Consider the following 70,903-nt stretch of genomic DNA (forward strand, 5'->3'; position numbering starts at 1 on the left):
TTCCGCTCCTGAGAATCTGCTCAGGAGAAATAAAACCATATGTTTGCAGAAAAACATGGAACGAATGCTCATGGCCGCATTCTTCGTAACGGCCAAGAGTGGAAGCAACCCGGCTGTCCGTCAACAAGACGGATAAACAGATGCGATCCATCCTTACGATAGAATCTCATTTCACAATAGAGGAGCGAGGCGCTGACACACACGCCAGAACACGGACTGAAAACGTCACGCAACATGCGAGCGGCCGGTCACAAAGGCCACATGTTAAATGACTCTTTGACACGAGAGGCGCAGCACAGGCAAACCTGCAGACAGGAAGTAGACTAGAGCCTGCGGGGAGCGGGGGTGACGGGGAGAGACTGCTAATGGAAACGGGGTTCTCTGGGGAGCGATGAAATGCTCCAAAATTGTGTAAGGGTAACGGTGTGATTGCACAACTCTGTCAATACGCTAAAAACTATTGAATCCTACGGTTACGAGGAGCTTCTGGACCGCATGAAACAGTAGGATCCCCATTTTACCGACGAGGAAACTGAGACTCAGGGGTGTCAAGTGAAAGTTGTCTGACCCTCTGCCCGACGCCTGGGAAAGGCCAGAGGGGCTGAGCCCCACACCTGCACTCCTGGCGGGAAAGCAAGAGCCACCGGCCGCGCCGCGTCAGGCCCTCAGGCAGGCTGTGTTGGAGACACAGGCAGGGACTGGCACGGGACCCTGGACCACCCGGGGCCATCACAGGGCTGCCTGTGGATCCTCCATCTGCTCTTTGTTAAAGCGTCGCCCTGTCATGGAGGCGGCACGCTTCCAGGCACTGGGGTCCCACCAGAGGGAAAAAAATACCCCTAAAATATGGAGCCGGAATCACCCCAAACATTTTCCACAGAGGGGCTTGTCTTTTTTCAATTAGAATTCTTTCAAATGGGCAAAGGTCTCCTAGCAGTCCCCCAGGAATGGTAAGCTGTCCACGGGATCCCGGGAAGTCTCACGTGGCCTCAGCAAAATTGCCAGCCCAGCAGGCGGAGGCTCAGGGATTCTGGCCTCGCTGCACCCACAGGATGAGAGCCTGATGGCTCCCAGCTCGGGTCACTGAGTTTCCTCCGAGTGGGATCAGTGAGCGATATAATTTCTAGGGTCTCAAATCCTAGCAGCCTGAACAGAGTTCCCGAATCACGGGGTTGGGAGGAGCGAACCAGCAGGGCGAAAGCGTGCTCCCGGTGAGGCCCCAGCACCTGTCTGCGCCTGGAGACAGACCCATGGCGACACTCCCGGAGACAGAGAGCTCCTTCCTAGATGCTTCCTGCTGTTGGCGGCCCAGATGTTCGTCCCCCGTGTTGCTCCCCCTCTAGACTCCCGTGCAGGGGCCCAGAGGATGCCCCGAGAGCCTGAGCCCTGTTGGCGTCCAGACTGTGGACGCAGTGCGTCTGTGCCTGGCCCCTGGGTCTGCCACCACCGCCACGTCCGAGGCAATGGTGTGTGACGGGCACAGCAGCGGGGGCAGCAGGAGAAGCTGCAGCCGCAAGAGCAGAGGCTGCCAGTGGTCTGGACTTTGAGCGTGCCCCAGGCCCAACAGGGAATCAGAAACAAATGAGGCATCGGCGGGAGGTGAGGGGTTGGGGGTGCCGTGCAGAGGCTCTCCCAAGCCTTATGTTCACCCCTGCCTGGGCTCCTAAGAGACCGGGAACCAGGGGCATGGGCGGGTCGGACAGATGCCAATAGGGAACGATCTCAGGGGCTGAAACACGGATGTGGCAGGAGAGTGAGGCAGGGCCGGTGGCCAAGGCCGGTGTGGGTGGGGCCTCGAAGGTTGTGCCAAGGGAGCAGAGCACCCAGCGACAAGTGTATTTAGAATCCCTCCCCTCTAGGGGTCCAGGGCCTTCCCGCTGCCCCCAGCTAGCTCTCAGCCAGTTCTGAGACCAGACGGGCTTGAGCGAGGTGCACACGGACCGGGTGGACGGCCCCCATGCAGGCTGCTCTGCGGGGCCTCCTGGTGGAGCCTCTGACTGCCAGAGAGGGAGCGGGAGAGGCTCCTGTGAGTGCGGACCACCTGCGTGCCCTTCTTGCTCTGCTCCTGCCCTACACCCCGCCTCCAGGTCTCCCCCTCCCTGCCCCCTCATCGCCCAGGGAGGTCCTCCAGCTGCTCCGTCCTCTGGGGGCTGCCGCCGAGGGGCCTGGGTCCTCCTTCCGGAGCTGCCACTGAACTTCAGGGTGAGCTCGGCAAGTTACCCCCTTCCCAGTGTGAGTTTTTGCTTCTGTAAAAGGAGGCAGGTAGACCAGAAGTCCTCAGGGTCCCACAGGTGTTCTCCAAGTCCGGGAGGGAGACGCTCTCTGGTGCTTCACGTACGACGTCCCAGAGCACAGAGCCGGGGCCCAGAGAAGCTTCCCTGCAGGGTTTGGAGGAGGTCAGCCCCGTAGGCAGTGGTCAAGCGAAGTGGGGGCTGCTGGGGGCCAGTGATCCAAGAGGCTGGGTATCCCAGTACCACCACCTGGGTGCTCACCTGACCTTCCAGAAACGGCTCTGAAAGGTATGATTTTGTCTGGCTGCATAATGACCCTTCATCGCCCTCTACATGTTCCCTTACGACCTCACGGTAGAACTCCCCAGCCCGCGGCCCGATGGATCTGGCACGAGGCAGGTCTCCACTTCCTTCAGCACGGGCCCCCCGGGCCCCAGGTTGCAGCGCACTTACGTATCAGACGTGGTTAATGATCAGCCGGTACGGTAATTAGATATTAAAAATCTCACTGTGCCGTCATAAAATAACACAGAACTAATAATAAAGTGTCGTAGTTATAAAGTCATCAAAATGTAATAAAGTGGTATTATTACAAAGACTTAAAATTTAACGATGGTTTTTTAGTGTGTCACTTATATAATTAAAGTTGCAAAATAAGGTCGAGTAATTAAAATAAAGACGAGGTTTTGCAGGCGGTTGGGTGCATGGGGTGCCGCCTCGACGCCAAGTCGGGGTGGGGAGCAGTCCAGCCTCCTGGGGGCTGCACTCCGCCAGGGATGGGGCTGGGTCCAGGCTAACCTTCTGCCACCCTGGAGACGGGGGGCTCCATAAACCCTCAATGCACACTCGGACTCCTGGCTGCAGCGCCCACACTTCGCTGACCTCCCAGGGGCCTCCTGCTGTCCCCACCATGGGCCAGAGGGCCTGGAAGTTAACCCACCCAGGAGGCTCCTGGGACTCAGTGGGGGAACGTCCCAGCCCCCACCCTGGGGTGGTAACTGAGGCTCCTGGGAGATGCCAGGACTTCCACTCCCCTTCCCACAGGCTTACTAGGAACCCCTGGTGATCCTTCCTTCATCTTGCTTCCCGTCCATTCCAAGTTAAGCGCTCACTTGACCCCAGGTCCCTGGGGACCCATGGGTGTTCAGTGGGCAGTGGGGCCTGAACTCATGTCCCCGAGCCTGCTGTGCACCAGTCTGTGCTAGATGCAGAGCCCACAGGTGACCAGATTTGGTTCCAGGGTTCAGGCTAACCACAGGCAGGGTGTGCTGTCAGGGATGTGGTGACCTGTGGATGGCCTTCCTCAGCCCGGGGGCATGCGAAGTGGAGAAAGGTGACCCAGCAGAGGGGGGATATATGCAAGGCTCAGAGGAGCAAGTTCAAGGAATTACGTACCTCCCCCACGAGGGCAGAGGCATAGATTCTGGAATTAAACTACAACCAGGTCACTTCACAGTGAGAAAAGCTGTCATGTGCACAGATTGAAACTGAGCTCCACCCAATAAATGAGCATGAACTCTGATCTCGGACTGAATCCTGATCATGGTCTCAGATTGAACTATGAATCCTAATCTCAGACTGAGCCTAAATCCCGCTCTCAGACTGAGCCTGAATCTTGGTCTCAAACTGAGTCTTGATCGTGATCTCAGATTGAACTGTGAATCCTAATCTCAGACTGAGACTGATTTTTTATCTCCAACTGAGCCTAAACCCCGGTCTCGAAGTAAGCCCCGACCCCAGTCACAGCATTTCCAGGTGTTTCAAATGTTTTTTCTATTGGCAACCTGAGCTTCCTCTTGGAAGCTTCCTTCTGGGCTGGTGCAGGCCCCAGCCTCCCCCGCGCTCCAGGGTTCTAGGACTTGTGCTCTTGAGTGCACATCTGCCCTCATGTCCTCTCCCAGGTGCTCTCTTTCCAGGCTGAAGAGGTCTCGTGGTTCTAGACTGCAGAATTCTGTAGGGGCAGCTGGTGCAAGTAGAAGAGGCGGCCCGAGCCCAGGTGGCTTCAGGGACGAGTTCCCCGCGGTGTAACTCTGACCGAGGATGGCCAGCCGTTGCCTGCCCACCCAGGAGGGGAGAGCACTCTGCCCCAGACCCTGTGTAAACCACGTCTTTTGTGTTCTGCGTTCTCACACCTTGACATCTGGGGCCTTGCTGACCCTGCAGGGACCGCCCCGCCCAGGGCCACTGGATTCCTAGAGACAGGAAACCTCTCACCCTCAGGCACGCCTTTCAAGTGCAAACCAACCAATCCAGCAATCCCACCACACCCACCCCGCCCCCTCTCCATGGGGTCTCATGCTCCAGCCTGCTCTTTCTGTGCTCCGGTCACCCCACAGCCAGTGGCAGACAACCTGGGACAGTGCCCCAGAGTGCCCTTAAACTGTTCAGACTGGCCAGTCCCGCTTCCCCGCCCAGCCCCTTCCTTCCCCTGGAAACCTGAGTCGGCAGTCTCCCATCTCTCAGCTCCTGAGAGACCCTGGTACTTCCCCCTGTGGCCCTGTGTCGGGTGGCATGCCACTGCTCTTGGGATCTGTGAATAACAAATTATCTTGCAAGAACAACCCTCTCCTTGATGCAGGGTCGGTGAGCCGAGGAGTCGAAAGAAAGATTTTTTAGACTCTTAAGATCTGGCAGTAGTGCTCTTTTATTTAGAGAATAGAATAGAATAGCATGGGGACAGGACCCATGGGCAGTCAGAGATGCTGCTGGCATGGGGAGCTGCTGCTGCCGTCGCTGGCATGGGGACAGGACCCACAGGCAGGAGGAGCCACTGCTGCTGCCGCTTCTGCTGCAAAGTTGGGTGGAGAGTAGGGCTAAATTTAAGGCATAGGTATGTGAGTTATCTCTTTACAAGACAAAGAATATGTAAAAAAGTTAAAATGGTGTTGATGTGGGTTAAGGCTGCCCCAGCTAGAGAAGCCCAGGGTGACCTGGCCTACATGCCAAACTATAGGACCCAGTGGACTTTTTTTATGGTATGAATTAGGACTGCCCCAGGGAGAGAAGCCCAGGGCATCCTCACCTACATGCCGATCTATATGACCAGATTCGTATCTAAAGTTATATGACCGCACAATAACCAGACCCCATCTGCACTGAAATCATTTAATGACTTTTTACACCATCTTTTCTTTTTTTCCAGTAAAAATAAGTCACGTACCCATGCCTTATAAAATTAGCCCTAACCCTCAACTCAGGGCAGCAGCAGGAGCTCTGACTGCCCATGGGTCCTGTCCCCATGCAGCAGCAGGAGCTCTGACTGCCCATGGGTCCTGTCCCCATGCACCAGCTCTGCCTGCCCATAGGCCCTGTCCCCATGCCAGCGGTGGCAGCAGAAGTGGCGGCAGCAGAAACTCTGACTGCCCATGGGTCCTGTCCCCATGCTATTCTACACTATTCTCTAAATAAAAGAGCACTACTGCCAGATCTTGAGAGTCTAAGAAATCTTTCTTTCGACTCCTCGGCTCACCGACCCCGCATCAGTGTCAGTGCCCATAGGGTCCAGCCATTTGGAGGTCCCACAAATTTTAGATAAGAATCAAACCGGATTGAGTAAATGGCAGAAGTCACCGCTTGAATTTTATCCTCAGCTAAAGACAAAGGAGGATTTGGGGGGTGGGGCGGGGGGTGGGGGGTGGCTCAGTTACATGAGGTTGCCAGACAGTAACCAACTTAAGTTCTTGCCTCTGGCATTAAGAGTTTCTAGAGATAAGGCCATCCCGCTTCTTCCTGGCACAAAGAGGGAGGCATCTTTACAGATAGAGGTTTCCCTTAGAAATATAAATGTTTCCCAACAAAGGGGCAAGCAAATTCCACTCCTCGGAGCCTACTTCTCATCTGTAGTTTTAAAATTAACCAGCCTAAAAATCCTCATCATCCTGACCTGTTGGCCTCACCCCACCTGAAGAATAATAAAGCCTACGTTTTAAAACAGGCCCCACCCCTGTACTGCTCTGATTATCATAAAATTCTTTCGCACAGGAAGCCCACACTGGCCCCTTGTCGCCTCCAGGCTCAGCCCCTGGGCCCTCCCAGTGCTGTCTGCGTCCCTGCTCAGGACGGCCCCGCGAGTTTAGAGGTGGAGGCCGGGTGACTTCAGTCTCCCTGAGCCAGGCAGGGTGGCCCTGGCCCCACGAGCTGCTCCCATGGACCCAGGTCCCAGTTCCTTCTCCACTCCGCTCCCTTCTGTGGGCACACCTCCAGTCCTCATCCCTCTGGGGGCAGGAGCCTCAGACGGGGACATGAGCTGGAAGGAGAGGCCAGCCCAGCAGACAGGGGCCCCGGGCCAGCACCTGCAACGGTGCCCTCAGGGGTCCCAAGAGGCAGCACTGGGCACCCGCCCACTTCAGGCTGCGGGCCTAGGTGAGCAGCTGCTCCCTGGGGAGAAGGGGCCTGTTGCCTCACTGTAGATCATCCTTAAAAAAGAAACCAGAGACACCCCGGGTGCCTCTCTGCGGACTCATAAATCTGGAGAGGAGGGAGCTGCTCTCAGAGAACACAGGCTTTTGAATTTTAAATGGCCAATTTGGTCAATGAATCAATTTCACTGGGCTGAGGCGAGCGTGGAGATGAAAGCAGTTTTAAGACCTATTTAAAGTAGCGAGAGCCTCTTTGTTCATGCTTTCTTCATACTGTCGGCCTCTAATATTTCATCTATATTCATTTTTATGGCTTTCCAAATTATAGATGTCAGCTAAAAACTGAAAAAAGCCGGGGTGGGGGAGGGGAGGAGGAAGTAAGCCACTGTTGAGAAGAAAGGCTGGGTTTCCCTCCGGAGCCGGCGTGCTGGAGGTGACTCTGTGACCCATAGCTGGTCCTCCTGCATCCGGGCCTCACGCCTGTATCCAATCGGGCCGGGCCTTACGCTGGCCGTGGGGCAGAGAATAAGGCAGACATCTCTGCCGGTGGGGGCTCATGGGAGGAAAGAGAGAGAGCCGCCAGGAGCCAGCCGGACAAAGACCCTGGAGCTCAGGGCGGCACAGGGTGAGGGTCGGGCCTCAGAGGAGGATCCCAGGGCAGGGGAGCAGCCGCCTGCTCCTGCGAGCGTCTGTTCAGTTCCCACCACCCCAAAGCGTAACCCAGGGGTACAATGCCATCCCCAGGAATGCACATCCTACTGATTTTGAATCATTCCGACCCAACTGGCTTAAAATTAATGTGTATTATCTTTGAGAAACAGAAGGTTTGCTCTGCAATTTATAGGAGAAAGAGATCACACAAGGTAAACACGTAAAACCAGGGTCAGCACACTTTTTCTGTGAAGGGCCAGATAGTAAACATGTCAGCCTCTGTGGGCCCAGTGGTCTCGCTGTGGTGTGAAAGCAGCCATGAACAGTACACAACGGTGCACAAATGAGTGTGGCTGGGTGCCAACCAAACTTCATTTACAAAACAGGCCAACAGCCCGGATTTGGCCAGCAGGCCGTGGTTTTCAAACTTATGCTTTAAATCCCAGCATAAACCGGCTTGGTTTTCTGCGATGGGCAATTCCATCCAGTGAAACGGTCCCTCCAGATGTTGTATTTTCCACCCCTGTTGTAATTTCCACTTGGAATTTTTGTGTCTCCTTTCTGTCCTCAGTCTGCTTGTATTTTCCTTTGAGTCCATGGGCACACAGCACATATTCATAACAGGTGCTTTAACATCCTTGTCTACCTTTCCCATCATCTCCGTCATTCTGAGTCCGTCTCTGTGAACTGATTTTTCTTCTGTCTGTGGGTCACATCTTCCTACATCTTGTGTCTAGTGATTTTTGATGGGCTGTTGGACATTACATTGGATATCACGGATGGTTGAGCACTGGGCTGTATTACATTCCTTTAGAGAGTGTGGGCTTCATTCTGGCTGACAGTGAAGCCACCTCAGGTAAGTTTGGTCCTTTGGAGTCTTGTTTTGATGCTTTGCAGACAGGCCTGGGGTAGCCCTTTCTCTGGGATTGGTTCAGCCCACTCCTTAGGCAGGACGGTGGCAGGGTTCCTGCTGAGTGTCTGTGTATTCAGTGAGTTCTCTCCACTCCAGCTGGTGGGAACCTAAGTGGCCCCTGGCCTGAGCGAGCTTTGGAAATCCTTCCCCTTGCTGCCATCTGATCATCATTATTTCTCCAAAGTCAGTTTTGGAGTCTCACCCCGTGCATGGGACAATCAGGCAAAGACTCGGGGAGCCCCGTGCAGAATCCTGGAGCTCTTTTTCTGCCTCCCTCCCTCTTCTCTGGTGTTCCCCCTGCAAATTCCAGCCCTCTCAGCCTCCCGCTCTGTCTCCTCAACTCAGCAGGCCTGCCGGGCACAGTGAGCGTCCCTCCTCCCTGCCCTGCACCTGGACGTCCTCTTCGGGCAGAAAGCTCCCTTCCCTTCCCTTGCTCCCTGAGGTCTGGGACCTCAGCCCTACATTGCTCGCTGTCTAGTGTCTGAACACAGCTGCTTCATATTTTCTATCCAGTTTTTCCTGTTGTTAAGACCAGAGAGCGAGTCCAGATGCTGCAGTAGAAACTCCTGCCAGCGTTTAACACTGGAAAAGCCTCATTGCTATTGGTTGCTTTGCTCTTTGACGTGATTCTGGTGAGTCAGGCAGCATCCCAGCGTCTAGGTCGGGACACAGCTTAGAAACCCTTGGCAGACTTGGATCCCTCGCTTTTTGCAAGGAGCAAGGGAGGCCCAGAGAGGGTAGGCCAAGGCCACTCAGCAGCCGGTGGCCAAACAGGACCACTGCAGGCCATGTCTCCCCTGGAACCAACTCAGCTCGTGCCCCCTGTGCCCCCTACGCTGGACACACTTGCTTACACAGAGAGCAAGTTCCACCCGGCGTGTCTGCAGGCCCAGAGGCTGCATCCGGAGAAGCTCTGTCCACACCAGCCCTCCCCAAAATACCCAGGGCCATGATGCTGGGCCCAGACCCCAGGGCAGCCCTGTCCCTCCTCGGGGTCTAAAATGATGATCCTCCAAAGCGAGGCTCCTGAGCAAACCGCCCCTCGGTGTACCATGTGGCCTCAGGCGACAGCACTGCACATCTTCCGACAGCCTTTTAGGCACTGGATGCAGGCAGTTTCAGGCATGGGTCTGTGCTGGAGCCCAGACACCAGCCCTGCTGGAAAAGCAAGGAGGGAGCCTCAGTTACCAGCCCAGGGTGGAGGAGAGGGGGCCTCAGACCGTGGGCTGCCAGGCTGGACACACGCCTGCCTCCCGTCAGCTGGGGTCCTGAGGACATTGAGGGTCAGGCAGCCTAAGGTGGGGGGGAGAGGGGGAGACACGGCTGGGGAAGCTGCCAAGACCCAGCCTGCTTTCCTCCTCCGCTGACTTGGAGGACCAAGGCAGGGCCACGCAGAGGAATGACCTCCTGTCGCCAAGCCAGCCTGGCTTCCACCCTCCCTGCAGCTGTCATCAGCCAGTCAGAGCCCCAAACAGAGCATGAGACTCATTTGGGGGCCGGGGGGACCACGAGAAGGACCAAGAAGTCCATCAGGGACTGGCCAGAGGCTAGTGAAGCATCCGTTCCCTCGCTCACACACTCATTCACTCCTTCAGGATTTCTTGACCGCTTGCCAGGAGTCAGGCTTGGTCCTGGGAGCTGTGATGTCCTCAGTCCATGAGCTGCTGGGGTAGAGTCACCTTTACCCCAAGGAGGGTGACCAACCATCCCATCTGGCCGGCACTGAGGGGTTTCCCAGGACTTGGAACCAAAACCAGGAGAGTCCGAGGCAAGCCGGGACGAGCTGGTCCCCTACCCCAGTGTTGTCGGCTGATTCACAGGTCCCAAAGACATCCACATCCTGACCCCTGAACCTGTGAATATGGGGCCCTGCATGGCAAAAGGAACTTCGCACATGTGAGTCAATTAAGGGTCTTGAGATGGGTAGCTGATCCCGGATTACGCAGGTGGGCCCTAAGTGCCATTGCGAGCGTCCTTATACGGGAGAAGCAGAGAGAGATGTGACACACACAGGAGGCCGTGTGGAGACGGCGGCAGAGGTGGGAGATGCAGCCACTGCCAAGGAACACATGGGGCCACCGGAAGCTGGAGGAGGCAGGAAGGCTCCTCCCCTGGGGCCTCCAGAAGGAGCCAGGCCTGTCGACTTCTTGGCTGTTTTCAAACTTCTGGTTTCCCGAGCTGTGAGAGGATAAACGAACGTTGTTTCAAGCCACGAAGTTTGCGGTAACACATGGCAGCAGCCACGGGAGTCTCACACCCCCGCCAACGGGGGCCACTCTGGCCTGCTCACGTGGGCACTCAGAGTCTCGTTTTCCTCACCCAGAACATGGGGACAAAACAATGTCAAAGCCAGACCCTGGGCTGCTGTGAAAATTCTCTGTGACCACGGAAAGTGCCTCAAACCTGGCAAGTCCTGGGGATGCAGGTGATGTGGCAGGTCATCGACCCACCTGGAAAATGCCACCAGGCCTGCAGCCCCGCCCTCCTGCACTGCCTCCCCCCACCCCCGCCCCGTCCACTCTGCTGCAGGCCTGGCCCCGACTCCCCTCCACGCCTCCGCTGCCCTCCCAGCCCACCTAGTTTGGGGGCTCCGTGGAGCAGCTGTCTACTGTCCCTGGGCCACATCCTCCCCACCCCACAATAGCCGCTCCAGCTCTGAGCCCGGAGCCGGGCTGCAAGAGGCCCAGGCAGGATTATTTGTGCTCTCGCTGATGAAAAGAAAGCAGAAAGAGAGAGAAAAGGAAGGCTTTCCGGTGGCGAAGTTGCTGTCTTTGCTCTAATTTCTCCAGACAATTCCTTTATGAAAATGCAATAATGGCTGGGCACGCGGGGCCTCCTCCCCTGCGGACAGTGGGAAGGGGACTCACGGCGGGGCAGCCGGGACCCCACACCGTGGCCACCCACAGCCCTCGTAGTGCAATTAGTGCAGCGGGAGGACCTGTGGGCGCTCTGAGGCTGGGGCCCCGCCTCTCGTCTTCAGCTGAGGCTTCGGGGTCCTGACAGGGCTGCAGCCCACCCATCCTCGGCCTTCACTGACCTTGAGCCCTGGGGCAGACAGCCTAGGACCCTTGCCTACCACCCTTGGTTCTAGCCGCAGGGTCAGGGACCCTCCGTGAGGGGCATTCCAAAACCTGAGGACACAGTGAGGCAAGAGATGAGTTTCTGAACAGAAACACATGGGGCTGGCAGTCCCTGGTCCCACAGCACAGCGCTGTGCCCCTTCCTCTGCCCTCTCCAGGGACAGCGTCTCCTGTCAAAGGCCCCTTGCCCCTGGTCAGTTCCCCATCCTCATCCCACAAACCAAAGCAGCGTGTGGCAGGGCTGGGTCCCCCTCCCTGCACCCCCACCCTGCCTGGCTCCCTGGTCTCAGCCTCTTTCTCTGTCCTGTGCTCTGTCCCACCCCAGCTGTGGTCTGCAACCTTGTCCCTTCCCTGCCCCCATCCCAGTGACCAGTCCCAGCAACAAGGTGTTGAGTGCCATCTGGACACTGACAACCCCCAAATGCCTGTCTCGGTGTTGACCCCTCTCCCGAACTCCAAATTAGTCTGGAGTCTCTCGTGTCCCTTTGTCCTTGGAGGTGACCCCATCTCCCAGGAGCTCCCAGCGGGGCAGCTGTTCGCAATCCAGACCCGTTTCCTCCTCCCCAGCCCAGGGCTCAGGCTCGGAGCCGCTCCCTCGGGCACACGGTGCCACCGTGGACAGCTGATCGAGGTCACTTGGCTGGGTTAGGCCTTTGGTGTGCCACGTGAGACCCAGAAGCCCCTTTTGAAAGCAAGAGGAGACCCCTGCTCTCTGCTCAACATCTCCCCGCATGGCTGAGGGCCCCTCGGATTCCACACGCCCAGGACAACACTGAGCCTCCCCTCCCAAGGCGTCCCCCCAGCGAGGGTACCCCCGTCCTGCCGGCTCCCAGACCCCAAAGCTCAGAGGTGCCCTGGGCTCCTGTCTCTCACAGCCCTGCCCTGTCGGGAAGAGGAAGGAGACGGTGTCCTGCTGGTAGAACATGGGGACAGTGGGGTCTCGAGTCCCGCTCGGTCTGTGGGTCAAGAAGAGGACCGTGCAGAGACTTGGGGATAAGCGACTCCTCACAGTGACCTCAGCACCACGGGCACCCTGCCTGCTCTCAGGGCCGTGCCCACCGAGAACAAGGCAGGAGAGTCTTCTCTCGCAGGGCCCAGGCGGCCTTAGGGGCTGGGGTCAAAATGCTTCTGTGACCAGTGTGTCCCGACAGCCGACGAAGCACCCCAGCCCTTGGCTCCCGGGGCCACTGCAGCCCCTCCTGAGCCCAGAGCCCCTCCCGCCCTGGTTCCCTGACCAGAAGTCCCCGACGTCTCGCTGGCCTCATCCGTCCATCTCTGGCCCCTCCTCATCCCTTTCGGGAAGGTCAGGGGGAGGTGGGAGTCGCCCTGGAGGGCATGTCCCCTGTCAGGGGGGCTCCCAGCTGTGCATGGCCTGGCTCCATGCAGGAAGGAGACAACTATCATCCGGACCCCGGGTCTGGTGATGGGCTGGCCCCTCCACGTGCGCTCGGCAACCCCAGGCCCCCCTGCTCTCCTGCAATGTCGTAATCCAGCATTTTGGAGAGGATCAGGGGAAGGCAGCTTTATGACTGCAATAAAACCAGCAAAGGGATCCTCCGGTGGCTGTTAATGAGATCTGTTCTATCTCCCGAGCGGGCAGACCGCAGCCCCACGTATGAGGTCACAACGAATGTCACAGGCCCTGGCAGCCTGGAGGAGCGTCGCCATGGTGCTCTCCTAATCTGCGCCTGCATCCGACAGGACCATCAGCGATACCTCACAGGAAATTGTTCTCCCCTCCTTGTAACCATAACAACAGATGAGAACGGGGTTTTGCTCAACTTTCCGAGTGAGAGTCTTTGTCGACATGTAACCCAACTCTGAGGACAGAAACCAGCACCAGGGTTGGGTACTGGGCCTTTTGAGGACATCAGAATCTGGGGTTCTGTGGGACCCTTTACCTCCCCTTTCCTGCCCCAACAAAAGATGGCTTGGAATGTTCCAGAAGGTGGACTGGGGGTTGGGTGGGAAGAGGAGGGGCCCCATGGAAATGTCTGGGCATCCCCGAGAGCTGTGGCAGCTCCCGGAGCAGAAGCAGAGGGGCTGCTCCACTGCCCAGAGCCTTCCTGGGCCCAGGGTCACGGGTACCTGGCCTTCACTTTCCAGATTACAGCCCAACACTCTGCCCACACTATTCCCTAACTCTGACTCGACCAGAAACATCACTGAGAGAAATGGAAGAGCTATATGATGGAGGGATGGATGGGGTTCACGGGTGGGTGGTCTGATGTGGCTAAGATGCTCAGTCACCTCGAGCTGATCCAGAGACTCAGTGCAATCTTCATCAGAACCCCAACAGGCTTTGCACAGAAACTGACAGGTCGATTCTAAAACCCATCTGGAAGTGCGAAGGGTGGAAAAGGGAAAGCCATCTTGGAAAAGATGGGCAAAGTCGGACCCATAGTACCTGACTCCAGATGTACTAAAGCCACAGAGGTCAGGGCAGGATGGCCGTGGTGAAGAGGTGGATGCAGAAAGTGGAGCAAGGCAGCTCAGGACCAGACCCAAACACACGGCCCCCTGATTGGTGACAAAGCCTGCAGGGCAAGTCAGTCAACAAAGGCGCGTCTCTTCTGGAACCACTGGATAACGTGTGGGAAAACACCCCGAGCCCTTCCTCATGCCACATACACAGTTGATTCCAGATGGATCATGGATCTCAATACAGAAGAGACGAGGGGCATCTAGAAGGACACACGGGAGAAAACATTGCAGCCTCGGGGAAGGCACGTTTCCTAGGAGAGGATGCAAAAGACACTGGCCAAGAGAGAAAAATGACAAGTGGAATTTCATCAAAATTGAAAACTTCCGGTCTTTAAGGGCAATGCACCGACCGGGAGGGAGAAAATAAATACATCTATCTATATATACACACATACATCTTATACTCAGAATATATAAAGAATTCTTACAAAGCAATCATAAAAAGACAAACAACCCAATTAAAACTGCAAAAGCCTTGAACAGATGCTTCAGAAAGAAGACATACAAATGGCCGACAAGCACGTGAAAAGATGCTCAACATCGCTAGTTATCAGGGAAATGTGAGCTAAAACCTGAAGACGACGTCCACCAGATAGACGATGCCGAGTGGCCATGTGAACGTGGAGGGCAGCCCCTCCCACGCTGCTGGTGAGGCCACGGAATGGTCTGGCCACTCGGCACTCAGCTTGGCAGCTCCTTACACAGTTAAAAATACTCCTGCCCTATGACCCGGCCATTCTACTCCCAGGTATTTACCCAAAAGAAGTGGAAACATAGGTCCCCGAAAATACTCTCACAAGAACATTTATAGCAGCCTTATTCACAATAGTCAAGAACTGGAAACTACCCAAATATGCACCAACAGGAAAAACCAGAAGCACATTTGGGTATGTTCATAAAGTGGAATACTACTCAACAATAAAAAAGAATACACTCCGTGGATAAATCTCAAAAAACATTATGTTGAACGAAGGAGCCAGAAACAAGAATCCATGCTGTGCGGTTCCATTTATTTGAGGTTCTAGAACAGGCAAAACCAAACTAAAGAAGTCAGGACAGTGGCTGCCTGTGGGGCAGGGCGGGCACCGCTTCTGGGAGCAGCCAGCTTCGGGGAGACGGAGGCGCCCTGTAGCTTGATGGGGTGCTGGTCACAGGTGTGTATGTGTTGTCAAGTTGTACCCTTAAGACCTATGCATTGCCCTTTATGTAAATTTTACTTCCTAAAAAACCATCCCCCCACCAGGAAAGGATATGACGATAGCGTGGAAGGGCTGCCCCCTCCCCTTGGACAGACTCTGACCCACCAGCACTTTCTGGCCTTGGGACTCCTCCCCGACGCCCGACTGTGCCCTGACAGCCCAGCTGCACCTTCTTGCCTTTGCTCAGGGCATTTGGGAGGTGGGTCTGGGGGTCAGCAGGACCTGAGCATGAATCGAATGCTGCCACCCAGGGCACATGGTCTGAACTCAGTCCCCTCTGAGCTGCGATTCCCATCTATAACCAGGGACCCCAGCACACCTCCCTGATGGCTGGTGCCGGGAGCCAAGGGCAGCACAGAGTGCCTGGCCCGGTGTCAGGCCACAGGATGGCTTGGTGGAGGACAGTGTCCTGCAGCCAACCACTCCTGGCCCGGCTCCCCGAGACCCCCCCATGGTCCCTGCCGCATGCTGGGTTGGCTGGGCCCCAGGAACAGCAGCTGTCCCCCCAAAACAGGCAGATCCTCTACATCCAGGTCTCACTCTGACTTGGGACCAAACATACAGCCTCTCTGTGCCTCTGCTAGTCTCTCCTCCTGTGGTCCCTGCCCCTCCTTCATCACCTCCAGCACTCCTGTCCCACCGAGGTCCAGCTCGGGCACAGCTTCCTGCCTCCAGCCCTCTGACCATCTGATTGCGCTCTGCATCAGGGGCTTGGTGGGGCCATTCCCACAGGGAACCCGGCTCCTGGCCTTCCACGAGTCACGGCAACATGTCTCTGTGGCAGACAGGACCTGGCCAGCGGGGCTGGGCACTGAGCCGGCTCTGGTCCCATCCCTGCCTGCCCGAGCATTTCCAGGGGCAGCAGTGTGGCGCACCCAATCTCCCACCAGCCAGGCCGGGAGGGGCCCTCAAGGCTGGTGCAGGCTGCAAGCCCCCCTACCCCACCCCACCCCTGGTCTGGTCGGCAGCCCGCCAGGCCCAGATGACGACACACAGGCAATTTTCTCCCGAAACAAATGGAGAGAAATTGCTGTAACAGACGAACAGCCTCTGTTTCAAGCTAATTTCCACATAATAGAATCAAATGACTTCCCTTTCCTTTCTGCCGTCTCCTCTGCATAATTTGACAAATTGCAAAAGCGATTTGATTCAGGGGCTCAAACGCAGGGGCGATTCTTTCTGATAGTCACGGACAAATGGCTGGGGGAGGGTGGAGAGAAGGCAGAGGTCCCCACAAAGTGCTGGCTGCCTCCATCCTCGGGAGAGTTCGCCTGGAGGGGTGCGGGGGGTGGTCCCTGAGACTGCTTCGCAGCTGTCCCGGAAAGCAGGGCCCCGCAGAGTGGGGTGCCAGTGGGCTGGACGCACCTCGCATTCCACCACCGCTCCTGCTGGCAAGCAGAGGCCCATCTGGGAGGCTGCTGTCCCCGTGTTTGGTGCGCAATATGTCCTGTGGGGCTTGCCAGGGGGCTCCTGGCTTGGAGCTGGCGCCTGGCACTGCCAGCCCTGCTCCCGGCCAAGGCTTTGGCTTGTCTTGTGCTGCGATTCCGCGATGTGGTGAGAAGAGCTGGGCCCAGCCGGCAGAGGCAGCGGGCACTCGGGTCCCCGCCTGGCCCCCAGCTCTGGGCATTCACAGTCCCGTCCCTGCGCTCCACACACTCCGCCCGGTTCCTCACATGTACTCAGAACTCCTCACTCCCGACCCCCGGGGGACCAGGGGCGGCCCTAATGCGAAGCCCAGGGCCTGGCACGCTGGGGGCGTGCAGACTGTATGCGGTGGTCGGAAGAATCATAAACGCATGCGTGCGGCTCGGGCTGGGGTCCTGCCTGAAGCCACATCCCACACTGGCGTGCAAGTCACAGCCAGCAAAAGGAGACAGCGATGTTGACTAAAGGGAGTTTATTTATTTTAAGATGTTGCTTTTAAATTAAGGTAATGGTTGTTTTAACAATATTTGTGTAAAAATTATACAAATAACACATTAAAACAGACTTGATATTTCAACGTGAGAGTCTCCTGGCCCTGTGCCCCCCAGACACATTCCTGCGTTGGGTTTGGTGAACACCTTCCAGACCTTTCCAAGCATTTTCATGCAAATGTGAGTGTGAAAACACACACACACACCGATTCCGGCGGTTACAGGATGGAGCCACCCCCCCCCCGTAATCCCGTGTTCCCCTCATGGAGAGTCTGTTTCCGTGGTGGGGGTGCCCAGGCTGGAGCAGGTCGTGCTCGCAGTGGGGTGACAGGCCCCACTCGGACCCTCGTCAATTGTCCTTGCCCAGAGCATGGGACAGGCAGCTCCACGCAAGATCCAGGGAGACTCAACCCATTGCCTCCCCCAGGGCTGTGGTGTGGGGGTCAGTTGTCCTCCCCCCCCCCCCCCGCCCCATCCAGGAGGCCTGCAGGCGGGAGACGCCCAGAGGAATGAAGGGACAGCGCCAGACATGGGCGGCTTCCAGGACCCTCAGGGGAGCCAAGGATGTCGAGGGCGAAAGATGAAAAGAATCAAAGCACAGGGGCAGGACAGCACCCCGCCAGGCCAGAAGTGTGGAGTGCCCCCAAGAACAGCACTGTGCAGGGATCGTGATGGTGCCAGTGGTGGCATGTTTGTGGGGCTGGGAGGCAGTCTGAGCTGGGCTGCAGGGCCTTGAATGCCAGGCCACGGGGTGGAGCTTCCCCCTGCAGTCCCCAGGTGGCCACGGGATGGAGGATGGGACAGGGAGCCCAGCTGGGGCGGCTTCAGCGTCCTCCAGGCCCACGGTGACACGGACTGAACCGTGGGAGGGGGCCATCTCGAGTCACTCTCTGGAGATGGAGACATTCTGGAGGCCAGCATATGCTCGGGGAATGCAAACTGATTGAAATATCAGCCTGAGAGAGACGTCGTTAAGAAGCTGGATCTGTTGCCAAAACATCTACCGTGTTTCCAGCCAAAAACGTGTGGTCGGGGGACAGTCAGCGTCTGCGAAAACTGCCCCTCCAGGGCGGCTCGTTAGGAGTGGATGCGGCGGGCACATGTCCAGTCGGTCCGTCAGTCATTAGTGGGCACGGGGGCCTTGACACCCCGCCAGACCGGGGCGGGTGGGGGGCTGTGCAGCCAAAAGAAAATTCTCCAAATCCTCGTGGCTGCTGAGAGCTCAACACAGGAGCGAATGTCCTGCACCAGGCACGCCAGAGCACAGGGGTACTCAGGCCAAGAAAGGATTGGAGGTTGGAATGTTCTGGAAGGCTTCCTGAGGAGGAAGGGCTTGTGCAGAGCCTTGCAGGATGGGAGGACAGGGTCCTTGTCAGACCTGGGAATCTGGATGTTCTGCAGAAGGGGGCGCTGGTGCCGGAGCCCAGCTGGCTGAGGCCGCACTCTCCCCTCAGTTTTCCACCAGAAACCCATCTTGAGCAGCAAGCTGGCTGGGCTCCGGCTGGGCAGTGCCCCTGCCAGCCCCGGAGCACGGATCTGGGGGTTTCAGATTAGTCCTGGGTCCAACAACTCCCCAGGCCTGGGCCCCTTCACACCAGAGAGACCGTGGCTGGTGGGCCCCTCTGTGGGGCAGGGCATCAGCCCCCGAGACGCCTGCCCTCCAGTTGCTTAGAGGGTCACCAGGAAGTCAAGTGCCCCCCAACGGGGCCGCCTGCCTGCTCCAGGGACCGTGAGTCACTACTTAAGACTGAGGGACGAGGATCTCACCCTCTCGGCAGAAGAGAGGTTAACTCAGCCATGTAATTGCTGGTGACAGCCCTGCAAATGATTTATTGATTTTTTAAAAATAAAAATATGTCATATTCTCTGGTTTGGGTATAGACCAATTATGTGGATGGGCCAACTGGATGGAAACTCAGTAGTTTATACCAGATGCCAACTTAGAGCCGAGCCAAGCAGGCACAGTGCTACCGCGGCAGAGCGCGGCTGCCGTCATCTCGCGTGCCCGCATCCACGGCTCTCCAGGAATCTGTGCGGTCGCTGTGCCCGCCTGCGCTGTGCCCAGTGCCCAGGCCAGTCAGACATGCGGCTGCCCTTGAGGAGCTCGAGGCAGTGGGGACAGGAGAGGGAGGCTGGTCTTCCATGGGGTCCACGGTCCATGCATGTGGTGGGCCAGCGTGGCTGGGGGCTGGGGGTAGGGCGTCCCACAGAAGTGACTTTCAGATGGGGACTCCAACAATTAGGACAACCCAGTCAGGGATGAGGGCAGAGGAGCACAGCCTGGGCAGTGAGAGCACATGTGGGGAACTGAGGCAGCACAGAGCAGGGGGAATGTCAGGAACAGGAAGAGGACAAGGGCCAGGTGGTGTGGGAGGGTCCCCAGGGCTCCACTACATAGGACCCTGTGGGTCTTGCTAAGCCATGGAAGGTTTTAAGCAGGGAAATTTCACCAAATGTTGTTTTAAGAGGCTCCCTCTGGCCCAAATGTTCATCAACAGAGGAATGAGTCAACTGAGCATGGTCTATCCATACAATGGAATATTATTCACTCGTAAAAAGGAAATTCTGGGGGCTGGCCCCGTGGCCAAGTGGTTAAGTTCGCGCGCTCTGCTGCAGGCGGCCCAGTGTTTCATTGGTTCGAATCCTGGGCGCGGACATGGCACTGCTCATCAAACCACGCTGAGGCAGCGTCCCACATGCCACAACTAGAAGGACCCACAACGAAGAATATACAACTATGTACTGGGGGGCTTTGGGGAGAAAAAGGAAAAAATAAAATCTAAAAAAAAAAAAAAGGAAATTCTGACTTGCTACAATGTGAATGAACCAGAAAAACACTATGCTGAGTGAAAGAAGGTGGACACGGAGTCCACGTATTGTATGATTCCGTTTATATGAGAAATCCAGAACAGGAGAATTTACAGACAGAAAAGAGACGAGTGGTTCCCACGGGCTGGGGAGAGCGGGGGATGGGGAGCAGCCGCTTCCTGGGGGTGGGGTTTCTCTACGGGGTGACGATAATGTTTTGGAACTAGATAGTGGTCACACAACATTGTTAACGTACTAAATGCCACTGGGGTAGGAGGAGGGTGATGGAGGAGGAGGAGGAGGAGGAGAAGGGAGAGGGTAATGGGAGGAGGGGCACGGGGAGGAGGTGGAGGCAACGCTCACAAAGAAACAGGCCCAGCTTAATTTGGGTGGGAAATGCGGAGACGGTGGTCCTGGAACCAGAGCAGGGAGTTTTTGCACCTGGGCGCTGTGTGTCACGGGGGTGACAGAGCACAGTGCTCTAAGACGTGCCCATTGGATTTGGCGCCTGGGCGAGCGTGGTGGTACCCTGAAGGCAGAGCGGGAGGATGTGGAGCCGAGGATGTGGAGGGCGAGGGCAGCCTCTGGTGGCTGGAGTTGTAGGAAGAGTCCATTTACGTCCACAAGAAAGAAGACGTGCTCCCTGCACGTGAGACGAGAAACGGTGCAGAGGAAAGACCAGCCACCCCGCCCCCCTCCCTCCCTGCCCCCTCCCCTCCTCCCCTCCTCCTCTCCTCGGCGTGCACCCCACGCCCTCGTCCTTGCCCACGCAAACGTAAATGCACACAGAGGGGCGGCTTTGTCTTTATTGGTTAGTTGGCTTCACAAAGGGGCTCTTGGGGCTGGCCCCATGGCCTAGTGGTTAAGTTCAGTGCACTCCACTTCAGGGGCCTGGATTCGGATCCTGGTTGAGGACCTACCTCACTCATCTGCCTCTATGCTATTGCGGTGACCCACATACAAAATAGAAGAAGATGGGCACAGATGTTAGCTCAGGGTGAATTTTCCTCAGCAAAAAAAAAGGGGGGGACTCACATGGGGGCATGCAACCATACATTAAACCATCCCATTTATGGGACTTCATCAAAATGCAGCCAGGAGGCTGCCCCCCTCCACCCTGTGCACCTGCTGGCACGGGCAGGCTTCCCCAAGTGAAACACAGTGGCCCCCCGCTCCCCTACTCCCTTTTAGGGGCAGCCCCTAGGCCACTTTCATCGTAAACACAGTCTCAATTCAGAGAATGGAATGGCCAGTGCCCACTGACAGTCAGAACCCTGGGCTCAGGTAAGGCAGATGGCCTTCCCATAAGGAGGGGCTGGTGGTCTTTCTTCTCCACACCTCCTCGCCAGCTCTCCTCCTCCAGTCTCCCGGGTAGAAGTCAGTCCCTGTGGCCTGGTCTCCCAAACCCAGGGACCCAGCTCGAGTCCAGGTGAGCCCACTGGACCCTCCACAGCTGGGGCAGCAGAGGTTGCCTCCCACACCCCCCGCATCAAGGCCAGGCCCCCAGTGTGCTCCGCCCTAGACCCCCTGTCACGTCCTTGCAGTGAGTGTGTCCTTAGAGCCCAAATCCGGTTTTCAGATCTTTCCTTTGAAAGCCCACACACGCTGAGTCACAGCCCGCTCCGTGTGTGGCGTCTGCTGAGCACAGCACCTCGGCTGAACCTTCAAAGTAATACCCTGTTCTACACAGACTACTGAACCCACTGTCTCCGCCTAACAGGCCTGGACGTCCCGCGAGGCGTCCCGTGGGGGTTATGCGACACCCGGGCTGCGGCTCACACATGCAGAGGAGATGCGGCTCCCTGCATTCTGCGATGCCCATCCTGCCGTGATTTTCCCCGGACGACAGGAGACAGGGCCTGGAACTCTTTAAGTCGGCCCCTTGGGTGAATGTTTGACTTGGCCAGCGTCTTGCTCCCCCGGCTCCCCTTCGAGCTGGTCTCTGCTGGATGAGGAGCTGGCGTCTCTGTGGGGTCCCTGGAGAGTGCGGGACCTGTGGTCTCCACGGCAACGGATCTGATGCTTGGTCCAGGTTACCTGTAAACTGAACAGCCACCATTCACCGAGGCTCAGAGAAGTTATGCCACTTGCAAAGGCTCGTGCAGCACAGCTGGGCCGTAACCCAGCTCCAGCTGGCTCCCCAGGCTAGGGAGGGCTGGCCTCACTGGTGGCCCTGCCTTTCAGCCCCTTCACTGGGGATCTTCCTGCCATGTCCCCGCTGGTCCGTGGCTGCTCTTCCACGACGGGCCTGCCGCCTCTTGGCCCAGCCATCTTCTGGGCCCCCACTCAGACCCCTACAGAAACCTCTGCTTCCTGCACTCCCCCAGAACTGAGGGCAGATGAGGGAGCCTGACTCCTGCACAGGCAGGCCCTGAGCCAGGAGCCAAGGACGTGATGGCTCCTGGCCCAGTCACAGCCCTCCTGATGCTCATGCATCATCGAGTGACGAGTGACAGTGGCGATACACCGCAGTCGGGACACGATGTGGGGAGGCCCAGAGAGCCCTGGGGACACCAAAGCAGCTTCTGACTCCACTGGACATCCAGGAAGGCTTCCTGGAGGAAACAGGTGCACACAGAGCAGGGGCTGGGGGAACAGGACTTGCTTCTTGAGCGGCACGGCGAGGGGTGGGGGTCCTCCCAACTGGGGAGGCATCACCACTCCCTCATTCGCTCAGCCATTCACTCAGCAAATCTACACCGAATGCCTGCTGTGTGGACGCCTCCTTGTGGATGCTGGGAAAGGGCAGTTTCGCAAAATGCACCAAGATTTGAAAGCAAGCTGCAATCTGTCAGCTACCCAGACTACCTAGAGAGCAGCTGGATTTCAGAGTCTGGGATAAGAACCCCGAGTTCTAAAGGGGTGACTGCTATTGTTGTTATTATTAATTATTATTATTATTAGCGTTTGTGTAGCACATGCTGTGCGCCGGCACTGTTCTAAGCCTCCAGCGTGAATGAGCCCGTTTCCATTTGGCTCTGTTCCCAGATGTTCGGCTTTTGCAGACATGAGGTCCTGGATGCTCAGGCCTCTGGTCCTTCTCCACCAGTGGGCCTCAGTTTCCCCCTCTGAACAACAAGAAGGATGGGCTTCACGGCCTCCGGGGACCCCTAGGCTCTTGGGCTTCACGATGCTGTGGTGGAACTGGTGTTGCTGAGCCCAGAGAAGCCGCCACTCGGGGAGTCTCCCCGATGGAGGAGTGAGCTCGGCCTGTTCCCAGGGCGTGCTCCCCTGGAGGCGGGGCTGGGGGCTCCCGGGGAGGGGCAGGTGTGCATGCTCCCTGAACAGTGTGTCCTGGAGCACGGCTGGGCCGGGCTAGGCCCAGAGTGTGGCCGGCAATCACCCTTGGAGGCTCGCTGGGGCTGGGCCCACCCTCCACCCTCCACCCTCCACCCTCCACCCCGCCTGGAGCACAGAGGCCTCATGGGGGCAGAATTCTGAAGCAGGGGAGCAGGGAAAGCGCCCCCAGCCAGGGAGGAAGTGAGAGCGAGCCCCCTGCTCGGCCGGCACCCTTGGCTGTTGCGGTGCAGAGATCTGAGAGGGCGTGGCGGGCGTCCTGCCCTCTGAGGCTGGGAAACGGGACAAAACAGGTTTCCTTCAGTCCCAGGTGGGTCTGCTGGGCTCAGTGTCCCCAGCGGGGCAGAGGGCGAGGGTAGAAGGCTGGAGAGGGGGAAGTGGAGTCAGAGGTGTCGGCCTTTGTGAAGACAGCACACCGGTCACCAGGGTCCCCTTTCTGATCCTCCCTCCCACCCCATCCAAGGACCTAGAGCCCCCCAGCGTCCTATCCCCTCTCCAACACTCCAGGTGAGACCCTCTGCTTTGCCCACGGCCTCCCCAGGAAGCTTCCGTGACCCCTAAAAGAATCTCTGCTTCTTACAGCCCCACGTCAGGATGCCTCCTGTTACAGATCAGCCACACCGGAGCGGGCGGCCCACGTGCCAGCAGCTTCCCGCGGAGTCCCTCGACCCCGCGCTGCCCGGGGGACGTTTCTCGGGCACCAGATACACACGCAGCTTCCAGAAAGTTCAGCAGCACACCACCTCAGTGAACTGCTCCATGACCCTGTTGGCCACCGCTGCTCGCTCCCTGAAGTCTGGATCTCAGTCTGGGAAGAGCTGGACTCTGGGATCAGCGCCGCCACTGAGAGGTCCGCCCCCTCCATCTGCGGTTCCTGGCTCTCTAGAGCTCTCACGCCGCCCAGGGGAGAGCCCCTCTCACAGTTAGTAACTCTGTATATTAAACCTTCCTGGTGCCGTTGCTGTGCCATTCTGGCTCCTGAGCGGACCCTGACTGACACAGAATTGTACCAGGCGTGGTCCTGAGGGACACAGCCACGAAGATGGGACGGGAGGCCTGACTCATCATGCTCTGGGGCCTGAGTGCAGTGCCACGCTGAGCTTCCCACCCCGGGACCCGGATGTTGGCCGTCATGGCAGGCTCAGCATCCTCGTCAATCAAGCCTTCGCCTGTGGCTGATTGCAAGGCAGTGCCCGCTGAAGCGTGTGCCTCGGGAGCCCCAGAGGCTTCTGCGCCTGACTCGCGTGGCAGGAACACTACCACGAGGACCGTGCTGTGGGATCATCCCCTGCGTGTGCTGCAGGCTCAGGTCCTTTCCTCTCAGTTCAGGTCGTGGTCTGAAGAGCAGCTTCATGAGAATTCTTCACCCTCCCAGCCGCTGGGTGGATCCTGCTGAAAACCAAAACAGAACGTCTCGTAGTGCCAGGAAGTAAGGAGATGCTCCACACACACACTCACACACTCACTCACACTCGCACTCACTCACACACTCACACTTGCACACACTCGAACACACTCACAGAGACTCACTCTCACACTCATACACATGGTGTGGCATGGCACAGGGACGCGGGAGCCTGCTGAGACAGCACCCTGTGGCCGAAGCTGGAATGGTTTGAGCATTTTAACCCAAAATATAACATAAATATCCATAAAGTCATACTGATGTAAACAGATGAATAAATTGGAAAGAGACAAATCTCCATTGCAGAAGAATCCAAATGACTTGGGTGGACGCCCCCTCCTCGAGTGAGGGCTGGGCAGTGACCTCCTTCCAAAGAGGACACTATGGAAGGGGGGACAGTCTCCTCACAGCAGAGAAACCTGACAAGCACACCCCAGCCGGGCGGTCCGGTCAACATCCCCAGCGATATGCCGTGTTGACCGTACGTGCGATGAAATGGCTCTTGACCCCTCCGGTCTCCCTCCAAAAAAACACACGATTTCAACCTAGTCATGAGAAAAACATCAGACAAACCCAAACTGAAGAACACCCCACCAAACTCCTGGCCGGTGCTCCTCAGAACTGCCAAGGTCATCAAAAACAGGAACATCTGAGAAATCGTGACAGCCAAGAGTTCTGACTAGATGTGACGTGTGTCCTGGATGGGCTCCTGGAACAGGAAACACAGAAGGGGAAAACTAGGGAATCTGAATAAAATGTGGACCCTAGTCAATAAGAAAGTATCAATATGGGTTCATTAATTGTAACAGATGTGCCACCCTCACGGAGGATGTTGACACAGGACACGGAGTGTGCAGTCTATGGGAACTCTACTACTGTCTTCATAATTTGTCTGTAAATCTAAACCTGTTCTAAAACAAAAAGTTTACAAAATCAAATCATAAAATTTACTTATGCAGGTTGCTTATGATGTCAACTGAATTCACAGTCTTGCCGAGTTTGTCACTAATGTTCACACTGATTGGGATCCTGAAACTTGTCATGAGGACATCAGACTGGACCCAAACGGAACTGGCGATCTTGAGCCCCTGGGTCACTCTGAGACCCTTGACACTGGCAGTGACTTGTCCTGTGTCCAAAAAGCCGGACCTTAGTGGGCTTGAAACCCATTTCCACCCCCAGGTCAGCTCACAGCCCCGAGGCCCCTGGAAGCACTTCCGGAAAGAACACACTGTAAATGTCCCCCACGCCTTTTCCAGGGGACCCTCGGCCATTTGCGAGAATAACTGTGAACTGGAGAGAGGAAATCCTCAGCCTTTGGGGATTACGAAGCACCAGCTCTGAAGTGTTGGTAAATCTGGGGGCCCAAAACATGACCACAGCCCATCAGTCCAAATGGGGGCCCCCAGTGGCCAGGAAATTGATGGAGAATTAGCTCGAGGCTGACTCACAGCAGTGAGCTCTCCACGCACCCACACTGCCGTTATTTGCCCAGTTCCGGAACATATCATTGGAATAGACGTACTTGGGATAGGCAGAACCCCCACCTTGGCTCTTGACCCATGGTTTGGGGCCTTTATAGCAATTCCATTATTCCTTCCTCGGAACGTGGGAAGGGCTGAATGGAAACCCTGGAACTTCCTTTCCTTTCAAGATAGAAAACCAGAAGCGATACTCTGTTCCTGGGGAGCCTGCAGGAACCGATGCCACCACCAAAGGCTGGAAAGCAGCAGCAATGACAACGCCTGAGACACCCCCCTCTGATCCACCTGTACGGCCTGCGCAGAAATGGGTGGATCTCAGAGAGTGACTGCACTACCGTAAACTTAATCTGCTGGAGAATCCACCTGCACGCGCCGCCCGTGTGTCTTTACTGTAGCAACCGACATGGCCACCGGCATGCGGCGGGCAGCTGTTGACCTAGTTAACGCCTTCCTCTCCATACCAGCTTGAAAGGATGCCCAGAGCAGGGTTTTCACCCAGCAGGGCCAACATACACATGCACAGCATTGCCTCAGGATTATGTCGGCTCTCCCCCTCTCCACCATAATCAGGTCCAGAGGTCTCCTTTCCATGGAGCATCACCCTGTCATTGCATGGGTGACGTCACCCTGACTGCACCCACGAACAGGAAGTGGGAAGAACTTTAGATGCCTTAGTAAGAAACACGCTAACCAGAAGATAGGAAATAAACCCCACAAAACTTCAGGGATCGGCCATGTCAGTGAAGTTTCCGGGGGCTCTGCGGCCTGGAGTATGTCAAGATATTCCCTCTGTGGTGGGACATAAGATGCTGCACCTGCCACCCTCTGTTTGAACGTGCACCCTCTGTCTACTGACAGGGCCACCTGCGAGGCTGCCGGTTTCAATGGGGACAAAAGCAGGAGAAAGATGGGCGGCAGGTCGGGATGCAGCACGGGCTGCTCTAGCTCCTGGATCTTATGATGCAGATGACCCAATGATCCCTGAGGTGTCTGTGGCAAATGGGGATGCTGTATGGAGCTGCTGGCAACACCAACAGGAGAAGGAAAGCGCAGCCCTCGAGGATGGGGAACAAACCTGCCCCCTCTTCTGCAGACAACTCTGCTCCTTTTGAGCAATAACTTCTGGCGTCCCCCTGCGGCTTAGGAGCACCTACCCAGGAGATTGCTTGACCCGCCCAGCCGGAAGGTGGACCGTGAACAGACAGCTGACACCGAATAAGAATGTATGTTCAAGGCCCCGCCCAAGAGGGTCCAGAGTTAGTGAGTGAGTGGCTCAGATCCCTGCATCTCCTCCTCTTCCTCAGTTCATGCCTACAGCATGCTGGGGCTTCCTCACAGCCAGGTGATGGAGGAAGAAAAAACTGGAGCCCGGTTTACAGACGGGTCTGTGTGATTTGCTGGCACCGTCCACAAGCGGACAGCACTCAGCCCCACTCAGGCTGGCCCTGGAGACAACAGAGGAACTTCCTCCCTGGGGCAGAACTTGGAGCGGCGAGTTTGGTTGTCCACTCCGGCGGGAGTGAGAGATGTCCTGAGGGACAGATTGACACTGATTTATGGGCAGTTGCTAACAGATGGGCTGGAGGGTCAGGGAATTGGAGGAACAGAACTGGAAGATGAGTGACAAGGACGTCTAGAGAAGAGAGATGTCGATGGACCTCTCTGAATGGGCACAAACTGTGAAGACGTGTGTCCCACGTAAGTGCCCATCAAATGGCATCCACTGCAGAGGCTCTTAATAATCAGGCGACTCTGTGGATGTGAGTCCATCAGCCCCTACCCCAGCCACCCCAGTACTCACTGGGCCGGCCCACAGACAGAGTGGCAGGATGGGAAGGAGGGAGGCCTTGCTTGGGACCAGCGCCGACCTCCCCTGACCTGGCTTCCCACTGCTGTTGAACAAACAGCAGAAACCCACACTGTATTCCCCAATATGGCACCATCCCGAGGGAGAACCCGGCAGCCGCCTGGGGACTTTGAGCACATTGGGCCCCTTCCTCCGTGGGGCACAGCCACACCCTCCCCAGCTCCTCCAGCGAGGCCCAGCCCTCCACCTGGGCAAGAGGAGGAGGCCCTCCCAGATCCGCTCCTTCCCGCAGGGACAGTGGCTGCTCCCTGTACCTGCTGTTCCCTCTTAGACTTCCCCTCACCCCTCAATAGGCGCCTTCGCCCCTATTCTCCATAATTCTCTGTGCTAATGTCCACCTTCCCACTGCGGCGCAAGGGCACTGCTCGCCTGCAGCTTCCGTCTCCGGACTGGGCCCTGACTCGTCTTCCCCGAGAATCCTCTGAGTGTTTCCCTTCATGAAGGAAGGTTGATGGCACATTTGTCTGAAAGTGTGTTTTACTCACCTATATTCTCGAAACTCACTCTCCCGGGCAGAATTCAGTATTCTGAGCCGTTTTCCCTCCGTCGTTTGAGACTCGCTCCTCACTGTCTGCTTCCATTGTGTCTATGGAGGAGTTGATGGTGTCTATTTGTTGCTCTTTTGAAGATAATCTGTCTCTTCTGGCAACTTGAGGGATTTTCTCCCCGTCTTCTGTTTTCCACATTTTAACACGACATGCCTGAGGGTCTGCTTGTCTCCGTCTTACTCGGGGTTTGCAGAGTCTTTGGGATCTGCAGCCTGATGCCACAGTCAGCGGCACGGAGTTAGAACTCTACATCTGTTGCTCGCACGGTCCCCAGCCTGCCTTTGAGGGAGAGGTTGCAGGGAGAGCGGCAAACGTGCGAATACATCTTCAGGGCAGGTTGATAGAGCCAGGCTGGGAGTCACTGCCCCCCAGGCTGCTGGGCCAGACAAAGCGGAGTATACTCAGGTCAGCCCCCAGGAGGACCGGGCCTGTCTGCTTCACCTCCTCGGAGCGGTTGAGGCCTGTCCCCACCAGTGTGAGCAGGGTCCTGGCCCCCAGCCCCGGCTTTCTCATCTTCTCCCTGGCTATGGACACTTGTCTCCTTGAGGCATGTGGCCTGTAGCCGTCCTGGTCCCGGGTTCCTTCCCCTCTGGGTCCCAAGCCCTTCTCTCTGAGGATGGTGGGCCTGCACCCACGGCCTCTGCACCCACCCCTCCTCCTGCCATGAGTGTGGTCCAGAGGTAAGTCCTAGGGATGTCCTTAAAGTACCATCTTGGTGGGCTGGGGTTCCCTGAGCAGTGGGGGTTCCCTGTGCCAATAATCCAGGACAGTGATCTTCAAACCGGCAGAATGGGCACTGCAGGCGGGCCTCAGGACGCAGGACCTCCAGGAGCCAATGCTGCCCTCTCCCCTCTCCCCTCCCTCCCCTCTGTCTTGCCACTGGAGTCATGCACAGCAGCCTGGATTTGGCTTCTGATGTGGACAGGGAGCCCCAACCCACCAGCTGGACTGTCCAGCTGCCTGTTGCCTGCTGGGTTATTCTGGTGTTTTCTCTGAGCAGCAGTAAGTTAGATAAAAGATCCTGCAGTCACACATGGACCCGGAAATTAATGAGCAGCAGCCCCTGAAGCCACCTGCTGCCCCAGAGACAGATGTCCGGGGTCTTCCCACCTGAGATCCCTCAAAACAAGAAGAACCACTTTTCACTCCCGACCGCTGGCTTTGCATCACTCTGGGTCCTGTGCCCAGGGACCCTGCCAACCACCGCTGCCAGATTCTTGTCCACTATGCCCACTGGTCCAGCCAGTCCCCTCAGAGGCTGTTTGGCTCCCCTGAAACCAGCACAGGCTGCTGTTGTGCTTTGAGAAGATAAATTTGCCCTCAAAGTGCCCCTGAGTGGCGCTCTGAAGCCCCCAGGCCACCACGAGTCTCCACTTGCCCTCTCCTCCAGCCCTGGGCCCCTTGAGGGCCCCCTGCTTTCTCCAAGTGGCCTCCCAAGGGAGACAGATCCTTGAAACACAGGGAGGTCCCACCATCCCGTTCTCTTGTCCGGGTGCCCTCAGTCCCCTGCACTCAGGGGGAGGCGTGGGGCAGACAGCAGGGCACCCGCTCCCGTGACACACACACTCTCCCACTGGGAGCAGGCCCCGTTCTTTGCCCCGCAGCTCCAGACAGGCCCAGCATCCCGGTGAACGCAGGTGTGCAGGAATCCTCATCTGAAGGGGCAGGTACAGCTCCTCTGCTCCCAGCGAGACCCTCTTCTCCACCCCCCTCGGCCAATCCTCAGGCCCCCACTGGCCCCTCCACCCTCCAGGGCTGCTGGGCGGAGACTCACTACATCACAACCCCTCATTTGCATGGGCTTGGCTGATTGGCTGGAAGGAGACCAAGTCTGGTCATTTGCATGCTCCCAGGGGTTCTGGTGGTCATTCCCCATTGTCTCCAGGGCCCTCTGATTGGCTGGCCCTAGGGAGGTCCACCCTGGTGGTCCAAGGACCCACAGGCTCACCGGCTGCTCTGGGGGTCCACAGAGCTGGCCAGCCCTCTCCCTGATGGCCATGGGACTCCAGGCTGCAAGTGGGACCACAGTTACCGGAGCACCCTGTGGTAAGGTCACCTCTCCGATTCTTAACTCTCCTGGAGGCCTTCATGAGAACAGAATGAGACTGGTGCTTGACCTCTTCCCTGGGGGCTGTGGTGGACAGAGACCCCGTCTCAGCCCTGGTTTCTCCACTCGTAGCTCGGATGGCTCTGAGCCCCAGTTACTCATCTCTCAGCTGGCCACAGGAACGCCACCCCCTGGGGTCAGGGGACAGGGGGGTGATCTGGAAGGTGTGTCAAGACAATGTGGTCACACCCTCACACCTGTGAGAAGGGGCTACCAGCACCTGTCCTGTGGTCCCCGGGTGCCTGGGAGAGTCAGACACCATCTCGTGTACAACTTATCGGGCAGCCTTCGTGCAGCCCCTCTCAGACGCTGCCCCTGTTGCCCCCTCGTGCTCCTCCATCTCCCGGAGCTGGAGCCAACTGAGGCTGGGAGTGCCCTGCCTTTTCTAAACGAGGCTCTGGGGGTCCAGGGGCTCAGGCCTTGCCCAGGTCCAGGCTGGCGGGCGGTGGGGCTGGAATGCTCCCCTCCCTCCTCCCCATAGACCTCCCGGGGGTGGGGGATAAACCTGAGTGCAGCCCTTGCAGGGAGAGCCTGCCGGCTGCCAGGCGGCTCTGCTGGGCTTCCCGTGGCCTTGCGCGGCAGCGGCGGCTGGCAGGCGAGCTGCTCCCGAAAGAAGGCTGTGTACCAACAATGACAACAAAACACTCAAATAGCTTCAAGCTGTTGGTTCAGAGAGACTGTGTCCCGCGAAAACAAACAAACACAGGCTTGAAAGCCGCCGTGGTGGCTCGTGGCTGCTGAAGCGGCAGTGCCACGTGGAGGGCCTTGCTCTGCAGGACCCTGGGGCGGCGGCACCTGCGCGGAGGGCCCTCCCCCGGGGACGTGCACACGGCCACCTTCACACCCTGCTCAGAGCCATCCCAGACGGCTCACAGGCGCCCTCCGAACACAGAAGGCTGGCAGGGCCCAGGAACCTGCCTCATCCGGCCATGAGGGGCCCTCACCACGACCCCCCGACCTGAACTGGAGGAGGAGCCGTGCGGGCCGGCTGCTCTGAGCCGGCTTCCTGGGACTGCCAATGACCACAAATGGGGCTTCACACAACACCCGTTTATCCTCCCACGGTTCTGAGGCCAGAAGTCCAGAAAAAGTGTCAGCAGGACTGCACTCCCTCCAAAGGCCCCTGGGGAGATCCTTCCTGCTCTTCCAGCCTCTGGTGGCTCCAGGGGGCCCTGGGCTTGTGGCCGTATCCCTCAAGCGATGCCTCCCTCCTCACATGGCCTCTTCTGTCCCTGTCTCTCCATGTGTTTCTTATAGGGACACTTGTCATTGGATTCAGGGCCCACTGGGGTAATCCAGGACGGTCTCCTCATCTCCAGTGCTGGGGAGCCAGGAGGACCAACCCTCTCAAAACCCTGAGAGCAAGGTGGGAGAGGCTGACCCTGGGGTGAGCGTTGTCCTCCCACCTCTCCTCCCATATGGAGAACTGCGCACCATCTGGTCTCCCCTCGCTGGCCACCAGCCACGCCCACCCCAGCCATGGCTCTGCCTCATCCTAGGGAGCCATGCGGGACTCTGGGCTCTTGGTTCATGATGATGACAAGGTCCAGATGTGGCCATGGCAGTGGGCAGATGAAGTGGGGCAGACACCCAGGTCACTGGTGGAGGGACTGAGGCCCCCAGAGACCCGGAGCTCTTCTGCAAGGCTGCTCTGGATGAGCCTCACTCATCGGCTGCTCTCAGACTGGCTTCCCTTCCCACCGCCAGCCAGGGACTCCAGTCACCGGTCTCGCCAACTCCACAAGTTTGCCCCGTTGCACCAGCTGGAAAACCCCAGCCCTTGATGAACCTGCTCACTGGTTTCTCTGAGTCTTCATCCAGCTGCTAAACACTGCTCGAAAAAAGCCCAGAACCACAGGTGGGTGCTTCCTCCAGCGCGTGGCTCCCCACGTCAACCCCCTCGTCTCTGACAAGATTGCCCCCCTCGACAGTGACTCTGACAACCCAAAATGAGCGTTTTATTTAAAAAGAAAAAAAGTAGGCGGGAACTTATTCTTTTAAAATGTTAATCTTATAAAAGATGCCATCTGTGGAGCTGTTCCAGATGAAAGGAAGCCGAGAAGACCTGGGAGACCAGCACAGAGCCGCCGAGACGGCAAAGTGAAAGACTGAGAGCGCCATGCCAGCGAGGACGCGGAGCACCAGAGTCCGCGGTCAGCGGGTGCAGAGGAAACGGTGCATTCATGTCTGAAGTCAGCCCAGCAGGCCCATCAGGGTAACACGCCGCCCTACAACCCGGTCATGCCTCTCCTGGGCCCGTTCGCAAGAGAAGGGAAGCAGGTTCACACATGATCCGCGCATGAATGCTCACAGCCAGGGAGGACACATCCCAGCATCCATGGACAGGTGTGGGACAAACCTTCTGCGGTCCGTTCGTACGGCGAGTGGTCCAGCAAAGCTCAGGAACAAAGTGGGGGCAACGCGATGTGTGTGACCCTCACAAACACGCTGAGTGGGAGAAGATGGACACAGAGAGTGCTCACTCTGATTCCACCCGGAGGAGGCTGCAGAGCCGGCACAATGAAGACGGCGGAAGGTCTCAGAGCAGCAGCTGCCTCCGCGTCGGGGAGGACTGAAGGGGGGAGACCGGAAGACTCCATCTGGGGGTGGGAGTCTTCAAATCTTCAGACTGCACACTTACTGCGTGTCCATTTCACTTCAATTCAAACAATAGACTGCACTAAGATCCGAGTGTGACCGCACACTGCCTGGGCAAGGCTGTGGAGACAGGCACCGCCCCACCGCTGCTGTGAGCACGGGCGGGTGCAGCCTCTGTGCAGGGCGACTCAGGAAACTGCCATCAAAACACTGCTGCATGCACCCTGGCCCAGTTCCACTTTGAAAATGCCGCTTGCAGACACTCTTGCCCGTGTGCACAACAGCAGGTGCAGAAGGCTAGCCGTCCCAGCACAGCTCCTAATGGAAAATTTAATAGCACAAAGGGGTGTACGTGGAACGCTACCTGTTGCTTAAAAATGAGGGATATAAGTATATATTCAGATTTGCTTGTAATTGCCTAAAGAAACTGAAGACATTTCAGACGTTAGTAATAATGGCCAATCGCTGACCACGTAAAAGCTTAATCTGTTCAGGCTGCCGTAACAGCATCCAACAGACTGGATGGCTCATAAAGAGGAACGTTTTCCTCCCAGTTCTGAGGCTGGATTCCAGGATCAGGATGCCAGCACGGTTGGGTGAGGGTCTTCTTCCGGGTGCCAGAATCCTCGTACTCTTACGTGGTGGAATGGCTGTCTGCAGCCTTTTCTATGAGCAGTAACCCCGTTGTCCAGGGCTCCACCCTCATGACTTGAGCACCTCCCAAAGGCCCCACCTCCTAACGCCATCACATTGGGGTGAGGATTTCAGCATATAGATGGCCCCTGAGAGCATCTGCCTGAGTCCTCTGCCACGGGAAGGGAAAGAGAAAGGAAGAGGGCTTTTGAGAAAAGAAACCAGAGCGAGGCTTGGCCAGCTGTGCCTCTGCACACACTGCAGCAGACAGCCGTATTAAAGAAGAGTTATCGAGTTATCGTCACGGAGGAGGTGACTTCACACCCACTCGCGAACTCTTCAAACATAGAGAAAAAGATCACACCTACAGAACAGATGAGGAATCTCCACAAGAGAAATCACCCGAGAAATGCAGGGGTTTGCGAGGCTTCCAGCCAACCTGACCTTCCTGCAGCTCGAGGAAGAGACTCGAGGCTTCAAAGAGGAGACGAGATGACAGAAGTCAGGAGCCACTGAGCATAGAAGAAAGATGGAAGCGAGAAATTCTTTTGGAGGTGACAGCCACGTCTGAAAGAAGACCCTGGGAATGCCTTGAAGACAAAGGGTTTGGGCTTAAGGAAATCACACCAAATAAAATAAAAATAACTACAATGTAAAAACAAAGAAGAGAAGAGAGTAGGGACAGAATTCAAACCAAGATCTAATATGCGCATCATTGGTGTTCCTGAAGACGAGAACAAAACGCAAGACAGAAAAAAAAATGCTCTAGAATGTAAGAAAATACACGTCCCTTACCTCAAACTCGAATCTTCAGTTCAAAGTTGCTCATGTCCTGGGGGCAGGGCGGGGGCGGCTAATACACAGCAAGATGTTCCACTGAAGCCGTTGAATGTCAAGGATGCAGAAATGCTCACATGGACCGTCATTTAAGTGTCAGGAGTTCTGATATTTAGCTACAAAGTTCCGAGGGCAAAAAAAGTATGGCGCCAGGGTTTTATAGCCAATAAATCTACCTTTAAGTAGAAGGAAACAGAAGCTGTCACGCACGCAAGACCTTGTAGACACACAGGCACACGGGAGAAGAAAGAGCGGGATCACAGGGTGCCCGGGGAGGGCCTGGAGCCCGTGGTCCCCATGGTAAGTGGTCATAGCACAGACTCTGGCTCCCAAAAGTGCTCTAGTCTGAGAGTGAAAAGGTGCTAAAAAGGAGATTATGATGTCAACTGACAAAACCGGAATATGGACGTATTAACGTAGAAACGTATTAATGTAAATTTATGAAGTTGATGACCATGTTGAGGTTCTGTAAGAGAATACTCTATTCTTAAGAAAAACACAGTGAAATCTTTAAAGGGGTCACACCACGTGTGACTCATCCTCTAATTGTTCAGAAAGCTTAGGAGAGTGTGTGTGTATACGTGTATATATAGGTATGTGCGTGTGTGTGCACGCAAACGATAAAGCAAATGGGATGAAATAGTAGGTGAATCGGGTAAAGAGCATATGGCTGCTGCTTGTACTATTTCTGTTTTTTGCAACTTTTTGTAAATTTGAAATTATTTCCAAATAAAAGGTCTAAGGAGAAGAGGACAAGTGCTCCAGGCTGAACAAAAAAGACACGGTCAGCCAGCACGAGCTCCTCCTCCACACCCACAGGTGACAAACCCAGACGACCAGGCACCGGAAGACGACAAAGGGTCAAGAATCCAGCAACCACGACAAGGCTGGGCGAGCTGTGAAATTATTTAGGAATTAAAGTGAGCAACAGTGGAGACCCCCCCACCTGTGAGGAACGGAAGTTGAAACTTACGAACTTTGATAACCTAAGAAAAAATATTAAATTAATATAGTGGTGAAACTTGATCTTAAGCCAAGCTTTCCTCCAATTTCGCTCTGGTTTATTTTGGTTAAATTCAAACCCACGGCATGTGGTGCCTTTTCTTATCGGTTATGACCCCGCGACCCTGAGATTACTTCTGTTCGCAGCCCGCTCCGTCCATCGTGGCTGCGCCGTGTGGGGTGTGCTCTCTTACGATGCTGCACAAACATGGAACACAGCTGGTCATCTGCAAGGAGAGCTCGGAGGTGTTTTTGACTTCCTCTGTCGCCTTTCTTTCTTTCTTTGTTTTATATAATGAGGATACACCTTTCTTACCAAACAAAGCCATTTCTCTGGCTTTAAAAGGGAAAGGACCAGCCTCACTCCTCCCCTCTCAGGGCCGGAGGACCAGGGCACGACTGAGCCTCTGCGACTCCAGGACCTTTCCTACACAGCTTGGTGGAGGGTCTGTGCTGTGGGGCCACCTGGAGTCCTGCCAAGGATGGGGGACCTCACCCACACCGTGGAGCCACTCCAGGCTTCCCACACTTGAACGTATGATTTCTCAGCCAAAGGACAGGCTCGGCTTTTTGTATCCTGGAATTAACGCACGTGGACAATGGGATCCACTCATGTTCCATGGAAGACAAGATGCGTGTTTTTTCTTAAGTGAGGAATTCTCAATACAGACCTTCGAATGCCTTCTGTCATCATAAAGCCTTCACATGTCATGAGAAATGCCTTCTGCACTCCGCGTCCCTCTCGTTAGAACGTTGCCTTCGCGAGGCCCTTCTGCCCACACGCGGGGGCCGCCACTGACGCACGCATATGAACTAAAGCGCACGCTTGATTCAGATTCTTTCGTTTTCCCTGACGTCTCTTTCTATTCCAGGATCGCATCCAGGACTCCACACCACATTTAGTCATCCCGTCTCTCCTCAGGCTCCTCTTGGCTATGACAGTGGGAAATTGTGATATAATAAGAAATATATATTTAGTCTCTGTCCCTGGTTCCTGGCACAGAGCTCCGAAAACCCTTAATTTCCTGAGTGACGGTGAGAGAGGAGCATCTTTTGTAATTCATAATACAACCTTCGACCATCCCTGAATTCCTGATAATGAGGTGACTCTTGCTGAGCCACTAGATAGCGTCTGGAGGGGGGCTGGCGGCCAGAGGACCCAACTGTGTGATTGGAGGGTGGGAATCTCAATCCCACCCCCCCCCCCAAACCACCAGCCACCAGGGAGGGGACAGGGGCTTGGGATCGAGTTAGTCACCAATGGCCAATGATCTAATCAATCGTGCCTGTGTAATGGAGCCTTTATAAAGACCCTAAACAATGGGGTTTGGAGAGTTTCCTGGCTGGTGAAAGCATCCGTTTGCCCGGGGGGTGTACCCCAGACTCCACGGGCACAGAAGCTCCTCCACTCGGGACCCTCCGGAGCTCACTCTAAGTACCTCTTCACCTGGCTGTTCATTTGTATCCTTTATAATAAGCCAGTAAATGTAAATAAAGTGTTTCTCTGAATCCTGTTCTAGCAAATTAGCCAATCCAAGAAAGGAGTCGAGGGAACCTCTGATTTTAGCCGGTGGATCGTAAGCACCGGTGGCTGGACTTGCGGTTGGCTGGGCATCTGAATTGGGGGCAGACTTGTGGGCCTGAGCCCTGAACCTTCGGGGTCTGCGTTATCGCCACAGGGTTATTGTCAGAATTGAATTGTAGGACACCCAGTTGATGTCTGCAAAAAACTGGAGAATGCTTGGTGTGGAAAACCCACACATTTGGTGTCATAAGTGTTCTGTGTAGCTGAAAACACCACAGAAGTGGGAGCCGGCTGGTCTCAGACTTCTCTTGAGTTTGACAACCCGGACGGTCTGGAGAAGGACTGGTCAGGCATTTTGGCAGGTATTTCCCAGTTCTATTGGAAGTTGTCTGATGTTTTTCCCATGGTTGACGGGTGTGATGGGCTCCGGGAAGATATCACAGAGATGGAGGGCCATTTTCGTCACATGATATGGAGGGTACCTAGCATTCACAGGACTCAGCACTGTGGACGTTGACCTTGACCACCAGGCTGGGGCGGGTTTGTCAGGTTTCTCCTCTGTAAGGTGACTCTTTTTCCCACACTTCCCACTGTACTCTTTGGAAAGAAGTCATTAGGTGCAGCCCATACTAAGGAGCGGGGAGCTGCGCCTCTCCTCTTGGAGGGGGCATCTATATATATTATCATTCTTCTGCAGGGACATTAGTCTCTCTGCCTCCATTTACCTGTTCGGTCATTTACCTAAATAAGTTTAGACCCATGGATATTTATTTTATTCTTTGATTTATAACCCAATACTACTTGTTTTTTGCCCAAATTGCTCCAGCTTTGGCCTCTGGGAGCTCTTTTCAGTCATCTCCCGTGTCCCTGTCCCATGCCCCCATCAAGGAAGGGTTTTTTTTGTTGAAGTCCTTCCTTACTACAGGCACGTCTCGTACATTTCTTGCCTCAGTGCTGGAATCAGCCATTTCTCCAGGGAGCCCTGTTCACGTATTGGAGGGCGGTGTTAGAAGCCACAATCTGAGCACTGAGCGTGTTCGTTCCTGCAGGGATGTCCTCTCCTCTAGGCCGTCAGTGCTGACAGAGCAGAGACGTATGCATGTGAACCGATCCAGGTATACACACGTATCCACAAATATTTCTATATGTAATCATTTGTATCTATATTGTGCTAAACCTGAGTTCATGCTGATATCTTCAACTAATCACCATCGCACGGGTCGTTCTGGCCTCCTCCCCTGCTTACCTGTAAATTCCTGCTCCAGCACCCAGGGGCCTGACTCGCACTGTTTGCCATCCATTTTCTTAATTGTTCAGACCCAGCATACGCATATTGTGGCATCACGTTGTGAGTCCGCAGCCCCGTGGAAAGCAGCTTTATCAGCCACAAGACAGTGCTTGTGGATACTTTCTTTCGGCTTTGGTCGTACAGACTCATTTCCAGTGACTCAGGACGGCACCTGCTCTCCCGAACTCCTTCCATGAGGTTGTTTCTTACATTTCTATTACATTTAGATTCTCTTGCCACAATCTGTGTTCATTTCTGGGATCTCTTGAGCTCCTAAATTTTTTTTAATTGGCATACATTAAGGGTTACTCTGGGCTATAAAGCTCTATGGGTTTCAACAAATGCACAGTGTCATATATCTTACAGGATCATACGGAAAAGTTCTGCTGCCTGTGCTCCGTCTCTTCCTCCCTTTTTCTCCCCAAGTACCTGGAAACCACTGATCTTTTCACTGTCTCTGTAGTTCTGTCTTTTCCAGAACATCATAGAGTTGGAATCATACAGTGTTCACACTTTTCAATTGGCTTCTTTCACTTAGCAATACACATTTAAAGTTTCTCCATGTCTTTTCGTGGCTTGATAACTGATTTCATTTTCTTGCTGAGTAATATTCCATTGTTTGGATGTACACGATGTATTTACCTTGAAAATCACCATAGTTGCTTCCAGTTTGGGGTAGTTACGGTGAGAGTTGCTATAAACATTCAGGTGCAGGATTTTGTGTGGACATAAATTTTCAAATCAGTTGAATAAATACCAAGGAGTACCATTGCTGGGTTGAAAGGTGAGAGTATGTTTAGCTTCTAAGGAACTGACAAACCGTCTTCCAACGTGGCTGCACCATTCTGGGCTCCCACCAGCAAGGAATGAGTGTCTGAGTTCCTGTTGCCCAGCATCCTCGCCAGTACTTGGCGTTGTCAGTTTCTTTTGTCATTATGTTAGCTCTTCTGACGGGTGTGTAGTGGTATCTTCTTGTTTTAATTTGCAATTTCATAATAAGAGATGGTTTTGGTTATCTTTTGATATGCTTTTTTTGCCATCTGTTTATCTTCTTTGGGGAGCTGTCTGTTCAGATCTTTTGCCCACTTTTAATTGGGATGTTTTCTTGTTGCTGAGTATTAAGATTTCTTTATATGCTTTGGACGGAAGTTGAGAATCTGGTGTTGGTATTAGGGTAATGCTGACTTCTTAGAATGAACTAAGAAATATTCCCTCTGCTTCTATTTTCTGGAAGACACTGGAGAAAATTGAAACCATTTCTTCCTTAAAAGTTTGATAGAATTCACCAGTGATGCCATCAGGATTGGTGTTTTCTGCCCCTAGAAAGCTATGTAATCATGGATTGAGTTTCGTTAATAGACACAGGCCTGTTCAGATGACCTGTTTCTGCTTGCGTGAGTTTGGGTAGTTTTTGTCCTTCAAGGAATTTGTCCATTTGGTCTAACTTATCCAATCTGTGGGAACCAAGTTTTTCGTGGTGTCCTTTATTATCCTTTTAGTCTCTGTGGGACCGGCAGTAAAGTCAGTCTAGCTTGACAATCCACAGAATCCACAGATTGGGAGCCCACCCGGGCCTGGGTCCAGAGCTCCGGTGTTGGCCTCAGGAGATTTGAGACCACCTTCCCAAGTCTGGCATAGGCTACTGGGATGTGCTCTGACCTTGCCTTGTTGTTGGGCTTATTTTCCTTCCAACTTTACAGCTTCCCCATCTTGAAGCAGCTTCTGATATAGGATTGGAAGAATATTCTCTTTCAGTTTCATCCCGATCAGATGAGTGCTGGAGTCCCTGTGCTTCTCTTTTGGAGCAGAGCCATCCTCAGGATTGGGGATCACAGCCAGGAGATGGGGACCTGGGTCAAGGAGATGGTAGCCCACGTCTGTGCCCCAGTCAAAGCTGTGGGGGCTCAGAGGGAACAAGAGTGTTTTCTGGGGTCACTGGCTCACAGCCCGATGTGGCGGCAGGAGGCCTGGAGACAGGGCAGCCCCACCTGATGGGGAGTGATTAGAGCTTGGAGAGGTAATTCTTAAACTTGTCTGAATACTGGAACTTAAGAAAAGCACTGATATCCAGGCTCCGTGCCAGAGATGCTCACTTAATTGGTTTTGGGTGCAGCCTATGTTCTGGTACCTTGGATAAAGGCCCAAACACAGGCACCGACTACTCTAGGAGCATTTCACCCACAAACGTCCACAAATAATGGGAAGGATGGAGGGCCCCTCGGGCGATCCTACATCGGGAAGCCAAGGGGCTTCCTGCACCATGTGACAACGCTGCCATATTCACCTGTGACATATGAAACCGTAACTGTCACCAGAAGAGCTGGCAGAGCCTGGCGTAGACCATTCCATCCCTGTGAGGTCACTGATATAAGTTATAACAAGCACTGAAGAGAACAAAGCAAGCCTGATCGCTCCCACTCAGCCTCGGGAACATGCACACCCTTAAACCTGTCAGTGGACGTTAGAGGGAACCTCTGCCTGAGGGCCCCGAATGAGGAAGGCGTCCTCGGATGTCCTCGCTGTCAGTCACCGCGGGTATAAGAGAAACCCCACCTGCAGGAAGGGGAGGCGATGGCTGGGCTGTGGGCACTGGGCTTGACCATGAGGCACTTGGTTTTGCCTTTTCCTGTCTGGAGTCTATGGTCTGGCTCCAATCCCAGGTAAATGCCAGAAGGAACCTGGAACAAGTTCTAGAATGCCTAAATGAAGCCAAGTAAACAGAAACACTCCTACGGGATTAATAAAAATGAACAGAATGTATGGGCTTGTCTAACGGAGAAGTCCAGTGGTAGACTGACTTCAGGCACGGCTGAATCAAGTACTCCATAATTTGCCATCAATCTGACCCCCACCTGTGCTCTTCACTTTCCTCTCCATTGGCCACCTCCTCTCACAGGCTTTCCATTCACGGTAGCAATGGTTTCTGCCATTCCCAGACTCAAGTCTCCCCAGCTTGGCCTTCCCGAGGGGAAGGAAGTCTATAAACCACTTCTTGCCTTTCGATGTCCATTTCCTCTTCTCCCACAGGGATGGAACTTTGAGCGAGGCCCTCATTACCCAGTTACCTACTGACTAGCTACCCAGGCCTTCTGGAATTTTCCATCTGCTCTCCCAGATATATTTGCTATACCTCTCCACCCTGCTGTGTGCCCGAGGAGGCGGACCCGCATGAACAATAGCCAAGGGGTCCCTTGTCGCCTGCATTATGGTAGGGTCTGGCCATGAGAAGCTCTGGCAAGAAACTGCGGTCGCATTATTTATTCCCAACTCTCTTGTCAGCATCGCCTCAAGCTGGCTGTGTCACTGCTGCCGAGTTCACAGTTGCCCTCGCGGCAGCCCTCTGCAGCGGACTTTCTTCTTCCCGGTTCTGCTTCCTCTCCCCACCCTTCAGACTTATGGGCAATGACAGTCCTCAGTTGTTACTACCCTGGGTACAGCACTATCGCTCGAGGCTTCCTATATTCCGCCCGCAGTCAGAATGTGCTCTCTGGTTCTTTCCTTAATGCTGACAGACGCACTGGATTTGGATATAGGACGAGGCTCTGGCCAATGGGATGTGGACAGAAATGACGTGGGCAAAAATAAACTCAAAATGGATCAAAGAGCTAAAGGTGAGACCTGAAACCATAAGGCTTCTAGAAGAAAACGTAGGCAGTACACTCTTTGACGTCAGTATTAAAAGGATCTTTTTGGACACCATATCTTCTCAGAGAAGGGAAAAAATAGAAAGAATAAACAAATGGAACTTCATCAGACTAAAGAGCTTCTTCAAGGCAAATGAAAACAGGATTGAAACAAAAAACAGCCCACTAACTGGGAAAAAATATTTGCAAGTCATATATCTGACAAAGGCTTAATATCCACAATATATAAAGAACTCTCGCAACTCAACCACAAAAAATCAAACAACCCAATCAAAAAATGGGCCGGAGACATGAACAGACATTTCTCCAAAGAAGATATACTGATGGCCAATAGGCACATGAAAAGATGCTCATCATCGCTGATCATCAGGGAAATGCAAATCAAAACTACACTAAGATATCACCTTACACCCGTTAGAATGACAAAAATATCTAAAACTAATAGCAACAAATGTTGGAGAGGTTGTGGAGAAAAAGGAACCCTCATACACTGCTGGTGGGAATGCAAACTGGTGCAGTCACTATGGAAAACAGTATGGAGATTCCTCAAAAAATTAAAAATAGAACTACCATACGATCCAGCCATCCCACTACTGGGTATCTATCCAAAGAGCTTGAAGTCAGCAATTCCAAAAGTCCCACGCACCCCAATGTTTATTGCAGCATTATTTACAATAGCCAAGACATGGAAGCAACCTAAGTGCCCATCAACAGATGATTGCATAAAGAAGATGTGGTACATATATACAATGGAATACTACTCAGCTGCAAAACAGAACAAAATCATTCCATTTGCAATAACACGGATGGACTTTGAGGGAATTATGTTAAGTGAAATAAGCCAGTTAGAGAAGGATAATCTCTGTATGACGCCACTCATATGAGGAATTTAAAAATGTGGACAAAGAGAACAGATTAGTGGCTACCAGGGGAAAGGTGGGGTGGGGGGTGGGCACAAAGGGTGAAGTGGTGCACCTACAACACAAACGACAAACATTAATGTACAACTGAAATTACACAAGATTGTAACCTATCATTAACTCAATAAAAAAAAAAAAAGAAATGACGTGGGCACCCCCCAGGTCACACCCTCAAAGGAAGAGATGCACCTCCCACCACCAGTTTTCACTCTTCTCACTGTCTGGAAAGCAGACGAGGTGATGAGCCATCTTGGACATGACGATGAGAGTGACATCCCAGGGATGACGGAGCAAGAAGATGGCAAGAGTCAGGGCTTCTGGATGCTCTGTGGAGCAGAGCTGCCAAACCAAGTCAGACAAACCCACTGCTGGGGTGTTTTAGCCATGGTAATCTAGGGCCTCAGTCCCTGCAGCTGGACCCATATTCCAACCACACAGTGACTCTCTCTTTCTCAATAGTTCCTGTCAAGGTCCCAGAACTTTATCTCTGGCCTTGAGCCACATTTCCAACCACAATCCAATCAGGATTGCCAGGGAAGTGAATACCCTTACTGGCCAGGCCTGGGTCCATCCCTGGAGCTGGAGCCCTGTTACCAGAAGCAGGAGAATTTGTGCTGGGTGAGCAAAAGCAACTGCTCCTCATAAGGAGTCACAACCCCAGCCACTCTGAGCACCTTCTATGCACCTCATATTCATGCTCTCATCCTTGCCACATTTTATTCTTAGCCCTTGTCATTCTACCGGCCAGCTAGGCTGAGTCGGGCAGCTCTTGCTTGGGTCTCCTATGCAGTTGCAGTAAAAGGTGAATGAGGCCGGAATCATCTGAAGGCTCAGCTGGGTTGGCCATCCAAGATGGCAAGAGTTGAAGCTGGCTGTAGGCTGGCAGTTCAGCTGGGGCTGCTGACCAAAGTGTGCACACACAGCCTCTTGATGTGGTTGGGCTTCTCCCAGCAAGGTGGTCTCAGGGTAGTCACATTTCTTACGTGGTGGCTGGCTTCCAAGAAGCAAGAAGAGGAACCTGTAAGGCTAGTTAAGGGCTATGCCCAGAACCAGCATGGCGTCGTTCTACCATATGCTTTTGGACAAAGCAGTCTCAGAGCCACCCAGCTTCAAGATGTTCAGAAATATGTTTGACCTCTACATGGGGAGCGGCCAGCTCACACCGTATAAGGGAATCATGGGATGGGAGATATTGTTGCAGCTATCAGATAGAACCTGGCACAGGCTGCCCTCTGGCCACAGCAATTCTCATCCCTCCCACGTGCAAAACATGCTCACCCCTCACCCGAGACCCCACCGTCTCATCCCAATACAGCATCAGCTCACGGTCCAGGAGCTTATCATTAATTAGATCCAGGTGTGCATGAGGCTCCTCAGGTGCAGCCCCTCGAATATGCTTCCTCTTAATGAAGACCCATACAAGGCAAGTGATCTGCCCTCTCACACCCAACATGAAACGGGGACACGGGATACCTGCCACTGCACTCCCAACCAAAATGGGCCGTCCTAACCCTAACTCCAGCTAGGCACATCGTCCAGTTGCCTGATTAGGGTCAGTTCTGTTCCTGGGAATGATTGTGGTTCTGGTTCCACTCTTGAGCTCTAAGCTCTAGTCCTTCAATCATTCTTCATTTTCCACAATAAATGGCTCATATTTTCAGCTGAGTTGCTGCCTTAGCCTGCTTCCTGCCTTAGGGAGTTGGAGACCCAAAGACCTCTTATGGTTTTGAACTCTTTCCCCCTCAGCGTCAGCTCATATAATGTCTTTATAAACTTTGTGGGTTTCCTATGCATCAATGTATAATCTCTTGAGACAAGCCCCTCTCACCTTGGGTTGAGAAGCAGGGTGCTATGGGGCATCACCCTTGAGACTCTTTAAAACTCTGTTTATAGGAGAGGGCCTACAGGAGTGGTTCTCAACTAGAGGTGATTTTGCTGCTGCCTAGGGAACACATGGTAATGTCCAGAGACGTTTTTGGTTGTCACAAGTGGGGGCAGGGGGCCTGTCATTAGTGGACATAGACCAGATATGATGCTAAACATTCAACAACGTACAGAACAGCTCCCTACAAAAAGGAATTATCCAGCCCCAAATGTCAATGGAAGTGAGGTCAAGAAACTCTGGTCTACAGGGGTTGCTCCAAAGTATTTCTAAAATCTCTGCTAAGGGTCTTACGGTCACATACTTGTCTTCGTTTTCACCCTGAGACAACTTCTTGCTGTCCTGGATTTGATCTTTACCCTACAGCCACTCACTGAGAGTCTTTTGCTAGCTGGAGAAGCTAACAGTACATGACCACTCACTTCATGAAACTCTCTTTAAAATGTTTACTATTTTATGATGGAATATTAATATGTAGAAAGGAATATTTATAATACACTTAAAGTTACAGACCATATGAAACAGTTTCACCACCATGAAACCAAAAACAACTTAAGAAATAAACATGAGAGGCTGACCTGGTGGCACTGTGGTTAAGTTTGCACACTCCACTTTGGCAGCCCAGGGTTCACAGGTTTGGATCTTGGACACAGACCTAGCACCACTTGTCAAGCCAAGCTTTGGTGGCGTCCCACATAAAATTGAGGAAGATTGGCACGGATGTTAACTCAGGAACAATTTTCTTTACCAAAAAGAAAGAAAAGAAATAAACATGAAAGGTCTTTCCCCTACTGGATGGGTCGTTAAGATATGTGCCTGAAGCTACCATCACACAGAGCTTGACAATGGAGCCAATCCTGAAGAGCCAAAGCTGACACATGGATCCTGGTCACATTGTTTGAGAAATGAGTTCATTACAGTGTGCTGTCAGCAAGATGGCAGAATGGGTTTTCTACCATTCTCCCTCAGAATATCAATTTTGGCATCACCCACGGATAAGAGTACCTTTGTGGGAGTCCCAGAATCAAGTGAAGTTCTAGCACACTGTTGGAGCAAAAAAATACAATCAAGCCAGCCCTGATGGCCTGGTGGTTAAAGTTGGCCACTCTCTCCACTTCAGCAGCCCAGGTTCACTTCCCAGTTGCAGAACCACACTACCCATCTGTCAGTCGCCATGTTGTGGAAGCAGCTCACATAGAAGAACTAGAAGGACTTACAACTAGGATATACAACCAGGCCCTGGGACTTTGGGGAGGGAAAAAAAGAGGAAGATTGGCAACAGATGTTAGCTCAAGGTGACTCTTTCCCTGAAAAAAAAAAAAGAGAGAGAAAACCGGGGACAGTAACATAAAATGCTACAGAAATAATTTAAAAATACAATAATAGATACGTTGAAGGAGGGGTGACTTTACCTGCATCACCCCTCCCACAAGGCAGTACATCTCAGTCCGAGAGACCCCCTCGGCCAGAGATTCCCCGCATGAGGGAAAGTGAGAGTGTGTGAATGACTGCCCAGCTTCCTCAGCTGTGTGAGATGCGGCCCAACGGGCCCACTACTTTCTCCACCCACCCGGAGTACTGAGGTGCTCTGCACAGCTGAGGGGTGGGGAGAGGCTGGGAGCACAGCAAGGAGGACTCAGAACTCAACAAAAGGTCATAGATCTTACCACTTCATGGATTCCATCAGGATGCCTGTCCCCAATCCACTGGGAATGACTTCCCTGTAGACACCCTGACAATGATCCGTGAGCACCCACAGTTGTACATGCACCTCGCCCACCCTCCTCCTCCACGGCTGGCTGCCTGCCCATGCTACAATGGATAGCAAATGCAAGCCTTTGCACACAGCTAGCAAGCCGGCACAGAAAATCAGCCCAGTTCTGCGGGATTGGGAGAAGGCATGCAACCTTGAACATTTCCAGGCACCACCCTAGGGAAAACAAACAGAAGGCCCTCAGCACCTGGCTTGGCTTTGCAGGATCAAGAGAAGGCATACAATCTTAAGAATTCCTCCCAAAAGGGAACAAGAAGTGTGGAGTGGGTGCACTCAAAGGAAAGGTCTGAGAAAGCTCAGCGTCCCTGGGAAGGCTGACTGATGAAGACATTTCTCTCCCAAAGCTAGTCAGTAGAGACTGGAGGACAGTGAGGACCGCTTCTCCAGATGTGAAGACAGCAACACAAGACTTCAACGAACATGAAAAGAATCAAGGGAACACAACATCACAGAAGGAACACAATAGTTTTCCATGAACTGATCTCCCAAAATTCAGTGCTGTTAATTGCCCAGCAAAGAATTCAAAACACTTGTTTTAAGGAAGCTCAGTGAGCTATGAGAGAACACAGACAGACGATCCAAAGAAATCAGGAAAACAATACACGAACAAAATGAGGACAGAGATATAAAAGAGAACCAAACAGAAATTCTGGAGCTGAAGAAAACAATGAATGAAATGAAAAATGCAGTAGAAAGTGTCAACAGCAGACTGGATCAAGCAGAAGAAAGAACCTGTAAACTCAAAGACAGATCATTTAAAATTACCCAGTCAGAGGAGGGGGGAAAAAAGAATGGAAAATGAGTGAAGAAAACCTATGTGAATTATGGGACACCATCAGATGAACAATATACACATTATGGGAGTCCGAGATGGAGAAGAGAGAAAGGGGCAGAAAGCTTATTGAAACAAACAGTGGCTGAAAACTTCCCAAATCTGGGGAAAGATATGGACGTTCATATACATGAAGCTCATTGGTCCCCAACAGATTCAACCCAAAGAGGACTTTGCTGAGACACATTACAATAAAACTGTCAAAAATATCAAAGACAAAGAATTTTGAAAGCAGCAAAAGAAAAGAAACTCATTACATACGGCTATCAGCAGATCTCTCAGCAGAAACCTTGCAGGCCAGGAGAGTGCGATGGTATATTCAAAGTGTCGAAAGATAAGAAAAAAAAACCTGCCAACCAAAATTACTTTACCCAGCAAAACTGTCCTTTGAAATAATGGAGAGAGAAAGACTTTTCCAGACAAACAAAAGCTGAAGAAGCTCCTTCCCACCAGACTTGCCAAACAGGAAATACTAAAGGGAGTTCTTTGAGATGCAATGAAAGGAAACTAACTCATAACATGAAAACATATGAAAGTATAAAACTCACTGATAAAGATAAGCAAATAATCAAATTCAGAATACTCTAGTACTGTAATAGTGGTGTGTAAATCACTTGACTCTGGTAGAAAGATTAAAGGATAAAAGTATTAAAAATAAATAGAGCTAGCTTAATTTACTCGTGGATACACTTTGTAAAAAGATGTAAATTGTGACATCAAAAACGTAAAATGTGGTAAGGAGTGAAAATGCGGTTTTTGTATGTGATTCAAGTTAAGCTGTTATCAGCTTAAAACAGACCGTTATAACTGTAAGATATTTCTGTAAGCCTCATGGTAGCCACAAAACAAAAATGTATAGTAGACACGTGAAAGGTAGAGAAAGGAATCAAAACTTGCCACTGTGGAAAATTATCAAACCATGAAGGAAAACAAGAAAGAAAAGAAGGAAGTAGGGAAAGAAGGAAAGAAAGAAAAGAAAAGAAAAGAAAACTACAAAATAGCCGGAAAACAATCAACCAAATGGCAATCGCAAGTTCTTATCTGCTAAAAGCAGTTGACAAAAGCAACGATCTTAGTCTTCTGTTACCATTTCTTCTGTATTTGTTATTAGTGTCGTTTTTGATTCTTAATAATTTTTATTTGTGTTTTATCTACTTTTTCTTGATAAGCTTCTACAGGGATTTGTCTATTTTATTTATATTTTAGCGAATACTTGGCTAACTTTGCGTTTTGTTTCGTTCGTTCCTAGTCATATCTTTGTTTTTATCTCCTTATTTCAACTCTCTTTTTTCCCTCTACTTTTTTGTTATTTTGCTCTTTGTCTTATACCCTAAGTTGAAAACCTAAATCATTTCTTTTCAGCCTTTATCTTTTTCTAATATAAGCAATCAAGGCTATAAATATCTTTGAAAGTATTACTTTTATTGCTTCCCACAGTTTGTTATGTAATATTTTCATTATTGTTCAGATCAAAGGATTTTCGAGTAAATTTCAGTTGTAATATTTTATTTGATTCATCATCTACTTAGAAGTGTTTTTTAATTTCTTAATGAGAAAGTTTTAATTTATCCTTTTGTTACTAACTTCTGACTTAATCACATTATGGTGACAGAAAGTGATCTGTATAACACCAATTCTTTGAAAATTGTTGTGATTTGTGTCATGGCTTAAATTGTCAATAATTTGTTCTGTTGTGTTTGTTGTTGTTTTTTTTACCATTCTGTGTGTACTACAGAGGAATATGTTTTGTCTAATTGATGGAAACATTGTCTATCTCTTGCTGTCTGTATATATTCCAGTATATCAATTATATATACTACATCTATTAAATCAAGCTTGTTAATTACACCAATAAGCTCACACACACAAATTTTGGGGTCTTTGACATATCCATGACTGAGAGAGTTGTGTTAAAATCTTCCATTACAATATTGGGTTTGTCTGTTTTCACTTGTATTTTGCTTTATTTATTTTGAGGCTGTTTTATTAGGTGCATACATGTTCAAAATTGTTATATCTTCCCGGTGAGCTGAGGCATTTTTCATTGTATGATAACCATTTCCATCCCTAATAATGCTTATGTATTTAAGTCTCTTTGTTTTCTGTTTACATAGGTTCTCTTGATTTCTCTGGGTTAATATTCACCTAGTCTATCTTTTTATATCCTTTGCTTCCCAATTTTTAAATATTCATAAATTTTAGATATATCTCTTGTAAAAAGCAAATAGCAGAATTTAGTTTTGTTAATACAATTAGGATTTAGTTTTGTCCATATATCTGTGGGTCTATTTCTGGGCTCCGTTCTGTCTCATTGGCCTGCTTGTCTATCTCTACACCAACAACACATAATTTTGATTCCTGTAGCTTTAAAATAAGTCTCACAATCAGACAATGTTAATCCTCCAAATTTGTTCCTTTTTCCCAAAGTCGTTTTGCCTATTCTAGGTCCTTTGCATTTCCATATGAATTTTAGAATCATGCTGTCAGTTCTGACTAAAAGTTCTGCTTAGATTTTTCTTGAGACTGCAATGAATCTATAGATCAATTTGGAGAGAATTGACATGTTAAAAACATTGAGTTTTCTGACATATAAACACAATGCAGTCATACATGTGTTCAGGTTTCCTTTATTTTAGCAACGCTTTGAAGTTTTCAATGTACAAGTCTTTCTTATATTTTGTCATATTTATCCCTAAGCATTTATTTCATATTTTTTTAATTGCAAATAGTATTGTTTACTTTAATTTCCCGTTGCTGTTATACATTGAAAGCAATTGCTTTGTGTTTATTGATCTGTATCATTCTAGTTTGCTCAGCTCACATATTGGTTATAGTGTTTTTGTAGATTCTATTAGATTTTTTACACAGATGATCATGTCGTCTGCAAATAAGAAGAGTTTCATTTCTCCCTGTCCAATCTGGATGACTTTCATTTCTTTTCCTTACCTTATTGCACTGACTAGAACTTCGAGTTCAATGTTGAGTAGAGATGATGAGAGGAAACATCTTGTCTTGTTCCCAATCTTAGAGAAAGAACGTTCAATTCTTCACATTAAGTGTGATGTTAGCTGTGTGGCTTTTGTAGACGTCCTTTGTCAGATTGAGAAAGTTCCCTTCTGTCCCCAGTTAAACTTTGTCATACGATTTTTCCACATCTGTTGAGTTTACAATATGTTTTTTCTTTTTTAGTTTATTAATATGATAAATTACATTGGTTGTTTTTCTGATGGTAAGCCATCCCTGTATTAATGACTTAAATCTCATTTGGTCATATTGTAGAATCTTTTTTAAAAACATTCATTTTGTTAAAATTGGTTTAGAATATTCACACTTATGTTCATCAGGGATATTTGTCTGTAATCTTTTAATATTTTTGGTTTGGTTGTCATAGCAATGTTAGTTTCATAGGACAAGTCAGGAAGTTTTCCCTCCTTTTTAGTTTTCTGAAAACATTCATGTAGAATTGGTATTATTTCTTCCTTAAATGTTTGGTAGAATTCACCACTAAGATATCTTGACCTGAGGTTTTCTTTGTGGCAAGAACTATAAATTCAATTTTTTAAACAGATGTAGGATTATTCAGGTTGTCTATTTCATCTTGAGTCAGCTCTGGTAGTTTGTGTCTCTCATTGTCAAATATGTTGGCATAAAGTTGTTCATAATATGCCATTATTATCCTGTTAATATTTGTAAAATCTATAGTGATGTTGTGATTCTCATTCCTAATGTTGATAATTTATATCTTCTCTCTTTTTTTCCTGACAAATCTGGCTAGAGGTTTATCAATTTTATTGAACTTCTCAAATAGGTAGCTTCTGATTTCATTGATTTTATTATTTTTTTCTACTTCATTGATTTCTACTCTGATCTTTATTATTTCCTTCTTTCTGCTAACTTTGGGTTTAATTTGCTCTTCTTTTTCTGGTTTCTGAAGATGTAAAATTAGGCAATTGATTTAAGACCTTTCTTCTTTCATAATATAAGCATTTGGTGCTATAAATTTCCCTCTGGGCACTGCTTTAATAGCATCTCACAAATTCTGATATGTTGCATTTTCACATTACTTAAATTTAAAATATTTTCTAATTTTTCTTTTAATTTTTTCTTTGACCCATGGGTTATTTATAAGCATGTCATTTAGTTAAGTATTTGTAGATTTTCCAGATTTCCTTTTGCTATTGATTTTTAATTTAAATCCATTGTAGTCAGAGAAAACACTTGGTCTAATTTGAATCCATTTAAATTTATGAAATTTGATTTATGGCCCAGAATTTGATTTATCTTAGGAGATGCTCCACGTGCACTTGAAAAGAATGTGTATTCTACCCCTATTGTGTGAAGGGTCGTATGAATATTGATTAAGTCAAGTTGGTTGATAGAGTTCAAATCTATTTTTGATGATTTATTTTCTATTTGCTCTATCAGTTATTGAGAGGGGAGTATAATTGTGAATTTGTCTATTTCTCCTTGCAGTTCTATCAATATTTATTTCCTGTATTTTAAGCTTTGTTATTAGATTCATAAACATGTAGGATTATTATATCTTCTTGATTAATTGACATTAGTGTCAATTAATTAACCATTAATTACTCAATTTCAATCTGAAATCTACTTTGATGTTAATACAGTAACACTAGTTTTCTTTTGACTCATGTTAATATGATACATTTTTTCCATCTCTTTACGTTAAACTTATACGTGCCTTTATATTTAATGTTTGTTTCTTACAGGCGACACATACTTCAGTCTTGCTTTTTTGTCTAATCTGAAATTCTTTGTCTTTTAACTTGGGGCATAGATCATTTTCATTTAGTGTGAATGTTGATATGACTAAATTTTAGCCTGTTTTCTATTTGTCTCAACCCAGCAAAAACTGAGGGAAGAACAAGAGATTTGAACAGATGCTTAACAAGAGATGATATCTGAGTGGCAAATAAGCACAAGAAAAGATTCTCAACATTGTTTTTCATTACAAAAATGCAGATTAAAACCACAAGGAGATACCACTGCAGACCGATTCGAGTGGCTAAAATGGCTGGTCTGGCTCATGCTGGTGGGCACGTGGATGAACGGGGACTCTCAAACGCTGTTGGTGAGAATTTGAAATAGTTCAAGCACTTTGGAAAAGAGTTTGGCAATTTTCTTAAGTAGATAAACACACCTTCCATATGACCCAGCCTTTCCACCCTTAAGTATTTACTCAAAAGAAAAGAAGCCTTTCATTCATACAAGTGCCTGTACGTTTGTCTTTGCATCAGCTTTACTTATAATAGTCCAAACCTGCAAACAACCAAAATGTCCACCAACAGGTGAGGAGACAATTTGTTCCTTTATCCATAGGATGGAATGCTACCCCGCAATAAAAAGGAATGAACTGTTGACAGATACTACAACTGGGAGGAATCTCAAAATAATTATCCTGAATAAAAGAGGCCACACAAAAAAGAGTCCATGTTTCACAGTTCCATTTGTGTCAAGTTCTGAACACGCAAACTAATCTCGAGTGACAGAAGCAGGTTTCCTGGGGAGGGTGGAGGCGGGAGAGAGGCAGGAAGGAGGAAGGAATTTCAAAAGGACGTAAAGATACCTGTGTGATGGACTTGCTCATTTCCTTGATTGAGTCATGGTTTCACAAAGGTATATACTGTCAAAACATCAAATTGTGCACTTTAAATATGTGCAGGTTATTGTATGTCAATTATACCTCAATAAAGCTGTTTAAAAAATATGTTTTAAAACTTAGAATTTTACCACCAAAAGAATACAAATAAGAACCAGCCTCTCCAAAACAGTAGAGAAAAATAAACTAGTAAACAGCTCACGAAGCCAAAGACAGGGAAAGAACGAGGAAAGTGGAGCAGAAACAGCAGACATATCCACAAACACGGCTGTTTGGACAACAAACACTCTATTTAAACACTCTATTTAAATCTAAATTTGCACTCTTTACATAAAATACGTCTAAAAACATTTGGATGTTAAAAAGGAAAGGAAAGCAGAGATATGTTAGGCAAATGTAAGCAATAGGAAAAAGGGTTGGTAAAAGTCTTATCAGATAAAGTTAAAAAGCACTGAAAGGGACAAAGAGAAATTTGGCCTGAGGAACGGTTCAAGACTCAAAGAAGGCAGAACAACGATTGACCTTTAAGCAGCAGACAACTGACCATCAAAATCTGTAAAGCAAAAACCATAAGAAATACCTCGGTAAATTAACAGCTAAAACGGAAATTTGAAGTCTTGAAACGTTAGCCCAAGGCCCACGTTATATAAATCACGCTCTGTGTAACTCTGTCAGGGGCGGGGGGGCGCACCACATGCACCTTCACCCAAACAGCCAGGCCTTCCACATAGCCGCCTAAGACGGAATTCGCATATTCTGAAACTCAAATGCTTTTTCACCAAAATAAATGTCTGTCTTAAAGCAGTCAAGGGCAAATACCCACATCTGCGATCGAGTGTGGCGAGAGTGAAATGATAACGCGGGTGAGAGTGAAGCCGGACATCGGCCCGGACGCACTGTCCTCTGCCATTGTGTTAGCGCCAGGTCCTGAGCCTGCGCCACCCAGGTGCCACTCAGGGTTCTGCGAATCCCAGGGGTTACGCTCTGCTGCTCACTCTGGCCCAAGACCCCTGACCCAGGGAGGCCGCCTCGGTCCCACCACGGCTCCCTCCACTGTTCTCGACGAGTGGATGCAAACCCAGAGGCGGAACCATGACTCTTTTCCTCAGTTTTCCAGACCTCCTCCTCAGAGCCGGCGGGCACCGGCGACTCCAGTGGGTCCTGGGGCGGTGGAAGGAATGCGCAGCTCAGAAAGTGGAGCGCCTTACACACCTTACCCCCATCCACCGAGCCCCAGGGCATAAAGTCCTTCCCGCCTGCCCTTCCCACCAGGCCCGGTGAGCTGAGCCGCGCGCCTTCCCATCCCTCCAGCCTCTGTCTCCCGCTCTCCGTGGTCTCTCCAGCCCGCTCCCTCAGCAGCTCCTCTGGCCTCCTCCCTGACCACGGGCCGCACCCTGCAGGATGGGCTCCAGCGCAGATGCTGACATAGCCACCTTTGTACCCGCTTCCAGGAGAAGCCCCTAATGCTGGGCTTCCTGCAGGTCCTGGCAACCTCGAGCCTTCCTGTGTCTAGCATTCTGCCCAGTCCCAGCTCTGGAAGGACACATTTTCTACTGTCACCCCTGATCAAATGGGGAAACTGAGGCTGGGAGAGGCTGAGGGACTTGACCAAATCACAAAGGGAGTGTGGGGCCAGGATCCAAAGCGGGTTTGCCTCGCACGCTGACACCAGGTGAGAGCCAGACACTAAAAGTTGCAGATTCCTGAGTATTTCTGCAGTGTCCTCATGTGCTACAGCAGCTGCTCCATCTGGCTCTGAGTTAGTCCAGGTTTAAGTCAAAGGAAAGAGTGTATGTGTGTGTGCATGTTTGTGTGTGTAAGAGAGAGAGTGCATGTCCGAGAGTGTGTGTGTGTGTGTGTGTATGTGAGACAGCATGTATGTCTGCCTGTCTGGGCCGGGGGGCTGGGGTCTCTGCCCTCCACTGTGTGGCCACCACCATCCCCTATAAGCCAGCCCACGGAGGGGCAGAGTCCCCCACCATTATGCCCCCTCAGGCCCACAGCTCCGCTGGGCGATGCTCCCCTTGACGACATACGGTGCGACCTTGGAGGAAACTGTGCTCCTGCCCCCTCTTGGACTGTAGGAATGCCTCATTGATGGCGCTAAGCCACGTCCCGCAGTGGTGGGAGGGGAGAGGGCTGAATTTGAAGCGTTAAGTATGGCTTTGGAACCAGCTCGGCTCTTCCGATGACAACTTTCCTTCTTCCAGATGGTCCCTGTGCTTTTTCTCCTCGTTAGCATGCTAATTTATTCTGACTCATCCCGAAGCTGCCAGGCAGCGGGGCTGGCGCACACCCCGACGCCGCAGCCAGCCCCCGAGGCCCCTGGCTCCCAGCTGGAACGGGACCCTCGGGGGGCTGTCACCGATGCTGGGGGATGAAGGAACAGTGGGGGAGGTGACTGCACTGGCAGCCAGAGCAGGTTGTAATTTCCCCTCTGGCGGCCCTGACATTCTCGAAAGTTCTCCGTCTGCGACAGAACCAGCAGAGCGAGGCCAGAGACATGGGCTCCGGGAACAACCGGGCTGGAAAGTCCCTAACAGAACATAGTTAAAACAGAAAATAAGCTGCCCAAACCTGACCCAAAATAAGGAGACTTGAGCATGATGTTTCTCTGTCAGCGTGCTGACGGAGGGAGGCTCCAGGGGCGGGCCCAGGCCCTGGCCTCATTGTCACTCCAGACCCCGGGAGTCACCTTTGTCCGCTGAGCCAAGGTCACTGGTCCACCACAGGTTGCACAGTAAGTCACAGGGAACTGAGAAACACTCTCCTGCTTCCAGGCCAACCAGAAGAAGCACTTACGATGGGAGGAAGCCTGCGTGAGGGTGAGCCGGGAAAGGCGGGGAGGAGACCAGCCCGGTGGGCAGACTTAGGAGTCTCAGCTGGACCACCATGGGAAATGAGCTGGAAGTACAAGGATCTGGGACCCTGGGGCCTTAGGCAGGGAGCGTGCCAAGCTGGGGGTGTGGATTTGACCCAGCAGGGCATAGGGAGCCATTGAAGTTTCAACACGTGAAATGATCTGCAAGGTATTTCAGTAAGATTCACCAGGCAGCCGTGGGGTATCCCCTCCTGCCAGGGGGCATCATCATGGCCTGCTGGTCACCTGTCATGACCCCGGCTGCCACCATCCCGCCTGTTTGGGAGGAATCTCTGTTACGGCTTTGTTAAATTAACACCTGTGCAGAGGAGCCGAGGGAGTCTACGGGGAACCGCGGTTCAACAACGCACCATGAGGAATGGAAAGAGAGTTTTCACTCAGGGCCTGGAGGACGGACACGGCGCACCTCGAGGGGCCACGCAGGGGGTAGGCAGGGTGCTGGCAGAGAGACAGGCCAGACCTGGGCACACGCCTTGGTTTGGGTCCCTGGGGGGAGTGCTTTGGGGTTCCCAGGCTAGGGCTGGATTGGTCAATTCACATCTAAAGAGTGGGGCTTTGGTGATCTCTGTGGGGGTCCTAGCTGAGGGGCCATAAGGCTCTCAGGCGCTGGGAGGCGGGTGACTGTTCACAGGGCTTTTGGGGGAGTCCCCCCCGGAGCTCACGTTTGCTGTCCAGGGCGTGCGCTTGCGTGAAGGGCCAGGGTCAGCGCCAGGACCCCGCAGGCCGCCTGGCCAAACAAATTGGATGCGAGGCTGCAATATCGTGAGAGGCAGCAACACCGTGGAGTACCTCGGCTCAACTCTGGACAGTCCCCCATCTGGGCAGCCAGGTGTGAAGCAAGAGAAAGATGATGTGGGAGTCGTGCAGTCGTTGATACGGTGACGGTGGCAACGAGCTCCGTGTGGGTGGTCACACACGTCTGTGCTGGTGGAGCCCCTTCACTGGGCCGTTCCTCGGTCCCTGAACTTCCCAGTTCCTGCCCATTTTCCAAGGCTGCTTCTCCAAATTCCCCATCGATTCTGCGAGCGACCTGATATTGGATTCTGTTGCTTGCAACCAAGAAACATGAACAACGCAGACATTAGTACCAGGAGTGGGGTGGGGATTGCAGCCCCCGTGGGACTGGTGGGGGCTGGAATGGGCTGCCTGGCCCAGCTGGGGCTGACGGCGACGGAAACAACCCGCCCAGCACGTGGGGCATTGATGCGGCCGAGCTACCGGCTGGGTTGACCTGGAGAGAAGTCGGCGCAGAGCAGACGTGGGCGGGGGGAGCACAGAGGGCACGGTGGTTCCAGATGTCAGGCGGCTGCAGTCAGAGCTGGGCTTCAAAGAGGACGCACACGCTCGGACCCCTAGGTTCCTGCGGTAAAGCATAGACTGATCCCCAGTACTTGCTGGGACCGCACTGAAACTGTCTTAGCTCTAGAAGACACAGGGACGGTGACCAAAGCCACCCTCCAAGGTGACTCCTTCTGCTTACAAGGTCTGCCCTGGGACACAGAGCCTCAGAGGATGAGTCAGGCCACCATCCAGAAACAGACCCCTGAGAATCTGGAGGGGGCCTTGAATGCCACTGCAGTCCCCAAATCAGAGGGAGGGTTGGGGGGACTTTGGGTAAATGAGTCCTGACCTGTGTCTCTGCAGGTGCGTCAGGGGGCTCCCCAGCCCTCCCATGTCTTCCTCTGGCTCCTGGGCGGAGCTGGAAAAGCATCTAACGGGTGCCCACGCCGGCCCCTGGCCCTGGATGAGGAGCACTGTGGGGACCTGGCGCTCGCCCTGCTGCCAAACCCCAACGCTTCCCCACATTCCCAGAGCGGCGAGAAAGACAGGGTCACCCCAAGACTGGAAATGCACTTGGTGCCCAGGCACCGCTGTGCAGCCGGGGACTGACGTGGGCATCATGTCACCTGGGGCTGAACCTGGCAGCAGCCGCTGTTCCTGGTGTGGGTGCTCACGGGGGACCAGCCAAGCACCTGGCTCCCATTGTGCGGGCAGATCTGGGCAGAAGCTTTACCTCCTGCTCCAGAAAACCAGAGCTATTGATGCATCTCCACCGTCTCGGGTGCTCACCAGCATCAGACCCCGCCACGCCGCGCTGTGGCCCACAGACGTCATCACTGTTTCAGTGAGCCAGGCCACATGGGATGAGGACAGCAGACGTGGGCACCTTGCCTGCCAAGGGTGGAAGAGAGCCCCACGAGGAAGTGTGTGCTCCCAACAGAGCCATGTGTCCGAGGGTCTGGTGGCCTGGGACTTGTCAGGACACCCCCTCCATCCCCCGGCTGCTAAGAAAGACGCCCCAGGCTCGGGGGCCTCTGCAGGTGTGAGGAAAGGGCTCCCCAGTGGAGTGTCCCAGCTCTGAGTGGGGACAAATCAAGAACAGACCCTGCGGCTCGTCCCTGGCGACCCAGGGGCGTCACCAGCGCCCAAGGGTGGGGCAGATAGGAATTCCGTGCAGGTTGCCTGGGGCGGCCCCAGTAGGAAGGTACCAGTAGAGGACCCTTTGCGGCAGGTAACCAACCTCACCTTGAGAAACAGCTCCTGGCTTGGCCCAGGTGGGCTGTGGACACCTGACAGTGGGATGCCAAGTGCCAAAGTGGGCCAGGTGGCCCAGTGTGAAGGGACGTCGTCTGAGCTGCCATGCCAAGAACAGGACCGTGCCCACACTGCCCCGTCACCACTACCCCTGTGGCCTCACTCATGGCTCCTGGGCCAGCTTGAGAGGGGGCACCGCCAGGGAGAGGTGCAGTTTACAGATGGTTCTGTGTGGTCACAGGGTGGCCTTTTCTGGGCCGGGCGTCGTGATGGTCACTTCTCCGTGAAGCAGAGATGGCCTGAAGCAGCGGTCTCGGGCGTCCACAGGTGTGGCTCAAGGCTGGCCCTGGAGGAGGAGCGAGACCGGGGACGGAGAACCAGGAGCTCTGGGAGAAGTCGGTGAGGTGCAGGCAGCGCTCACGGAAGCCCCCAGCTACCGGAGGGGCTCTGAGCAATCGGTGCACTGAGCCCCCTTGCTGGAGCCAGAGGGGCCTCCTGCCTGTTCACCGGCCTGTGCAAGGAGGTCACGCAGCATGGAGGGAGGCCATGCGTGGGCTCAGCCATGTGACACCCCTCACCAAGGCAAGCAGCTCATGCCACCCATTGATGTCCAGGTGGTGAGCAACGACCGCCTAGGGGACACTGCCAGCTGCCTGGTGGCAGGTCTTTCCCATCATCGGATGGGAAATGGGGGGACAGTCCTGTGTTCTCTCCAGGACAGCCCTCCGTCACCAGCCCTATTGCATCACAGACTTTCCATACGTCTTACTCTCCATCTGGTCTCTGCGGTGGTTCATTTGTGTGTCAGCTTGGCTGTGCCCCGGGGGCCCAGGCACTTCGTGAGACACTCTCTGGAGGGACTTTGAGCGCATTTCTGGGCGAAATTCGTGTCTGAATCAGTAGGCTGAGTAAGAGACACCCTCCCCAGGGTGGGGCCTCACCTGCTCCCTGGGGCCTGAACAGAACAGAAAGGCCAAGGAAGGGGGTCCACCCTTTGCTGGGTGGTCTTCCAGCTGGGACCTCGGTCTCCCACTCTTGGCACTCCTGGTGCTCAGGCCCCAGCCCCGGGCTGGAATCTACACCAGCGGCTCCCCTGGGCTCCAGCTTGCACATCATGGGACGGCTCAGCCTCCCTGATGGCATGAGCCGGTTCCTCATTGCGAATCTCCTTCTAGGTAGATGGGTCCCATGGGATCCGTTTCTCTGGGAACCCTGACTAGTCCCCCTGGCACCAACACCTCTTCTGACCAGGAGCTCGCGCAGAGGGAAAGAGGGAAGCGTGAGCAGCCGTCTTATCCAAACCCACCTTGAGCCCCGGTGGGAGGCGAGAGGAGTGTAGACGCCGAAGGGCCCCAGGGCTGCTTTCTCCACCCACCCAGAGGCTCCCACCCACACTTGGCGTCGGGAGGGGGGATGTGGGGGGTGGTGAGTGCAGGGCCTCACTAGGCAGGGCTGTCCCTGGGGTCCTGCTCCCTGCTCGGGGCAGGCTGCTGCCGACATCAGCCAGGGCGCCCGTCCCCTGCTCGCCTCCCAGAGCTCCGAGGGGTCCGTCACCCCTCACAGACCCACTGCCGCGCTGGCCTCTGGTCTGCCAGCCCCACTCTGCACGTCGCCCAGGGTTTCAGCCCCAAGAGGCACCAAACAAGATTGTCAAAATCCATTTGGGGCACCTGGTCATTCCTTCCCGGGGGTTTTATAGTCCCCGGGAGGCAGACAGCCACGCCCCCCCATCCAGCAGGGCTGTATTTCACCATCAAGGACACGACCCTGGGTATTTACAAACGGTAATGAGACTGTCCACTGCTCGATGTTACCATAAATAAGCAGCGAAAACTGCTGAGTTTCATGCCATTCCCCCTGATCGCCTGGAAGGCGTCGTTATTTTAATAAAAAAACTAATCAGGCAGCCACCCAGCAACCGGAGTCAGCGTTAATTACAGAGGCCAGCGCTGGCAGCGGGGCCACGGTTGTTGTGGGGGGCGAGCTCTTTCATGTCAAAAGGAGCGAATTATAAGAAAAAGGAGGCATTCCCTCCACTGAAAAATAAAGGTGATGACCCAGGTGTCCTGACACGAGGGACAGACACCAGAGCTCACCTCCCATTGTCCGCTAGGCCTCCGGAAGTTGTGACCCACAGCCGCTTCCCCATTCAACACGCCTCCTCCATATGAACATCTCTTGGCTCCCCTTGCAGCTGCAGAGGGCCGTGCAACATGGTTTGGGCCAATGTGATGTGAGTAGGAGAACTAGGTTGAGCTTCCCAGAAAGTACTACCAAAGGGGGAGACTCAGTCATCAGGCTTTCTTCCCTCTCACTCTCTTTTGTCTTCTGTCCTGCCCCTTCTTCCTGCCTAGAACACAGATGTGATGGTGGAGGTGGAGCAGCCATATTGTGACCATGAGGCTATAAGTAGAAGGACAAAAGCCACATTAAGGAAGGCTGAACAGAAAGACAGAAAAAGCCCGAGTCCCTTCAAGCACCATGGAGATCCCAAATCAGAGTTTGGAATCTGTTTACCTAGGGGGCTGCCTACTTTACCCCAGACTTCTTGTTACATAAGAAGCATGAAACCTGTCTGGTGAAACCATAAGTTGGGTTTTATGTAACACAAATTTGAATGTATTCCTGACATGCATCTAAAAATAACTGTTACTAATAACGAAACCAAGTAAGGTCATTTGAAGAAATTTTAAGTGGACTCCTTTGTAACTGTGCAGCTCCCGGATCCTTGGATCCTGCCTCTATGCTGGGGACCGAGAGAACTTCCCTGCCCGCCCCCGTGATGTCAGGCACGGTCGTCTGAAGTGACACAAGCAGAAGCGACGCACCCCTCCCGGGAGGCACATCTAGTGGTCACTGATGGACTCTCTGCCTCTGTCTCGTCCTGTTTTGACAAATGGGAAGCCGCGTTGCCGTGGGAGTCCGCCTCAGCCCCGCCGAGAGGGCAGCCGCCCTGGAGACGCTCTGCAGGCCGACGCGGCGAGATGTCGGCTTCCGCGGGGGCCGAGGCTGGGGAACTGCGTGTCATTGTGGGCGGCACAGCCTCGCCGCCCCTCACTGAGACCAGCAGAGACCGACGTGTCAGAGAAAACAGTGGGGAAAAGGGTTAAGTGGATCTTTATCTTGAAAAGTGCAGCCAAAAAAGTCTTCTGTGTCATTGAATAGAGATTTAGGTTTTAATTGCAACTCCACCCTGATTTTCAGAGCCAAGAGAGAACACATCATGTATTAATTTTCCCAGTACAATTGCTTGGTGGCATGGGAGGCCCCGCGCATGCTGGCCTCCCCCACAGTCACAGAGGCCCCACCCCCGCGCCTTGGCCCTCCAGCCCCCTCGGAGGTCTCCCTCGCCTCTCCCGTGAGTCGTCCGGCTTCGATTCTGAACGGGAACGACCCCGTCAGACGTGGCCATGTCTGCAGCTCTTCCCAGCTCGTGGCCATCCCCGCTTGTCACTGTCATCAACTCCAGGAAACTCTGCGTTTCCCTCTGTGGTCAGGGTCACACTACTCTCAGTTGGCGTCCCGGGTGCCGGCCAAGGTGAGAGATTGACCAGGAAGGGTGGGGAAGTGAACGAGGGGTGACAGGGAGGCTGGGCAGTTGGGGTGCAAGGGGAGGGGGGCCCAGCCTGGCAGCCTCCCTCTGTCCAGCACCCCTGGCCTGTTCCTCCATGGGGCCTCCCAGGACTCCACAGGAGACCCGTGTGCCCTTCCTGGGTCCCCAGCTTCCCACTCTTTCTCTCACTGTTCCGCCCGGAGCCCATCTCTGCCTGGGCCCCCTCCCCTCCTCTCCCAGGACACACCGCCTAGCCCTGCAGAGGCGGGAAGGCTCCGTCGCCCGCCCATCCTCTCCTGCAGATGTCAGGCCCCAGGGTCCTCAGCCTGTGACCCCAGCTGCCAGGTGGAGCCGGGGGCCAGGGGTCGGGAGAGTGGGACTTCACTGCAAGCTGCAGCGGGTTTCCCCGGGTCAGTGTCAGGGTCGAGTTACAGCCATCCCTTCACAGTGAAAACGAGTGCCCATCCCACAGCCCCGCTGGTCCTCAGGGGAAATCCTACTCCCGGCCTGACCGCCCAGCCGGGAGGCCCACCGTGCCCTTTTGGCTCTGGGGAAGGTCGGTCCTCCAGGGCAGGAGACGCTTCTCCCAGCACCAGGCGGAACCTTCCAGGTGAGCCTGCAGATGAGTGGTTCAGAGCCGAGCGTGCTGGCAGACAGACCCTGCTCCCCTCTGAGGCACCCCGAGGGGCCCAGCCCCATTCCGGCCCACATTAGGGACTGCCCCAAACGGGGTCCTTGAAGCCACAGGGCAGAACATTCTGCTAGGGACGTGAGTGAACCCTCAAGGATGCTCAGGCCAGCAGGAGCCTCCGAGGAGGTCCAGCTTGTCCCAGCTCAGAGCAGGGGCCCCGCTGCAGCCTCTCGATGAGGTCTGTCCTCGACCTGCCCTAGCAAGCATCACTGCCCAGCAGGTCAGAGCAGGGGGAAGGGGGCCCATGAAACATGAGACATGGCCAGGGGAGGAGGCTGGCCTCAGGCATCCCCCAGCCCCTGGTCCCATTCGCAGACCCCCTTCCGTCCTCTCCAATTAGCAGGCCCCACACTGACAGCCGGCCGTGCAGCAGCCGATGGAGCCTTCCAGAGATCGGCTGATGGAACCGGTGGTGGGAAATCCACTTTGTCATAAAACCGTTCATAAACGTGAAATGCCATTTAAAGGCTCTGTGTCCTCAGGGGGTGGGTTTTATGTCCTGTGTGTCTTGGAGAAGCAAACGCCCCTCCGCTCTCATCGGGCCGGGCCCAGCATGGGGTGGGGCGCCCCGGGGCTGCACTGGGGCCAGGCCGGCAGGGGGGCTCCGAGAAGCTGCAGTGCAGGGGGAGCCCAAATGCCTCTGCTCCCCGTGTCCCCAGCCCCAGACAGGAGCAGCGGGAGCCAGCCACTTTGCTGCTGGCGTGAGGGGCCCCTGGGATAGGCCCCAGAGAGCAGGCTGGGGGGCGAGGGGTGAAGAGAGTCCCCTCCCCCAACACTCCTTCCCTCCCCTCAGGCCAGAGCCGGGCTTCTGAGGCTCTCAAGTCCTGCGGCCAGGCAGATGGTGGCATCCACTTCGTAGGGGCCTCGGTTAAGCCACTGGCCCCAAGTGACAGGGCAAGCAGGTGGCAGAGTGTGCAGAGAAGCAGGGTCTGCAGCAGCTCCTGCCTTTGGAGGCTAATTCCACGACGAGTCTGGACTCAGTGGAGGCTCTGATGGCGCCAGGTTGGGTAAGGCCCCAGCTGCCATCAAGGTGGCCCCGGCACAAAGCCTGGCTCTTGCAGCCGCGCCAACAGCACCTGAGGCTGGAAACCTCGGGAGGCTCCCTCCCTCCCGCGGCCCGGATGCCCTGTGTGGCAGCCCTGCGTGGCCTGGGCTTCCTCACGAGGTCGTGGCCACGTTCCCAGGGGGTTGCCCCAGAAAGCCAGGGGAAGTGTGTCGTCTTGGTGGCTGAGCCTGGGAAGTCACACAGCGTCACGCCCACCACGTTCTATCCACCGGTCAAGACCACGGAGACGAGCCCTGTTCAAGGGGAAACTAGCTTTGCAGTTCAATGAGGGGTGTGAGCACTGGCCAGGCCTCGGGGGTATAAGGGAGGCCCCACCAGCCGGGATGGACCCTGGTCGCCACAGCCTCGTGTAGTCACCCCCACCCCCGAGTTGGGCTGGACTGATTCTCATGCCTCCAATGACTAAAATTCAACAGAAGTTATGGGAGGTCACTTCAGAGATCCCGTTACAAGGCATTCTCTCTCTCCCACTCCCTGGGGGGACCAGCAGCCACACCACCCAGCAGCCCTGTGGAGGGGCACATGTGACAAGGAACTGATATCTCCAGCAAACAGCCAGTGAGGACCTGCAGCCACCAGCGGCCACGGAAGGGAGCCTGGAGGTGGGTCCTTCCCCAGTTGAGCTGTCAGATGACAGCAGCCCTGGCGGACACTCTGACTGCAGCCAGGACACCCTGAGCCGGAAGCACTGGCTACGTACACCTGGATTCCCGATGCACAGACGCTGTGAGGTAGGGAGTGAAGGTTATCTTGAGCTGCTGAGCACAGGACGGGGTCGTTTGTGACACAGCCGTAGATGACCAGTACGTCCTTGTGCTTTGGGGCAGCCGGGCCCACTGGGGCAGTGTGGTTGTTCTTTAAGGAGTCCATATTGTTTAGAGACACTTCCAGACATGCCGATGCACCTGTGATTTCAAGGATTTGCTCCAAATCACCCAGATGTGGAGACAGGGGTGCGGGTAGTGAGAGACGACCCTGGGAGGGACAAGGACTGTGAGGCTGGGGACGCACGCGGGTCCACGGTGTGGCTGCTCTGCTGGTGTGCTTGCAGTCCCCACAACTACATTCTGTTCGAGGAGCTCACACAAGGACATGCAGATAGTCCCTGAGCTCTGGGTGCTGGTGGGAGAGGGCCTGCTGCCCAACACTCCCTCTCCCGGAAGTGCCTCCTCCCCCATCCTGGCCTCTCCATCCTCAACAGGGGCCCTCCCTCAGCCCGACCTCCCCATCTCAACGGGGGGCCCCTGGGTGCTGGACACTCCCTCAGGCAGGAGGAGGCCCGGCCTCCAGGATAGTGGGTCAAGAGCCGGGCTGAGCGAAGCCACAGTGTCCCCCGACATCTCCTTGTCACCCAGCTGGGGGTGAAGGCAGAGTAGGAGTGCAGGTGGGGGCCCTGCTGGGAGCCAGAGCTGCCTGGGGTCCCCAAGTTCAAAGGTGGGCAGACCCCACAGCCCAGTCTGCCCTCAGCATTGCTGTACCTGTGAATCTGGCTGCTGCCCCCTCCACAGTGAGGGGAGACCCCAGAGAACGGGGTCACCTCTGTCCTGCTCCTCCCGGGCCCCAGCGCCCGCCCGTGGCGGTCCCTGCACCCCCGGCTGTGCCTCCACCAGCTCTGCAGCCTCCAGCAGGCAGCCTCCTGCCTTCCTGCCTCCTACGGGCCCTCTGTGGGGGGTCGGGCTGCAGAGGTGGACCTGCAGGCAGACCTCTCAACCCAGCCCCAGTGGCCCCAACGCCCACCCCACCCCCCTGACCCTGACCAAGGCCCCGTACTCCAGGCCAGGGTCAGAGGAGGCCCCTTGCCCCTTGGGACCTCGTTTCTGCACTGCTGTGGCTGTAGGTGACAGTGAGGTGACATCCAGTGCCACACTGGTCACCCCAGCCACAATGGCATCTCCTGTCCCTATGCAACGGGCCAGGCAGGACGCCCCTGGGAGGAAAACCTGAGAGATCCTCCTCTGAACTGTGAAGCTCGAGGGTGGGCGGTGCCGGCAGGGGCCGTGTTCCTGCCCCAGCACAAGGCATGGCCCTGTCCAGTGGTGTCAGAGAGCTCGCTCTGAGCCCACCTCAGCAGCCCACCCAGGGAGCCCAGAGTGGTGGCAGCTTCTGTCAGGGGAGGAAAGAAGTGACACTGGGTGTCCTGGTGGTGGGAGGCAGAGGACGGGGTCCACCCACCTCAGAACTCAGACTCCAGCAGCTCTGAGTCTGCTCCACTTGCCCTCCTCACGGCACCCCAGCGACCCCTCAGTGCAGGCAAGCAAGCCGCACAGGGACTGCAGCGGGGCTGGACAAGAGCCTGCTTCTGCGCAGAGGTGGAAGCCACGCAACTGCGGCTGCCTCTGGCTCCGACCCACGGCACCACATAGGCTGAGTTCCTAGCTGCCCTCCTCTCTCCTCAAAGTGGGAAAGTCTCACAGAGGTGAGGCGGGAAGGAAGCATCAGCTCCAGTTGTGGGCCTCACCTGTGGGCAGGTGAGCAGGGGGCCAAGGCTCCAGGGCCCCTGAGCCACCTCGGCCAGGCCCACCTGAGTCCATCCAGGCCAGGGAGCTCACAGCAGCAGGGGACGGCCGGGCAGGAGGAGCAACGTCACCTGCCTGCCTCCACGAGCACCACGGAGCCCACTGGCCTCCATCATGACGCGCTCTCCCTCCAGCTAATCCAGCTGGAGACTTTTCAACCTCGCTGTAATTTAGAAGGCAGCTGGAGCGCAGGATATTTTTAATAAAAATTAGGTACAAGCAGATACAGGGGATTAATAGTTGTATTATGATTTTATAGTTCTCCATATACGGCGGCATGGAAAAGACAATCAGAGAGCAGAGCCATTTCAGGCAGATAAAATGGGGCATTTATTTTTAATGGAGAGAGAATTTCAGGACTCACCCAGCCGTGGAGAGAGAGCTGCTGAGGGCCCTCACTGGGCGGAACAAAGGAGGCTGGAGGTGTGGTGGCCTCGCCGAAGAGCCCCCCACCCTACCCTGGGGTCTGGGGAGAGACCCCTGGGTTTGCCAGGGCACAGAGGGCATCACCAGGTGGGGATCTTCAGCCCAAAGTCAGAGTAACGTGAGGCCTTGCTTGAGAGAGGGACCCTGGATGGAGCCTTGCCGCTGTGGGGATGTCTCTCGGAGCCTCAGTTTCCCGACCTGCACAGTGCGGACTGGATGAGCTCCTCAGAGCCTGGGGAGGGATGTCATCAAGCTCGTGCCCCACAGTCACCCCTACCTTTTTCCTGAGGAGCAAGCATTTCCTGAGCTCCACGGTCCCCGCTGAACTCAGGGCTGTGCCTTGAATCCAACCCAATCCGCTTCGGGCGTGGTCCTGGCCCCTCAGCCTGGGGATGGGTCTTCCTTGCAGTACCCCCGCAGAGGCTGAGTCTCCCCAGCGCCCCCAGGCTGGCTTTGAAGCTCAGAGCTTGGAAACTGGGCCCCAGGTGGAAAGGGAGCTGTTGGGGTGCTGTCTCCAAAGCCCAAGGCTGCATGGCCGGGGCCCCAAGGCATGGCTAGAGGGGAGCCGCCTGGCAGGGGCAGCAAGAGGGTAGAGCTCCGGAGATATTGGGGGCGGGGGGTCAAGAGAGCCAAGGTGACGCCCCGCACACTGGGCTCCAGATACCAAGCGCTCTCCTCTCGCCCCAGAGCACCTGACCACTGCCCCGCCTTGTCCATCCTGCAGCTCAGAGGATGGAGCCCTTACAGGAGGAGACAATCCCAATATGGACTGGCCTTCCTGGCCTTCCCTGAACAAGGCCCCTGCCCAATGACCACCTCCACCTGTCACCTGGCTGCCCACCAAGGACCACCCTACAAGCCATGAGGTCAGCGAGGGGCAGTGCTCACAGAACGCACTGGCCACCCCTGTCCCCACCGCCCTGCAGCTGCCACCTGATAGGACAGTGGGAAGGCCTCCCAAGACTGGGGGTCAGCGCCCGCCAGGTAGCAACACCCTGAGGGTCCTCCGGGATTCACAGGGGTCCTGGGATCCAGGGCTGGAAATGGGCAGGGCTCCTCCCACAGTTACCCCGAGGGTCCCCCTAAGTCACCACTTGCCCCAAGAAGCCTCGCGGTCTGGTCCTTAAGCCACAGTTGGTCAGCCGGCCTCAGAGCAGGACCAAGGACAGTGCCAAGCCACCCAGACAGGCTCGCCCGCAAAGAGCCCGAGAGGGTGCTGAGCCAGTATTAGGCCTGGCCTCTGAGAATGCGGATTAAACTGAGCCTTCGACGCCAACCAGATCGTGTAAACCAACTAATCCAGGAGTGGGGGGCCCCTGGGCACCTCTCCTGGAAACCACCAGGGCGCACGGGGTGGAGCGCAGCAGTGGGGGGCTGTGTGAGCGAACGAACCAATCCATCAGTCAACCAATCAACAAAAATGGAACAAACCCAGGAGCCAGCACGGGCAGAGGTCCCCCAGCGCCGGGGCCCCTCCAGGACAGGGAGGCGGGCAAGGAGCTCCCACTTTCTAAATCACACAAATTAATTTAGAAATCAGAGCGGCTCCTGCAGCTAGACTGCAGATTTCAAAACAGCTTAACAAATTACCAAACCCCCTTTAAGAAGACAAATTATTCCGGCTCCTCCACTCGGCTGGTTAATTATGCATGCGCTTTTGTTAGCCTGGTTAAATATTCACTAGCTGTGGGTTTGCACTTCTGACCCGCGCAGCCTCATTCTGGGGGGAGGGGGCAGCAGCTGTGCCCCCTGCTGTCCTGGTGTCCAGGGACTGCTGGCTGCAGGACCACTGTGCAGGGTGCCCCCCCATGACCAGCGACTGCCACCGCCTACCCACAGACCTGCCTCGCCCACCTCATCTGCCAGCACCCGACCCCGACCCCGTGCAGAGCCCACTCGAGCATGTCCACCATGGTGCCTCCCTGGCCACTCCATCACCTGGGGCCACAAGCTCGAGGCCTCTGGTCTCCATGTCCATTGGCCTCTGCCCCCTGTCCTCTGACCCAGTAACAGGAACAGGGTCTTCCAGGCCCAAGCTCCAGGCCTCCCCCTCCTGGCCAGCCCCTCCACACCTTCCCCATAACCGGATCTGTGTTCCCTAAAAACAGATAGGGGGGCTCTTTTCGTTGTGTCCTCCTCATCCTGGTTATTCGGGGGGTACACCAGGAGGGGGTCCTGGCCAATGAGCACTACGTTCGTTAGCGAGGGCTAAGCCCAGGCTGCCCCTGAGGCTGTGGCCTGGACTGCATGGACAGTCAGGACCGCTGTACCAGCCTCACTCCTGGGGTCCCTGTGCATCCTGCGGGTCACACTGGGCACCACTCCCCGTGGAGGGGTGGGGCCTTCTGGGCACCCCTCACCTGTCCCCTGGGAGGACACCAAGTAAGGGTGCCAGGGAAGCGTCACCCTCTTCCTCTCCCAGACTTGGCAGCCTGCAGGGCTGGCATTGCCAGTGACAGCAAGTGTCGGCCATCCCCTGGGGCCCACCCCACCCACCCCAGGCAGCCCCCATTTCCTCCTGACCACCCAGCGTTCGCTGATTCCTTCCTTCCTTCGCACTGACTGGGCACCAGGCCAAGCCAGGACTAAAACAGGCATCTTTCCATCCTTCCGCCCCCATGCCTGGGCATTGGCCCCGGCAAGGACACGTGGGGTCTGCCTAGCACCAGGCCAGCATCTGCCTATGAAGCGGGCGACACGAAGCGACCAGGCTGAGGGAGGCACCACCAGGTAGGAGCTCAGGCAGCTGGACCGGTCTTAGAAGAAGGGCCCTTCCCTGTTGGGGAGGGTCACCAGGCCAGCGCCCCCGCTAGAGAATCTTAGAACTGCTGAACCTCAGAGCTGCAGGCACCCTCAGCTGCCCCTGGACCTGCCCTCCCTTATAGATGGGGAAGTGGAGACCCAGGCCCGAAGGGACCCACCAGACCCCGGGCACCAGGGCTGCCAGCTCGAGGACCCAGGTCACCCCCTCGAGTCCCTGCTCTGCTTTCCCCGCTCCGGCCACGGGCTCCTCTGATTGAGACGGGGCTAGAGATCAGCTTCTGAACTTCTTTCACAAACATTCTGCCTAGTTAAGTCCACATTAAGAGGACCAAAAAGGACAGGGCAGCTGCTATCAAGCGGCTGCCCCCCACTTCCGCACTAGACTCGGGGAGATGCGCGTGGCTCACTCTCGGCCTCAAGAGGGCAGGCCCCTCACACACATATGCACACACACACGCCCATGGACATACATGGTCACCACACGTACCACACACCATTCACAGGCACACATACACGTGCCTACACATACATGCACACTTGTGTACACAGGTATTCATGTGCACACATTCACATACACTGTACACACATGCGCACACTCATGCACACGGCCCCTTGGAAGCCCCAGAAGCCACTGAGTGGTGCCATCTTGCTTCTCCCCCATGAGGCCCCACCTCCTCATGTCCCTGTCCTCACCAACGGAGGAGCTGAGGCCAAGAGGAGGAAGGCAGCTTGTTCAGGGCCCCCCAGGGAGCTGGTGGCCAGGCTGGACCAGAGCTCCCCTCTGGGCTGGGACCAAGCAAGTGAGGCCAGCTCGTGGGGTGCAGGGGTCAGGGGTGGGCCCTTCTCTGCTCCACCACACCTGGCCCCACCAGAGTCTGTGTCCACACCCCCAGCCCCCACAGACTATCCTTGCCACGGCCTCTCTTCCCTCCCTATGCTGTGGCTCGGCCCTCATGCTTCCGTGGCAGGTGCGCTGTGGCCTGCACAGTGGGTCCACAACGTCTCCATGTCCCAATGTCCAGTCTCGCCAGGAAGCAGAAATGTCAGGTGGCAGCCCCTGGCTGCAACCCCACCCAGCACTGGGGGGAGCTGGGCAGTGCCCCCCTCTGATGGGGTATGGGCTCCAGTCCACCTCCCCCACCTCCTTTCTGCAGGCCCTGGAGGCCAGTGGGCCATGTGCACTTCCAGGGGCCCAAGAGCCCATAGAGATGGACAGCTCTGGGTGCTGGGGGCCTGAGACTGGACTTCCAGCCCCCCCTTCCGGTCCCAGCCACCTGTCTCTACTGACCGCATGCCCTGGGCTGTGCTCAGAGGCAGATCAAGAAAAGGCCGCCCCAGCTGCCCTGGGCCACCTGTGTCTGCTGTCACTCTCCTCACCTGAGGGGGAAGGGAACAGCCCCCGTTCCACTGCCACCCCCACGACTGCCCTGTGGGAGCCTGCGAGGGACCCGTCATGACCTGAGCCTTAGGGTCCCCTGGATCCTGCACACCCTGCTCCCCGCCCCTCCTGAGGCACCTGCAGCTCAGCTCTGGGGGAGCCGCACTCCTCCGAGGTCCCCAGCCACCCCA

At 54.0% G+C, this 70,903-nt stretch overlaps 2 long non-coding RNA genes across 3 annotated transcripts; one reads left to right on the forward strand and one right to left on the reverse strand.

Annotated features, from left to right (window-relative positions):
• Positions 1 to 20,428: 20,428 nt before the first annotated feature.
• On the reverse strand, positions 20,429 to 29,992 carry LOC111770461 (uncharacterized). Of its 2 annotated transcripts, XR_011431979.1 has the most exons (6): positions 29,806 to 29,992; positions 28,179 to 28,614; positions 24,916 to 25,051; positions 23,518 to 24,329; positions 21,420 to 23,300; positions 20,429 to 20,580 (listed from the first exon to the last, which is right to left on the reverse strand). It is a non-coding gene; the product is annotated as an uncharacterized lncRNA (long non-coding RNA). The 2 variants fall into 2 exon arrangements; XR_011431978.1 differs by lacking the exon at positions 29,806 to 29,992 and having other exon boundaries at positions 21,420 to 23,209; positions 28,179 to 29,174.
• A 112-nt stretch (positions 29,993 to 30,104) lies between these two features.
• LOC111770459 (uncharacterized) lies at positions 30,105 to 35,442 on the forward strand. The gene is made up of 2 exons (XR_002803743.2): positions 30,105 to 30,287; positions 35,153 to 35,442. It is a non-coding gene; the product is annotated as an uncharacterized lncRNA (long non-coding RNA).
• The last annotated feature ends 35,461 nt before the right edge of the window (positions 35,443 to 70,903 follow it).

The sequence above is a fragment of the Equus caballus genome, chromosome 24, assembly GCF_041296265.1.
Source record: "Equus caballus isolate H_3958 breed thoroughbred chromosome 24, TB-T2T, whole genome shotgun sequence".
Lineage (NCBI taxonomy): Eukaryota > Metazoa > Chordata > Mammalia > Perissodactyla > Equidae > Equus > Equus caballus.